Source organism: Mya arenaria, chromosome 3, assembly GCF_026914265.1.
Source record: "Mya arenaria isolate MELC-2E11 chromosome 3, ASM2691426v1".
NCBI classification, from domain to species: Eukaryota; Metazoa; Mollusca; class Bivalvia; order Myida; family Myidae; genus Mya; species Mya arenaria.
In genome coordinates, this window is record NC_069124.1 from 27,181,598 (window position 1) to 27,253,686 (window position 72,089).

General features: G+C 33.3%; 4 protein-coding genes across 4 annotated transcripts; all 4 read left to right on the forward strand.

The window, feature by feature from the left end:
• Positions 1-2,275: 2,275 nt before the first annotated feature.
• LOC128225906 (multiple epidermal growth factor-like domains protein 10) lies at positions 2,276-12,779 on the forward strand. The gene is made up of 7 exons (XM_052935803.1): positions 2,276-2,300; positions 3,409-3,615; positions 4,841-4,906; positions 9,749-9,895; positions 10,930-11,067; positions 12,017-12,179; positions 12,680-12,779. The coding sequence occupies exons 1-7, from the start codon at positions 2,276-2,278 to the stop codon at positions 12,777-12,779; spliced, it is 846 nt and encodes a 281-aa protein (XP_052791763.1).
• Positions 12,780-34,196: 21,417 nt separating this feature from the next.
• On the forward strand, positions 34,197-46,579 carry LOC128225908 (uncharacterized). Its single transcript, XM_052935804.1, has 10 exons — positions 34,197-34,282; positions 39,163-39,384; positions 39,765-39,974; positions 40,199-40,324; positions 40,780-40,926; positions 41,549-41,695; positions 42,051-42,182; positions 45,922-46,051; positions 46,168-46,277; positions 46,493-46,579. Exons 1-10 carry the CDS (start codon positions 34,213-34,215, stop codon positions 46,498-46,500), a joined length of 1,302 nt encoding a protein of 433 aa, XP_052791764.1. The 5' UTR covers positions 34,197-34,212; the 3' UTR covers positions 46,501-46,579.
• Positions 46,519-53,438, forward strand: LOC128225909 (receptor-type tyrosine-protein phosphatase epsilon-like; the record flags this gene model as incomplete). The annotated part of the gene is made up of 16 exons (XM_052935805.1): positions 46,519-46,623; positions 46,966-47,053; positions 47,503-47,576; positions 47,722-47,758; positions 47,995-48,092; positions 48,828-48,950; positions 49,084-49,229; positions 49,349-49,484; positions 49,744-49,893; positions 50,144-50,228; positions 50,388-50,491; positions 50,874-51,011; positions 51,705-51,830; positions 52,007-52,164; positions 52,409-52,547; positions 52,809-53,438. Coding segments are annotated over 16 exons (1,779 nt in total), but the record flags the coding sequence as incomplete, so codon positions are not given.
• A 6,100-nt stretch (positions 53,439-59,538) lies between these two features.
• Positions 59,539-63,518, forward strand: LOC128225910 (heat shock 70 kDa protein 12A-like). Its single transcript, XM_052935806.1, has 6 exons — positions 59,539-59,543; positions 60,573-60,600; positions 60,932-61,115; positions 61,382-61,611; positions 62,081-62,234; positions 62,437-63,518. Exons 1-6 carry the CDS (start codon positions 59,539-59,541, stop codon positions 63,516-63,518), a joined length of 1,683 nt encoding a protein of 560 aa, XP_052791766.1.
• The last annotated feature ends 8,571 nt before the right edge of the window (positions 63,519-72,089 follow it).

The following is a 72,089-nucleotide window of genomic DNA, read 5'->3' on the forward strand; positions in this document are numbered from 1 at the left end:
GGATAAGACGGAAAAGAACAATACGTCGGTTGGACACTTAGACATTATAACATTTCAGTCGGTCATAATAACATGTCAGGTATTAAAACATATTCACATGTCCTTTATACATACTAACATGCTAGTTAGACATAAACATTATCACAGGTCGGTTAAACATGAAAGCATGCTAGCTAGACATAATAACATTTCATTAAGACATGAAGACATACTGGTTAGACATAATAATATGTCAGTTTGAAATGGTATCATGCTGGTGAAACATACTAACATTTCATTTAGACATGATAGCATGTCAATTAGACATAACAGCATCAGATATCACAACATTTGCCAGTTGTGGCTTTCCATAAGCGATGAATGCATACTGCAGTAAATGATAACATATGCATACATTAGATTATATAATACAGTATTTTCTATTTCAGTCAGCTGCCTTACCTCGATTACGATGTTTTAACCGAAACTAATATGGAGCGAGTACTCAAAATTCTGCTGGCTTCGATGATTCTGAACATCAATGTTGAATTAGGTAAAACCTAAAATCCTAGTAACTATTTTACTTCAGTTGCATCAAGCTTAAAGTATAGATGCTTATTAGAAATCAATTTAAATACCGCCCTTAAGGGCCGACAGCGATGCAAAGGTCGATCGAAGGACCAATAATAAAATGTTTAAAACATTCTATTTAGTTTTGAGGTTCGATATTAAACAAGTATAATTCATATATACGTTGCAACATGAAAAGCTGTAATAAGGATTCGAGCAGTTTTTACAAAATAATATTTTATCAGATTTCCAATCGAAAAGCATTTGCGTTTTCCCGGAAATGTCTTGATACAAAATTAATGTGTTTATGAATCAAATTTACCGGAACTGCTCAATCAACAATGTCAACTAACCCAAAATATGTCACCAAGACTATTTGTTTCACCGCCCAAAAAGATCGTTCCTCAAAACTAAATAAAACAGGACCTTTTAAACGTTTTAATTTTTGACCTTCCACACCCACTTTTGCATTATGGCCGTTCCACAATGAGTATAGGATTGTTTAACTGGTTCAACGAAAAACTTTTAATCTGCCAACCAAAAGTTGTAGCGTAATTTGTCTCGTATTTAAAAATTAATAGAATCACTGCAACAACACATTTTTTTTTACAATATTCTACCAAGTAAACGCTAAGATTTCATTTTGTTTTCATGATGAACATTTATTTCAATACACACAATGATTCTTAAGATGAAAGCGTGTTTATTCGTCTTGATTTCGTGAAAAAATAACATTTTAAAAGACTGTTGTGCTTTATTTGTTTAAACAGGAAATGCTATAATGAAAATATAGAACTATGACGTCAACTTACCGGATATGACGTCACGATTTAACAAAAGCAAATTTCGTAAAGTCTTTATTTAATTATTCATACTTTATTCCATCTTAATATGCAATCCTCTGTTATACATATTTTAATCGATCGGGTGTATCAGTTGTTTCAAATTATTCCGGGAACTTCATTTTTGCAATGCATGTACCGCGGGAAGTGACATTTTTCTGTGGTATAAGGCTCATCTCTAAAGCAGACGAACAGGAAAATAGATTGTCTTTGCCATTGTTTACTGGAAAATCAAGTAACAAAAGATAAATAAAAATATGATACTAGTCGTCATATAATACACAACTCGTTGTGATAAATAGTGTTTTACATGACGACTCGTGACAGATCCTATATGATGGCTCAAACTCATAAAGAATCATTGTGTTCAAACTAATAACTGATTGAAACATTCCTATATTTGACAACAATTAATATTTAAAAAAACATATTAATCAAGCTTATTCATATGCATTTACTTTTTTGACCAATATTTTCCATATTTTCATATATATGGCAATAAATACTATACCAAAAAGTTTTGTTTAAATATAACTGAAGTTGAAAATTAAATCCAAGTGGGGCTCATTAATTCTGTTTGGTTTGGCATTTTGAGTTGTCACAGGTGTGTATCTCACGCATCGCCTTAACGCAGGAATGTTTAACGTTTCCAAGCGGAAATAATCACATGAACATTTGATTTTTATGGTTTCAAATCCATGCACTCAACCAATGTATTAAAATTATATAAATCCAATTAGTCATCTATCACCAATTTATTGCAATACCTATGTGGAAAACAACAGAAACAAGCTAAGAAGCCAAAAGTTTAAACATAAACCCTGTTTAATGGCACAGGGTAAACGCCAAAGACATAGATCACAAACACATCACAAACAAGAAACATGGAACAACTCCACAAGCAACACAGTACATATATACTATATAAAAAACAGGTATGTTTATCAAGGATTATTAGGTAAAGCCTTGAAACGGTCAGTAAAATTTAAATTAACTCGGGGTTTAAACCAGTGTACGTGCACAAACCTCACTCTTATCCCAATAGTCCTGAATAAAGAAAAAAACTTTAAAGGTAAATTTTATCAAAGTATGCATTAACTCTATCTGCAGACGGAGAAACAAACAATTCGTATAGTTTGATTGAATAGGGTTTTTTTTTTTCAATCATTAGTGAAACTGTTTTTGTTTTACAATAAGTTATAACATCGTTTTATTATTCACTGTCGTTCGCACGAATTAAGGTAAGAGTGTGGTCTGGTGTTTAGGCGGAACCGGAGTAACCGGTGGAATCCCACTTGTCCGGCATAGTGACCGCAAACTAAACTCATATGCGCCCAGATCGGTCATCGAACCCGGGTCACCTATATGAGAAGCGAGATCGCTAACCACTGCGTGAACCGGACAACCTTGAACCATTGAACTTTCCGTTGCCATCAGGACCTCGTTAATTTGCAAATCGAAAGCTAAAATGAGGACATTAACGTCAGTGGTTTGTTACTAAAATCGAACTTGACCTCACTTTAATAGTTTTATACAAATGCGTCAGGAAACAATAGATTTTGACAAATTCTCAGTTGAAAAGGGACAGTAGTAAAAAAAATGATGGTCTGTAGCCAATTTCAAACTTAACTTGTATCTTATTGTTTTAACAAAAAATAACATTTCTCATGTTCATTATCAACTGACTGTATTATTTTAATCATATGTGTATTGATATTAGAAAACAAGTCCATTTTGATTCTTTTTTTCTGAATAGCAAGACCGGATTGTGTGTGAAAATTACCTTGATAATGTCATTAAATGTCATTTAATCTAAAAACATAGTTGAGCCTAAATAACCATAATGTGGTGTTTAAGAGTAATATAATATTTCTACATAAAACATGTCGGTACTTATGATGTAAAATGGATACACATAATTTATTCTTACCTATCATTCAACTTGTCACTAGTCTAGAAAAGTCTTTTACAACACATCATTCAGTCAGTTTTTTAAAGATGTGTTTGTTTTTTCTAGCGACCGGATTTCTATTGAGTGGCAACGCATACCAGTCATCAACATTCTCATCATGTACTGCTGACAAAGCTTTGGACGGCGAAAAGGAATACAATGATCTTCCATGCACGTGCAGTGTTACAGCTCCTAATGAATCCCCTCGGTGGTGGGAAATGGATTTTGGATCGAAGCATTTGATTGATTCTATTGTTGTCACGGGTCGTACAGGTAACTGTATTTGAATTAAATTATATTTCAGGAAAACATCGACTTATATATCTTTGGCATATAGCGATGAATGTTGATTCATTCACGCTCAGAGACGTATTGTTTAATTAACCCTTGTGATTCTTAAAAACTCTAGTCAAAGTTTTCCGTGCAAATACTATCTATTGCATAACACAGTAACGACAGGATGTATTTAACTTGCTTGTTTGCAATTTCCTAGTTTTTTTTTTACAAATTCTAAAACTGTTAAATTATAAAGAAGAAAGAGTACAATGCTTAATTAATACTTTCGTTTTTGTGGAATTATAACGTTATACATTTCAGATATTAAGTTTGATCAAGAAATACACTATTTCAAATGTTACCATTAAAGATAAAATACAAGAAACATCCTTTAGCTGATTCTGTAAAACGGCCGTTCCTGATGGATGGTTGGACGGATCAATGGATGGTTGCATTCAGATAGATTTTATGCTTAGGTGTGTAAGGCTGAAATTTAACAAGATTAGTCCTCCTGAATGGTATTAAAACTGAATAATTACATGTGTAATATGTATCTCCCCCATTCTTGATAGGCAAGATATCCATCTGTTGGCCCGTTCGTCCGTTTAATCGTGTTTTCTACCATGACTATATCTGATTATATTAATATTAATATGATGATGATTAGGCAAAGTTTTAGCTGCGTTAGATTTTGATTCACGTGATAGGTATAACTCCTAAACAGTTTTTTTCGAATAGTCGGTTTCATATATTCAATAAGTTTCTGTTATTTTTACCGCACTGTTTTTGCGAGGAATTAGTCGCTTAAATTGAAAACAATGCAAATCGTTCATAATGGTACTTTGCAGCTTGATGGGATCTGTTCATATTATATCTTCAATGAACCAAGACAGTCAAAACATTCATTAACATTTTTTTTACAAGCCCGTCTAGCCTCATTCGATTGAAACAAAGTACCAAAAAGATGTATCGATTTGTGTCTAAAGTAAACATAACGTGGTTTAGATGTTCAATACAAATTTAATCGCTTGCGATCTTCTGTGTTGCATTGTCTGCTATAACAGTTGCCAATTTACTTCATTTCAGTTCGACCACAAAAAGGTTTAATAAGTAAATGCCCGTTATTGATAGTATGCGTTGTATTTGTTTATGTTTGGCCAGGACCAAGCCCGAGAACAGAGTAGAGATAAATCGGCATCTTTGGACGCATGTTTTATTTCAGATACCGTGGAACAAAGTCTAAACCTTGCTGCCTACATCAGCAACAACACGATGGGTCCTAACAACGGTATTGTCGTTCACACACCTGATTGGAATACTATTGGGTTAATTGTGCAATTTAATATCACTCCTCGGATTGCCCGGTATATCAACATAAAAAAAGATATTGCCAAGGACGTGTTGACTATTTGTCAAGTAGAAGTATTCGAAGCAAGTAAGTAAGCATACTCCGTAGAATGCCCTTGACGAAAGACAGCTTTGTGAGAAATGGGTGTCATATATTACAACTAATATGTGGAACATGTTTGTCGTACACTAAAAAGTAGTTTTTAAAAGAGTTTTAAAGGGTCAGATTTTTACAACTTGAACTTGGTATTATGTGTACTGACAGCATTCATCAATTGCAAGTTGCTATTAAAAGCGGAGACAGTCAGTAAGTCCTTTAGTATTTGTTTATATGAAATAATTACTTTACAAGAGTCTTTAGTGCTATTGGAGATTGGACAATTTAGGCTTAAGTATACACATTTTGTTTATAGTAAGTATTACTCAGTTAGCGTTTAGTGTTTGTTCATCGGATTTACATCCTGCTTTATACAACTATACTTACATTCACACTTCATTCCTTAACGATGGTTGTTGTTTATCTATTGCACTTTATTTCTGTATAAAGTGCAATGGCATTTCCCATCGATATCGCGTGCGTTTGTTCGATACTTCTGTCCTGCCATTGGGCGCAATTATACCAAGGGGCGGGGCATATTTACTACGAAACTATTTTTTTCAATGAAATCGTAGTAAAAATATTGGCAACATGCTCAACTGTAATCTGCAGTAAAGCAGTTAAAACAAAATAAGCAACTATAATTTGATTGATTTTTATGTAGATAATTTCATGATGGATGGAACAATTGGAGAAACGATTGTGTTTTTTAAAAGGCTGTTAAATGTCACTAAAATGCAAAAACAGTTAGTTCAAAATAACCTCTATAACGGGTGCTTGTATGACGTCATGAGTGATGTCATTGAAAAAGTTTTACATTAAGCTCGATTTGGGCCGCAACATAACTCGGCAGCTGCAATTTGTTTCGACGCCATTTTTTGCAGTGTTCATTCGTTTTGAAAGTGTTCTTTTTTCGAAATTTGACTGGATTACTGGGATTATTTACACACAATACCTATTGGGTAATCAATTAATTACCTATACATTCCTACTTTAACCTTTATTTGTTTTGATAACAAATTTAAGCCTGAAAATTTTGTAAACATGTTCTTGATAAAATGTACAGCATCTTCAGCATCAGAGAAAAAAATATTTGAAATTTCTTTGTTCATTGCATACGACGTAATGGAATCATGTCCATATAAGTCGTATGTTCTGAATAAAATCGAAATAAATAACTAAAGTTCGGAGGAGGTAGTCGTTTCAGACATAATTTAGTGCTTTTAATAGTCAAAACAATTGCAGAAAAAACTATTAGTAAACACATCAGCTTGCCAGGAAAAGAGAACTCAGCAGAAAATATGTAAGTTATATGTGGTTTATTTCATGTTTTGGTATTTGTATGCAGCTACATTATATATATGGTAAAATATGTTTTTGTGCAAAAGTTTGCATCGTTGACCAACTTTCGGTCAGAAACCAGGTCGCTCAGCCTTCATTGTTATGATGCGGGCCCTGATAGCGCATATGTAAACAAAAACCGGACATTAACGCCACGTGAATTTACTGAATAATGCACGTTTTCTACCGATAACGCCCGGGTTTTTGCGTTTTATTACACCACGATAACGGACCGAAAACACACATTTTATGCAATAATACGTATTTATAATATTCTTGACCTTGAAAAGATAGAAAATAAACATATAAATAAGGAACTATTTTATCTGTGCATTCATTGTCGTATAACATTAGGTTACGATAGCTGTTCTAATTTACCCACCGTTGAGAACAATGAGAGAAAGAAAAAAGAGAAAATGCTCTTGAATAATCAATTTATTTTAGCAGAAATGTAGATTTAAATGAATGTAAATATAAGTATTAAAATTCGACATGTTGCATTTTATTGGGATATGGTATGCAATGGCGCAGTTCAAAATGTTGGTGGAGTCCTTCGGACTCCACCCATTTTGAACAGCCCCATTGCATACCATACCCCAATAAAATGCAACATGTCGAATTTTAATACAATGGCGCAGTTCAAAATGTTGGTGGAGTCCTTCGGACTCCACCCATTTTGAACAGCCCCATTGCATACCATACCCCAATAAAATGCAACATGTCGAATTTTAATCCTTAAACAATCTACAGATGTAAACGTTTTCAACTTACACATTAAAGCAATGGCTATATGGACGCAAATATATGTAGCAAAGCGATGTCAAAGATCAATTTTAGCATTGTTTATTGATATAAGTGCATATTTTGACTATAATGTGGTATGTTATATATACATTATTATAATAAGTATTATAATAACATATATTTTATTTTAAATAATGACAGCCTGTCCGTTTGGATATTTTGGTGACAAGTGTCTGCGAAGATGTCATTGTAAGAGCCAATGTGAAGTTATTATTGGCAACTGCACCGTTTGTGAGCCGGGTTGGGAGCCACCTACATGTGAAGGTACGTTTAAACGCAATGTCAAATGCTTTGTGGTCAAGGATGCGCTCCTCTCTGATAAGATTGAGAATGCTACTTTAGTTAACAAAATGTTTAGGTGTGAGTATTATAAATTCTTAATTGTTTCTATACGTTGAATTCAGTCATAATTATAAATCTGTAGGACACTAGTGGGTGTGAATGGTCTAGTAAGTGAGAATGGTCCAATGATATAAATCTACGACTCTGATTGAAGATATGTGCTGTTAAATCACCGTCAGGTTTGCCGTCCCATGACTCATCTAAACATAATGAAAGGTCATACTTAAAACATGTGTTACCAGAAACGAAAACAACGAACTAAATAAATTTGTAATAGATTATTATTGAATAAATAATCGTGTTGATAAAAATAATATAAATACTGGCAAAATGTGACATGTTCAACAAATCAAGTAATACCAAATGGTCCCATTTCATCTTTAATATGTAAAAATAATTCTCTTGGCAACTCCAGCAATGTTTTCATCATTGTACATCAACAAAATATTATATGCTTTATGATAAACAGCCATGCCTTCGCCGCGTACATTTTGAGGTCAGTTTATACAGCGAAACTATTTCAATAGGGAATTCTCTTGTAAACATAAAAAAATATTAATTGTCCAACAGCGAGCCGAGCATAAATATATAACGACAAGACCTCAACAACATTTTGAGTTGATGTAGTATAATATTTAGAAGCCTTTAAAAATCAATGCAAGAGTTAGTTTTGAATGGATTGTACTGTTTATATACATCAATATACAAGCGAGCTGCTTGAGTGAACTTCGACAGCGGTCATTTAGAAAAGCGTAAGTGACGTATGATTTAACGTGCACTTCTGCCAAGACGTACTTATTCTGATGAAAACCTGTACGTGGAGGTCACACACACGATAAAACTTTTCAAGAACGAGCAAAACACGTTTTTCAACGCGATTATGTTATCATATACTGTAACATTTTATTTTACATAATTACTGTGACTCTCAATCAAATTTATGAATTTCTCTACATTATCAGAAACAATATATAACATAATAATAAAAATAATTATGTTGTTAAATGTATATCAAAATAATCATGGTATGAAACTAAGATAATTTCAACGTATAATCCCAATACATTAATTATGAATTTATTTTATTTTTACCAAATATGTAGAAGCGCGTAATTGGTTTGTTGAATTTTGTTACAGTCTGTTCACAAGGCTATTATGGACAAACTTGCAGCAAAAAATGTTCACAGAATTGTAGAAACGACATTTGCAACGCAGAGAACGGTAAATGCCTGCTAGGATGTAAACCAGGATTTGATTTTACAGTAAACAAGAACTGTTCATCTGGTAATTTACTCCGTAGATAACCATGTTTTGTCCACTGGAATATTTGTGTTACAAATAGACAAATTTTAGCCGAATATGTTACCTATTTGTTTCGCAAATATATATATTCTTAAAATCCGTATAAACAAGTGTGTTCGCAACTAAATTAAAAAGATCAAAACAACGTATTGATTCCCTAATCAATTTGTTTTTCGCATTGTCTGACAAGAAACTAAATTATTATTTTTGGTTTTAACAAATATGTAGAATGACGTAAACAGTCTTTTCCTTTTTTTACAGTCTGTTTACAAGGCTACTTTGGCCAAGATTGCAGCCAAGAATGTTCGCCGAATTGTGTCAACGACATTTGCAACGCCGAAGACGGCAACTGCGTGCTAGGATGCAAACCTGGATTCGATTATACTATAAACACGAACTGCTCATCTTGTAATGAATTCCGTTAATGCCATTGTTCTGTCCGCTGGAATTTTCGCGCGCAAATGTTTATGCCTTAACTTTACGTAAATAATTTAATTTTTGACAATAATTGGGTTGTAATATTTTGCTTTGCATCTGCTGACCAAAACAGGATGATAGTTGTATAAAGCAGCATGTATTTAGAATAATATTTCACAAATTTCACACATCCAATCTATTTAAGATTGCCATCCCGGGTTCTACGATGATTGTTATACCTTGTGTGGGCAATGTAAGCAGCTTCCATGTAACAAAGCTGATGGCTATTGCACGGGTAGCTGTACAGAAGGATACACTGGAAATAAATGTGACAAAGGTTTTGGAATCGGAATATTCTTATCGCTTGTGGTACCTATTGATTCGCATATTTCATATTCCAACGTACTATCAGTCCTATCAGTACGAGGTGATATAACTTTAGAATGCGTAAAACAATCCAGGTCGATTCTTGTTTTTAAGAATGTCCTACCGGCAGTTATGGCGACAAGTGCTCCAGCAATTGCAGTCAACAGTGTATTGCTGAAGAATGTCACCATGTCAGCGGGATATGCAACCTTGGATGCAAGCCTGGTTATGATTTCCGGATAGATCCTAAGTGTGAAACACGTAAATATTAAGATCTTCTGTAAATGTGATAATGAGTACAGTTAGGAGAGCACAGTTTGCGTTTATAACTCACGCTGACACAATAGTGTTACTCTAATGAATTAATATTTCATCTGCCAAATAAAAAAAACTAGCTCCATGGTGATAAAGTATCATTCAATAAGACAAGATGGTTTGGTAATCGGAATGTCGGAGGTACTGTTAAAGGTACATGCGTATGACCGACTGCCAATGTTCATATTTGTATCAAGCATATCCATCATTAAAAGTCGTTTGAAGAAACGTTTTGCTGAGCTCTTTAAGGCTTTGCATCAACCACATGCTACATTCCTTATTCAGTCATGACTGTAATTTTGTAGAGGTACATGCTCTAAACACCATGTTTATATGTCTGTATTTGCTTACTTCAGCATCAATTAAAAAACTGTTTTTTTCTCTCATTATACCGATTATATTGATGGAGAATAAGGAAAAAAGCTGTACTATGTTTTGCGGCGAATGTAGTAAAAATATATGTTTAAAAGGTGTCTTTTATAAAAACAATCCTAATATTAATAGTAAAATGTGGGTCCGTCCCCTGAAAATAGTTTGTTGGCCTCTCAAAATAGACACACGTACTTGTATCTACCAAGGACAATAACAGCTTATTATTGGCGTCACAATCGAGCTGAAAAGTATTGCTTTAATATAATAACTGTTATCAAGAAGAAGCAGAAAACAGCAGCAACGTTCATGTCTTCGTGTCAAACATATTAACATCTATGAGGCTTTAAGAAAATTAACTCTGAGTAATAATAATCATTGATAATAATTAACATAACTTTTACAATACGCGAAGTTCAATTATACTATGGGGATACATCTACACATATATTCTACCACAAGCATGGTAATAGTTTATGTATTGCATACTACTCTACTATATACATGTGTCCGCAGACATTGTTAAATAGCAGTCAATTAAAACGAAGTTATTTGCTTCTCTTATATCGTATTGAAAATTTCGTAATATCACCAATCAATATATTTTGCAGTATGCGAACTTTGCAAATACGGAGAAGGCTGCATACACGATTGCCACTGTGCAAATGGAAACATATGTGATGGTGTAACAGGGGACTGTGCTCCACCGGAATGTGAGCAGGGATGGACTGGGTCCTCATGTAACTCCCGTAAGTTCTAATACTAACAAATGAGTACCGATAACACAAGGCCATGGTAAAAAAGCAAGTAATTGTTTTAGTCAAATACTATAAGAATAACTGTGGATATACTGGTATGTTTGACCTAGCGAATGACGTCAGTTGCCTTCTCGATTGTGACTGTGCAGATGGGACAATGAGTGACAGTTTTACTGGGGAATATGCCTCACTATAATGTAAACGGGCTGTACAGGATCCTTGATGGTATCGAATTTTACATCGTACATAAAACCCTCGTTGCCAAGCAAATAGTATAGCGGGTTGAGAGTACCGTTTTTCATAGTATTGTTTTTAGAATTATACTTTTGATCTTTTTTGGCAAAAACATGTTGAGGTTATAAAAGCCAGAATATATAAAAAGTAATGTCCATTCTAAATTTTGAAATATAGTAAAAATGAAAAGTTCAAGTGTTTGTTTTTTTAAATTGATCAATCAAATTTTAACTTAAATGTTTTCATATAAGTAGATTTATTGAATAATTGCATTTTCTTGTTAGGTGTATTTTCCATAAAAGAATGAATTTCAGTTGAGTTTACGATCTCGCAAAATGGGAATTGCAATAAGATAAAAAATAATTTTATTACAATTTATTTTCATAATTGGAACTATTTTAAGCTAGCTAAGCCTAACTTCAACAACCATCAATTGCAACCGTTTCCTATTTCATGTTTATGACCAGTAGACACATTCCTTAACAGATCATTGTATGTTAATCGTCATAATCGCTGCAAAATCGTCTACATTTATATAGGAAAATAAACATACTCGAATAACCTGTCTATCAACGACGAAAATATGACTTGCGATTAATACAAGAATGCATGTTAGTTTTCTTTATAGGAAAACCCGTAGCAGTTCAAGCATGAAGAGATGAGTGATAATATAAGTAATCATAGTTAAGGACTTTCAATCTTGCAGATAAAAATGATGAGCGGAGGTTTACCGCTTCCGAGGTTGCCGGGGTGGCTGGAGGTTCGGTAGGAGGATGTCTTCTGCTGCTCGGACTGGTCTTTGCAAGTGTTCTTGTATATAGAAGATACAAGTCAACCTCGACGAAATCAGACACAACTAACGCTATACCGTGAATATGCTTATATTAATATATTGCCGGCTGAGTCTTAAAAGTGATGGTAGTAATAATGCAGGCGGCATTTGATAAAATGGACACTATATGTACATAAATATACATCTACATTTTTGGCGAGAATAAAAACAAATGATGCAAATGTATTTCGTTATATACGAATAGGGCAATACAACTGAACCAGAAACTACGCAATTACATTGTAGAACATTGACTACTTTTTCATCAGATACTTTCATTGGCACATTCCATAACATGGATCAAATAGCATTGCATTGAAAATTCTTGATAATATCAAATTATAAACGTTTTGTAATGACGAAGAAATGGTTTACTGAAATGCATTATCAAATGTTTATTGTCGACGTATCCGAACTAAAATAATTTTATTCAGATAAAAACTATTTTGCATAGCATATTTGGATAACAATATGATTTTTTATTGCAACGCTTGTTATAATACGATGGTAATAATATACACTTCACTTATTTTCCAGAAACATCGACTATGTTAATACGGGGAGAACATACGAAGGCCTCTTTGTAATGCCACTTCAAAACATCGATGGACATACATATCAGACAATCCAGAACTGACACGTGTCAAGAAGCATACTCTGTGTGAAGATGTGAAGAAAACATTTCTTTATTTCAATAGAACTGCGACGTATGTGGGTGCTTCAGTGACACTTATACATATAAGTGTGCTTTATTGACAGGACACGTTCACTTATGTGTGTGCTTAAGCGTCACGGATACTTATGCGTGCGCTTCCGTGACACGCATACTTTTATATCAATATTAAAATCAAAGGCAGAATATAGTTAAAACCTTTATGTAATGGTTAGGTTTTGGGTTTAACTGTATAGCTGTTTCGTGGTATTTCTTTTATGTGGTTTGGAAGCCTCAAATACCTACTAAGAAATGGCAGGAGCCGTCTTCAATTACAATATTTGCCCAAGACAACAAAGCTGAAGTACGTGGTTTTATGGCTGTCAATGGTACCACCTTTATCTTCATAATGTCTACTACATTGTTCAATACGTCAATGTGTCGTAACGGTTTTATGAGCCTTGTGTATTGCATACTTTACCAAACAAAATTAGTATGTATAATATTTTTTCTTTCTTTTAACTAAACATAATAGCTAATTTTCAATTCATTGCAACATTATTTATTTACTTGATGAACTTGATGATATTTTTGTTTGTCGGTAAATTATTAAACTTATCGCATCTCTATCCACCCGAAAATAAACATATATTCAATTTACGACACTTTTCGATCTCCTTACTTGGTTACTTCTGTCATAATAGTTACCCCTTGGAATTACAATTACAGCCAGTGTACTTTTAACTGTGCATACATTTTTGAATATGCAATTCTGCATCCTATGTATAAAGACGACAGTTATGAATAACTCAAACCATTCAATGGCACCTATAATAAGTACAAAATGTGGACTCTTCATCGCCGTCTTTAGATGTATTTAATTTTTGAAAATAATCTTGACAATTTCATTGATGCAAAGGGATCAGAACCTCAATTATTATATTTGACTACCTTGTGCATTTACTAGGCGATAGTAAATGCGAGTTGTAGTGAAAGGTAAATACGTTATTGAAGAAATCTATATTTATAGTTTTTCGAGGTGTTAGCAATTACTTGCGCAATTGTTTTAAGATATTTTTTTTTGATATTTTAACTCAAAGATTTTATCTATTAAATGCAGGGGCGTTAGTTTTAACACAAGTTCATAAAAATATAGGAACATGAATGTTTGAAACAAGCACTCAAAACAAGAGTCTAGAGAGTTAAAATGAAGATGAAGATCCTTCAATTTCCCGTTTTATTTAAATTCAGGCAGGTGATTTAATGCTCGTTCGTTTTTTTGCCAACTGTTATACGAATATATTCTGACTGATGAATTGATAACTGCACGGCGATAACCAACATTTTTTTGTACAACGAGCTTACGGCTTTATTTAGAAGTACTGACAACTTCTATTCAAGTTGTTAACGTGTCATGACACGAACTCCCACTTAAGATGGAGTACATAATATACCAAATCACGAACTGGGTTTCAAGAAAAGAATTATGCCATTCTAGTGGTTAAATGTGCTGATCAGAAACATCTGTGAATCTAAGACAACTTTTTATTATCATCTCTTCGCTGGTTTTCTCTGGCGCGCATACATCACCCGAATTGACAAACATCTGACGTTATCATTATCATTTCGACATCCCAGTCAACATCGACAGCCTTTTTTCAATCCTTAGTGCTCTCGCCAATTTCAATTACGCCAAAGTTTGACTATAAACATGTCAGACCTTTGAAGACAATTTCCAAAGCGACGAACACTATGAATACCAAAAGCACTCTACTACCACAGGCAAGTTGTTTACATACTATGGCTCCAAATGTTTTCTGTTTCCGATATCCCTATCGTATCGGCATATTGTGCACTCATTATTATCAACTTTGATCTCAAGATGCTCATTGTCCTTATCTGTTCCATAACAAAACCTTAAGTGTAAGTAAACAGTTCCATGGTTAATTGTATGTTTAAAAGACTAGTTGAAACCTGAAGGTGGTCAATAAGATTAATCGATATTTCTATACTTTCGTAATACATGATATTGCATTTTATGGTTTTTGCTCATGAGATATAGGAGGGTGCTGCACCCTGTCCATTTTTGGTAGCTCCGCTCTGCCGCCAAGGATATCAGCAAGAACACCCTTCTGCCTTTTTATGCTCTATATAAAGTAAAATATTCATTTTATTTGCACTTTTCACTCTAAACACCCTGTCTCGTTTCTGCAGTACCTTGTCCTTTTTTAAACCTGGCTAAACAAATGTTTTTCATTTGCATCTATAGTATGTACTAAATATACATTTAGTAAAAATAAACTGGTGTAAAATTTGATAAACGATTGCAGACGTGGTAATTGTATTAAGAAGAAAAGTACGTTTTGTAAGGTACCTTACTCGGTATAATAACCTGATCCTTTATTTATCAATATGTGGGCATTTATAAACAATAGATGCGGTCTATTACTCAGGCTCATCAATAATTGAATTGCATGCGTCAAGAACAGCATATGTTGAGATTGAATAAATGTGTAATTTATGATCCGCATCGAACGATTTTGTGCCTTCTTCACAATTTAGTAAATTGTGGCCACAACGTAAGAACTTGAGGCTACAACTTAATAAATTGTGATCAGAACTTAGTAAAATGTGGCCACAACTTAGTAAATTGTGGCAACAACTTAGTTAATTGTTGCCACAACTACGTAACTTGAGGCCACAACCTATTTAATCGTGGCCACAATATAAATAAAGTGTAGAGGATGTCATTTCTGTGCAACCGTGGCCTTCGGATAAAGTTATAACAAATGATATAATAAATAATAAAAAAAATGTTTTTTTCTATGTTAATTCATTTCTTTCAAACTTCTTGCTATTTGAGGACTGTTACTGGCGCTTCATTTTCTTATCGATTATGACCATCCGTTTACTAATATTTCCATAGCAACCACGGAATTTGTCACTACTTATTCGACTGCATTTAAAGAATGTGTTAAAACCAAAAGTAGAAAATAATCATTTTACTTTTCTTTGTCTATTTTCCATTAAGATGTCGAGTTTGAGATTGAAAATAACTAAAATGATGAGCTAGTTGTTATATTAATACGTTAATGTTGCACGTCATTTCAATATTGTACTTTCGTAATTACTGCATGTGCCTGACGTCTAATTTAGTATTCAAATGCGCAATACATGGCCTTACTTTTTAGGACCTTTCTTACGCAATGCAAATAGTATCATCATAAAAATGTTCAGTGTAACTTCCTAAAATGTCTTTTGAAATTCAAATACCCAGTACAATAGTATAAGTAGATATGCGTCCAGACGACCAAAATCGCGCGATCCGGCTTATATTTTAGTTTATTCGTGATTTACTTCATTTGCTTACTTATGGATTGGACTATCAAGTTTCAACTTTTTTTTTCCATCGCAATTACAATATAAATTCAGTTTTAAATGTTTAAACGCGTGTTTTTGAAGTATATCATCAACTTTATTACAATGTTCATTATTATTACCATCCATGCCAACTATCCGCAAGTAAATGCATGCTGCATTATGACAGTTCTCTTTTTAAATTGCTAGTGCATTCGTTTAAATCGTAAGTGCCTTCATGCAATTGCTTCTTTCGTGTTTGTAATGGACTACCGCATGTGTCAATGTGTACAACTTTTAGTTTCCTTCATGTTATTTCTTAGTGTCTACGTCTAAACGATAAATGACAGATGTCAAGTTTTCACTTTTTATTGACTTTTGTCTACTAATTAAAATACAAGAGTACAATTAAACTTCTAATAGTATTACTAATAATATTTATATAATGTAATAAGACCATTGAAAGCTAACTTAATTATACATCAATCAAACATAGCAGTATGCATTTACCAATAAGCATATAGACGATAGACGAATGCATTTAGACGAACGCAACTAAACGAATGGAATTAGAAGGGATACAGTAAATATTGGTATCCTGCGACAGCAATATTAAATGGGAATGGAAACCAAATGCTGGTACCCTTCTTATCCACGGGAGAGCACTCTCGCGACTTTTGCTACGGTGGCAGTCAACAGTTTTCGTGCAGGAGCTGTCAAAATTATATCTAAAAGAGGTAATGTCTGACATTATCTGGACCTAAAAATGTAATACTGCTAGATGCTTTTTTCTGCTGATTATTTTTTCCTTGATGTTTTTATTCGGTACTGAGTAAAACACATATCCGTATTCTAATCTTCAAATGTTTTGTCAATAACAAAAAGGCACGAAACAATTGCACGAAGGCATCTGCCATTTAGACGAATGCAATTGCAATTTAAAATGAGAAATGTCATAAAGCAGCATGAATTAACTGGCGGATAATCCCTTCCATAGCCGACTAGTGAAGTTTCAAGTGCAGCACTTTTTCAGTAAATAGTTAATCTAAAAGTAGTAAATATAAAGTTTGACAACAAAAGCAACAACAACAACAACAACAACAACCACAACAACAACCACAACAACAACAGAAAAACAGCATCATCATCACCAACAACAACAATAACTACAAGAACAGTAACCACCACCACCACTATCGCCCCCGCCACCACCACCAAAACAACAGCAAATACAACAACAGCAATTACCAACTTCAAGATCTAGCTATTTGTGAAAATGGTATAACTGTTTTTGATATGGTAGATTAGATGTGCTAAATTGGTCTCTCTTATTTATTTCGAAAGATATTCAACCTCATAAATAGTTTATGCACTCCGAAATCATTGCACACAGAAGTGTCATTATCTCAGTGATATACAAGCATTAAAACATAAATGAAATGTATCAGATGCATGCTGAGCTTGCAGATATGTTTTATGTATTTTGGACAAGAGTTTGATCCACTTAGAACAGAAGCAGTACACAGTTAACTCGCATACTATATTCAACTGAAACCAGAGATATCCATTTCGGCCCATTATAAATTTCTTGAATATTTAAATCTAAGATGAACCATTGCATACCAATGTCAGTTGCTTACTAACACTGCGCTGGTATTCTTCATTTACATATCGTCCATGTAGGCCGTTTTCAATCGTTTGCCGACCGATGATTAAAATATAATACTGTACCATTGCTTACAAATCGTACTCCACGTCGTTGCTAACTTAAACGGTACAGAGTACACATTTTAAACAAAAACGCAACATTCGATCGTACAGATCAAAGATGCCTACAACTGGTCGACAACCGTTGCTTGCTAATCCTATGATTGTACGTTGCTTACTAGTCATACGCTCTGTCATTCATTACTTATCGTATAGTGCGTTGTTGCTTAGTTATCGTACGCTTTGTCATTCCTTACTAATTATATAGTGTGTTGTTGCTTACTAATCGTCCGCTCTGTCATTCATTACATATCGTATAGTGTGGTATTGCTTAGTTATCGAACGCTCTGTCATTCCTTACTTATCGTATAGTACGTTGGTGCATTCATATCGTACTATCACCACTTCTAGCTGATCGTACGATGTGTCGTTTGTTTTAATTAATACATGAAATTTGTAAATTGTCAAAGCCAAGATGCATATTTAAATCAATTTTACGCAGCACCACTGTATAATAACTGTACGCTGCACCGACGCTTACAAATCGTTTACTGTATTATACATTGGACCGATGGTTTAGAACTTTGTTTAAGTAAACAACGTTGTTATAGTAGCATTATTACTGAGTCATCACGCGTATCATTCCGTTTATCTTTCACATAGGGCTTTCATTATAAGCATTAAGATTTAGATTATTGATATAGCCGATTCACACCATGGTATGTTTTTTTAGTGCGACAAAATACTTAAACCTAATCGATATGATATGATCTAATTATATATCTATAGGCCAAACAAGATAAATTTTGTGCTCAGTTACATATTGTCTTAAAACAGGTACGGTAGAAAAAAAAATGTTTTCATTATTTAAATAGGCTTTATGTAAAAAGGTTAACGAAAAGTTTTTGTTTACTGATAGGGTCGGTGCCTATTTCGTAGTAAGGGTCAAAGCATCGGCGTCTCAAGTTGAAATAAACAAATATTTTTAAGATGCATATTGTTTTTAACAATCTACTTCGTGAAACATTGAGCTGCATGGCATCGGTGACAAAATGCTCAAAATAAATGCTTAACAAAAATAACTAATATTATTATCCCAGTACTTCCATTACTCATTCGCTAGAGATGCACACCGAGCAGTCAACTTCTACATAGATGATAGTTAATTGCTACTACGAAAGAGATGATAGATAGCAACATCTATGTCAATTGATTATGTTTGCTGTGGAGAACACGTATTAAGCTGTTTGAAAGCTTGTTTAAATATAGTTAAATACGCGATTGAGTACGCAATAACTTACTGCATTATGAATTTGCATCAGGAAATATCAAAAACATAATAATTAATTAATGTTTTTAATATTTGTACTGAAACCAGTTAAACCGCATAGAAGATAAAATAAACGGCATCAATTTGAAAATGGACAATGATCGGCGGTGGTCAGATTCAGTGGCCGTGTATTAGATTCTCGTTAACGTCAATAGGCTAGTGCTGAAGTCAACTAGCCTTAGCAATTAAGGTCACTATGTATAGGTTTATAAGTTTTAAATTGAGGTAAATCGTAAACATTCCGTTACCTAGCTTTGTCTGTGTTTTTTTAAAATGCAATTCCCCATGATAATTGTACCAAACATAAGTGGAGTTCGTACAGTTGTCTCAATAGGTGCCAACAGTGGCGGCTCCAAGATTATTGACCTGTGATAGACGTGAATTTAGATACGATTCATCCGCCACCCTGGAAACCGAAAACACATCGCATATACACATATATATCGTACAAGTAACCTTTATACAATGAATAGTAATGTAAAGTAAATTAGGTTTTAAGTAATTGAAAAAAGAAATTTTATTTGAGACATATACAGCCTTAACTGGACATGGATTAATAAGAATTAAGTACACCGAAACAAATGTAAGTCACCGACGACTGCATCACCTTCATAATAATTTGAAGCACTTTATCAACGGGACAGTTTATGTTTAGTACATATGAGCAAGTAATCCATTGCCTTACGAATGCAGACCGGATATAATTAATGCTATGAATATAAGCATGCAGAAAAGCGGCCTCATGCATTTCCACGCCCTCGTCCGTCAATTTGATTGTCGATAAAAATCCAATGAAATCTTTGGGTACCATTTGTTGTATACTAAAGAATAAAGCAGTTGTGAAGGTAGAATACACGATATCTTTATAGAGACACTCAACAGAGGAACTCTAACAGTAGAGTATTATTCTGAAATTTGTCGCATGTAATATGATATTAAAAGTGAGTAGCAATTTGTTTCACAGTTGCTCTAATAGCTTTAACAATTGCTGTAATAATATTTCTTTTTTATAACCTTCTCATGATCATCTTAAGCTCCATTTATCAGCTAGAACAAATTCACGGCTCGGGTTACGGCGGAATGTTCCTCTCACTATCGTACGGTTTTCGTTAATTTATCTACAGGGCGCCAACTTCCTTGTTCTTCTGTTTCTATGTAAAAATATTTGAAGAAGAGATATCACACATTGCTTGTTATGGGGCTACCTCTTTAAAACACGATATTTACTGAATGGATTAATTAATATTGTTTTTAACTGAAAATAATATCCTTTATACCATAATACAATTGTGTTACCAGATTCATAGATTAAGCGAAGGTAAACACATAACTTTTAGTTTGCTATAGTGATACTTTCATTTGTTACTTAAAGTCACGAAGTGTACAGACACGAAAAATACAGTACTACAAATTAGAAAATAAAGAGCTTTCTTCAATAATTATTGGATTACATTATAATTTAAAAAAATACTATTCGCTGAATAATTGGAACTACACATGTGCGAATGATTTAACACAGATATCGGAAACAAACAATTGTAGTGTTGTATTCTAAGTTCCATTGCATCCCTTTGTCTCATTTGCTGTTGGATTTCAGGTACGTTAAGCTCTATGTATTAAAGCAATTTGTATATGTTACATGTTTTGCAGTTACAAAATTAAAACAAATATGATAATGTATTTATATGAGAGCTTTGAAGACGTCACGTCACTAATTTCTTACACCACTAGACTGACAATGTAATCTCCGATATTTCCATAGGTTACTATTAATATTGTGCTTTGAGATTCATCCAATACTTGCAATATTGAACCTTTGTTACCTGAAACACGATAGGAAGTTTGTGTATCTCATAAGTTAAAAGCGACTTTTATGGAAACTGTGCCGTGCACAAAATCAACGCTTTCATCTAAACAAGCAAGGCCACATTTGTTGGTCAAATGAACACACTATGAATTCCATTGTAATATATATTGTCTAAGTGATACATATGTTAACTATTATTGGAAATTCAGTCAAACTTCAAAGCACATTTAATCACCATGATAAATCTTGTTGCCCATAAAATGTGTTCTATCATTTCAAATTTCAAGGTCACGTTTAAGGTCCTTTGTGAAGTAATGGACACCATGGACATTAAATTTGCATTGGAATTCAATAAAACTCTACAGAATTGTGAAGTAACAATTTAAGGTGTGTAGAGCGTGATTTGCATGGTCGTTTATGAAAGTTTGGTGGTACATGGTGCACAATATGGATATCTAAGCAATACTTTGTGTCGGCGCCATATTTTTATTTTCTTGTGGAATAACTGCAGAGCAACCATTTAAAGGTGATTTGCGCATAATATGTGTACGCTTATATCATTAAGCTCTCAAACTTGGATTTCACTTTAAACCAATGGTAATTTAATACGAATTATTTTTGGACCGCTACTTTGTAATGATTACTGTCTTGATATAATAACTGGCTTGAATTATGCTCTATCAGCTCAAACGGAAATTTCTATCGATAATACCTATTGTTTCAAACAATTTAAATTTACGAAAACAGGACTCGTATTGAAACGTTTAAGCTCTTCATTTTCTTCAAGAGGTTTCATTCTCCTTATCGAGCTTATGTTTTGGTAATTCAGAAAACATGCGTACAATTACATGCAATTCACAATTGTTGTCGAGTTCATTCCTGCCATTTATAATATCAGCTTGGAATGCACTTCCAGTAGAACTCCGACTTTGCCCGCTAACAAGTACAACCTTACAAACAATAAAACAGTAATGCTTCATTTATACTTCATTTTATCGCAACGAAATTTTGGTTTTCCGAAAATTGTGTCAATAGCTCCCATTGTCAATTTGAAGAAATTGAGAATTTGCGTTTCATCCTTACCTGTCCACTTGATCAAACTCAAATATTTGATATCATCGTTACAGTTTATCTGCTTTAAGACATGCTGCCCTTCAAGTAAGTATGTTCGGATTGAGGAAGGTAACGAAACAAACAAAAATAACCATATCTCCAAAATTAAATTCGTCAAACTAATTATGTTTTTTATCTTCTGCCTGAATTAAAATTGCATCTGATTCTATCACTGATAAAACCGGTCATCATTCTTTTAACCATCCCGTTACTCTAAGTTATTCCACAAGAAAATAAAAACAATATGGCACGATATGGTAATTTTCACTTATACTTCAAAACCTCAAAAGTTACATTTCTGAAAATTGTTTATCTATAAGAAAGTTGTTTTTGTTTAAACGAAATGGTAAAAATGGATATGTACTTAAAATGTATCTTCTAGGCAGCTTAGCGCAAAGGCTTCTTTGAATCTTATCCGAAACAAAAGTAGTATTATACTTCGTGAACTATAATTTTTATAACAAAATCCGTGCTTAAGTTGATAGAAAACTACTACATAAAGGGTCAAAATCGAACAAATTTTGCAAAGTTTAACTCAATCTCCAGTTCTATTTTTATTATTTTCCATGAAAAAGCTAACTTATCTGTACGCGCTAGTACCAAAAACATCTTGAAAAAGATCATTTCGATGGAAATGCTACATAAATTGTATGCACTAGTTCCAAACACGTCTAAAAATAAATTAATACGATCGAGATGGGTACATGTAAGCGAATGTAAGTAACTAGGTATTAAATGAAAACTTTGTTTTATCACAAAGTTTAATATATAGGTTTAAGAGAAAAGTGTTGTAATTTATCTGCACGATAGTATTTGCACAGTTAAGCTCCGCCTACTTGTAACCGATATGTCCCGATATAGAAGTTAATGTACAAACGAGTATAAGAAAAAAGACATGAACAAATTGTCGTTATCAGCGATTATCTCTTTACCATATGTGAATACCTTTCTCGAAGCACATTCTTATACATCATCTAATATAATGACTTTGACGACATTGGAGTTTTCCCTGGTGGTTTATATTTGGGTTACGAGCATTGTCAGGCAGGTAGTTTTTATTTATTTCTCAAGTGCCGACTTCCTTGTTTGTGAATAATTAAATTCTTCTTCAATATTGATTTAAGATATGTACTCTGCTGTGCGGAATATTTATAATGGCATATAAACTGAATATTTAAACTTGTAATAAAAATAAGACAGCAGAATAGACGCAGATTAACACTTAGCGTGTGTTATCTTAAGGTGTTTAAGTAGGGAGGAAATTCATTTAAAAGAGTAAGGAAGTCAATATCAACATAAAGGCAATAAGAAGCTTCCTTTAAGGAATTAACTCAACAATTATTTTGATATTAATTCACATGTGGTACTGGATTAACACGTGCATCGGAAACTGCCACAGAAAGCGTTGTATTGTAATTTTCAGTTTATAATTTAATCAAACTTGCAGTTGGATCTAAGGTACGTTTTTTTAAAACATCACGCCACCATGAACTGCCCAAATTAGTATCCCATTCTCGTCACGTTCTGTTTTTTTCGGCTTATATATCACCACATTATTATCGGGCAATGGTTAACATGTAACAAAAGTGGCTACAGTATAAGAATCTTATAAGAAAGACAGAAGTGAGCCATGGAATAACTTTAACGATTCTCAATGATTGTGTTTCTCATGGTTATTTGTAAAGTGATTACTTTTTTACTGTATTTGTTGGCATGGCATTTGACAATGTTTAAACATAATCAGTGGTTAAATTGAAAGTGCACAATAAAGCAATGAAATGAAAACACATGAAATATTAAACACCACTTGAAATGGCCATTTATATTCGCAAAATGAAAATACTACCTAAACTTAATGCTCTAGACTGAAGTATCAAACACATCAAGAAATAAATCAAATAGATATTAGCCAGAAATTGCAAGCACCACTTTTTAACCTGTTATATGGGTCGAATTCGGCCGGTTTCGAATTCGATTTTTGTGAATCTTCATACATTTGTGTCGCATATGTAACTTTAAGTTTTAATTTAAAATAAATAATGAAGTTGGCTTGTATATCACTCGTTTATTTAACGTATTAGAATTGGAGAATTCTCCTTTACTACATACCTTAAATATACATTCTCTTTCGGATAATCTTAATAATTGGCATAATGTTGATTTTTTTTAAATGTTTTAAAATGATTAAACTTAACATAATTTTGATTCTGATTATTGATAATTGTAATGACAGAATTTGAAACTCAATGTATTAACCCTTTCAGACAACTTTAAACTCATTGTATACGTTGTTTTCATATCTATATCCATTATGCGCCTGCATAAAGCCTCGTTATACTAAGCATTTATAATATCCTCATGTCTGTAAACTCTGTTTGCATTGAGTGTATGATTACACTTTGAAGCCTTTAACCTGACAAACAAACAACAACAAAAACTAAATTTTATTTAAGGTAATTTGCTATCATCTTAATTCATTAATATGATAATATTGAACCCTGATATGAACAATTGTAGTTTCAATCAGATTAAGCTGTCGTCAAAATATCTAATATCTAATTAGTTCCGCCTCTGGCTTATTGTCTGTGATATTGTAGCACAAAACCCTCGCTTGGTACATTTTATGTTTGTAAAAACTGTTACATTATAAAATAAATGTGTATTGTAACGAGCTGTTACAAGGTTTTTTCCAATGCAGAGATACCAGCAGGTTTCTCAAGGGTATCTATAATGACCTCTTTGTCAAAATTTGAGTACCTGATTATTATTCTTAAGATGCACTCTAACTCTAAAATGAGATGTTAAACAAATATTTTTTTATTTACCGAAAAGTATGAATAATAATAGAAATCAATGTTTTTTTACGAAGGATACCGTGTTAAAAACTGATAAGAAGCCGGTATTTCTACCGTATGAGATGATAGTTGATCTCTGTAAATCTTTAAGGGCCTACCATTCATTTAATGTTTGTGCGTTATCAGCTACTATATACACGGTTACAATCTTGTTATTAGTCATTAATATTTTCCATAAATGCATTATTTAGTAAGTAGTTAATCACTCAGACTTTGTTTGTTATAGATGTGTATGCATTAATTTTCGAGTGTCCCTTTAAATATAACAGTCTGAAGAAAATTTCGCATTTTACCGATTAAATAAACAATGATAAATTTTGAGAAGTAGATTAATACGTTCAGTTGTTAATTTTACAATTAACAAATACAATATACATGTTAAAAACGGAGACTTTGAAGCAAAGATTACATTAGACTCCGTAAGGCAAAGCAGAGGCAGTATTTTATATGAAATGTAAACGGTCTATATTTCTATTGTGTCTTCAACGATGTTCCTATGCAATGAATCTGCAATGTTTCCTCAATGAAATTTCCAGTGTGTTACTCCCTGTATCGATATATTTTGAACATCATATAAGACCATGCATGGATGCCGGTCTATCTATGTCAAAAGTGTGACTTTGTTTTAGAAAGTTATTTGTGTTATATGTACACTCTCTTGTTCTGTACAAAAGTAGTAACGTTCATTTGCGCATGAATGCTCCCGATGAAATACCGATATAGTTATTTTTTGCGACCTACTTTTTATGCAATTGTTAGTTTCGCTCATGTGCAGTACACACATCATATCAAAACAATAAAAGAACGCTACGATAAAATGTTTTTGTACGTAAAAAAATACAATTGTCGCTATATAAAGTAACACAGGTTTTTTGCGCTTATTTGCATGAATCGGAGATTATTAGTTTTGCGGCCAGGTCCGATTATCGTTTTGCGTCCCACCTGTGGAATGTTCGCGAGTGAGTTTTCGCCATTAGATAAAAATACGGTGTGCTGTAATAACCACTTAATCACAGCTTGATCCGTTTAAACAGTTACATGTTAGAGGGAGGCAAAACCGAACACAGTTAACGAAAGAATGCTAGTATGCTATAACCATTGTAGACTAATGGGCGGCATTTTTTATTCAGCATTGACACTGTAAACACTACAAACGAAACGGCAACTTTGTATTTCCTTACATCTGAACACTGTCCATATAGCTCAACATCAAGAATAAAAGGTGTTTGTTTATTTTAGAAGAGAAAACTGTTATTAAACTGAATTATGAAATTCAAGACATGAAATAAGTGTCATTGATTCGTAAAAAAAATTTGGATACAATTGTTGTAGATTTGTCATGGAAAGAATGGTAGTGATGGAAAACGAAAAGGTACCACAATTATGTTGTTTTTTGACCGACTTTGCTTACTCTCTAAACATATATTTAATTTGAGAATAAAATTACCCATCGTCGTGAAGCTGATGGTGACAACTGGATACAACTGGAGTGGAAGTAAACTTTTTTAAAATGTATTAAGTTTTGTAGTAAAATTACAATAAAGTACAGTTGGACTGTCGTGATATTTAATGAGGTCACGCATAATATCAAAATACAATAAACAAAAAGTACTTACACTCTATAAATCCCTTTTTTTAATTTTCTTTCCGTTTTAGTTAAAGCTAAAAGATATGAGCTGTCATTAATTGAAACATCTGAGATAGAATTTCCTTTTTATAAAGATCAAATAAAGAATCTGAATACGAAGCAATATATTAACATAACTATTTTCTGCGCAGTGATAAAATTGAATTAGTGTAATGCAGTTTTAATAAGGGGCGGTACTTCGTTGCTCCAATCATCGGTACAATGAGGCATGATTTCCCATCGTATGTAAATATTTAACGTTTTTTAAACTATTTTTAGAAAAGCTGTATTACAATTAGTTTTCAGAACACCGCTCCGTGGAAATTCCATGGACACTCTTGAAAATCGACAGACAGGTTGTGTTCTCTGTGTGCATGTGCTTGCGTTGTTTTACTCTTAGAAAACATAGCAAGCAGGTTTCAGATACTATCCCCTGCATGCTTACGAATTTAGACACTGTACATTATATTTTATATAACATAAAACATGATTCTATGGTGCCGATCAGTAACAGAGTAGCTTAATTGAGTAAACGATCGTTTCTGCACCCTCTTTCAGAGTTATTGTAATTATTCACGAGCACTAAGCACGATTTATTTATTTGAAATCGCGAATATTGTACTCAAAGTAACTGGGTTTTTTTCAAGGCCAACGTTCAAATGCTAGCGAGTGTTTAAGTGAATAGTGTTGAAAATTGTATAAAAGATAGCAAATTCACGGTTTACGTTCACTTATTACCTTTGCGATATGTGAGCCTATATACAGATAATCCAAAGGAAACACCTTTAAACATTGTATGATTGAGGTAAACAACGTGCAGCAAGCAGCAAATGACTCAATATATAGATAATTCTCTCGTCATGAACACTTGTTTTTATTGGCTTGTATATATGGCTTCGGCGTCAGCGAAACATTCTTGGTTCATCATTGAACTACAATCCCCATCAGTTTGTTTCATTTATTTTACAGGTGCTAACTTCCTTGTTCTATAGTTTTTAGATCTTCTTCAACATTGATTTGCGATATGCGCGGATTATTTATTAAGGCTAATAAACGACCCATTCAAGCTGATCAAATTCTAATGTGAAAGCAGAATAAACGGAGGTAAATACCTGCTTAAATAATACATTTATTTGTCATTTAAAAGAGTTTAAATACGAAAACTTGAAATAAGAAAAGGAATTTATCGTAATCAAACATGCAGAAAGAAGTTTCATTCAATAATTATTGATGTTTATTATGATTTAATAAATTATTATTTGAAAATTACTATATGTAAATACCAATGTGCGACTGGAATAACACAGGCATCAGCCACTATCACTGAAAGTGTTGTATTCTAAACTGCGATATTTTTTCCATTTGGAGTTTGGTTTTAGGTACGTTCATAATTATCTATGTTTAAACAGAATACATTTATTTCAGATACATTTTGCATTTAGAAAATGATCAAAAACCTTTTCTTTATTACTTATTACATCATATTCATAACACAGTGTTTTAAATGTCACAACACACAATTCTAACACCTGAAGCCTGTTTGATTGGTAGCTATCCTGATTCTACACTGAATTGACATGCTCTTTGATTCTACCACTGATAATATCACTGACATGACCTGTCCACAAATTCTACCAATCACCTGACCTGTTCACTGATTGACATGACATGACCACTGATTCTACCACTGATTATTCCAGTGACATGACCTGTCCAATAATGTGTAAATAACTGATGTATGTGTATGCATTTTTCGATATGTGAATTGCACATCATCAAGGAAGACTGCTAAAGTCTGTAACAGCAACATTATCTTCCCTCTTTCGAAAACCCGTCAACATCTCAAACTTGACCTTGTAAAGAAAACAAACTTCTTCACAACAGTCAGGTCATAAATCCTTTTCATGTTCTAAAACTAAAAACAAAAGGAAGTACAAAACAACAGGTTTTTGTCAGATTTATTATCATAAGGATTTATTTACAAGGATTTTTTGGAATAACTTTTCGCTTAAATATATTGAGGAAGTATGAGTTTTCCATTTGTTGATGTTAATCGCCAAAAGACGCTCTGATCATGAAAACTTCTCAGGCATTTGTTTTTATAATTTCCTAAAGTTTCAACACCCATTCCTCAAAAAGGCCTCTGACGTTGGAATAACCTTTAAGTACTCGCTCATTGATTGTAAAATACACTTTCTTATCACGATATAAAGTATGGCATATCATTAGGAGTGTTAAAACTAAGATACTGACGGAAGGAACCCTTTAGCAAATGTTGATATTTGCTCAAGTATCGTCTTTGGAGATCACAGTTTTTAAAAGCGTTACTAAGGGATTTCTATGTTGTTTTTGCTTTTCTGGCGTGGGATCGAACCCCACTAAATAGTTTTGTTAAACTTTAATTGCATTTTGTTCTGCGAAGTCAATACTTTAGAGTAAAATATTTTTTTGGTCGAAAGACATGAGCAATTCCCTTTAAAGCTACTGTACTAGTTACTACTGTACTTTTTCTATGGTCTCCTGTTGTTTATGAATGGTTTGAAAGGAAGTATTATGTCTTCGGCCTCATGAATTTATAAAATGTTATCTAAAATGTTGAAACGTATTTGCTTTGCTGTAAATTGTGTTTACTAAAAAGCAATCACAACCTTACATCCTTGATTAATTGACACTGGTATGTATAGGAACTTATTATACTATTACTATCTCCGCTAAGAGAAGTTGCAATCTGAAGCCATAGTAATATTAGATGAGTACATGTTTATTGTTATTACAATTAGGTATTGAATGAATATTTTGCTTGATTGTATTATCAAAACGGTCAATACAAAGGTTCAAATGTTTGAAATCACCACATACAAGTATAGTAAGTGTTATAATTGTTGAGTAATGAGTTCATATTGCACTGAATGACGACAGTCATATGAATATCCTAAATTATGTAACGTAGTCGTGTATAGTGTATTTTATAGACATCTGACTAACCTCATTTATGATATTTAACCGAAATAAAAATAGAGAAAATACTCAAAGATATGTTGTTTTTGTTGATTTTGAACATCTTAGACAATGATACTGAATTAGATAAAATCTTCACCTACAATTCTCGCATTTCACATCAATTGGATCAAGTTTGAAGAAAAGACGTGTATGAGTAATGGACAATTTACATACTGTTTTAGAAGAAGAACGGAAAGAATAACTGGTTCCAGGACCAAGTTGTTATCTGCCAACCTACAATTGCAGCAACATTTGTCACGTACTTAAAATCGCTTGCAATCACTGATCTGTCTTCCAGTTTGAACATTTGCATCCTTTTTTGTAATCTTCCATAAAGCTGATAGCATTTGGTTTAAAAGGGGAATTTGAATTCATATAAAAAAGCAAACTAGATAGATATTTAAAGTGAGAATCTGAATCGAAATTATGTTTAACATTTAATAAAAGCTAGATTTCCGTGTTAAGTAATTCAACTATATGTTATTTGTAAATTAAAAGAGTAATGTACCCCAAATAAAGTTCTAAAAGAAGCATACATCGTTTTTACGTCCATGCCGTAAAATATTTAAATGGTTTACAGTGAATAGTCAATAGATAACGAATGATCGTTATGTAAACAGCGCCGCCACACGATAGATACCGATTGGACTTACGGTTAATTTCAAAGTTCATAATGACAAAGCTGCACATTCTATTGTAAGTACAATGATCTGATGCGGTCTTCACTAGACAAATATCCACTTTGATATCTATACGCATCACTTAAAAAGAATGTTCAGATAATATACCTAGCTCAAAAGAAGAGAGACAGTAAGTTACGTATTATGCCGAGTGAATATTTGTTTGTAAAGGTTTATTTGTATTTTCCGCAGTAAACCTCTGAAAAATAGTGGATCATCCAGATATCGTGCTGTTTTATTGCATTTTTTGTTGATTTCCAGAGTCCAGATTATTCCGCGATTATATAACCATTAGAATTTCCGTTGAAAGTCCATGGTCACACTGAAAATCGACAAACGGTTTATGCTTAATGTGCAACTAGTCAGTAGAATTCCGATAACCCTGTTGGATACAATCTCATGCATAACAGGGCAATAATAATGTGCATGTAAAATATCGTATATCTTTAAGAAGCCTTCAAAATAGCAGCTTCAATCAGTTGATAAAATAACACGTATTTAACCTCTATGCCACCGTAGTTCTCAGAGAGGACCGAACTGGAACACTCAGTGTATCAGTGATAGCTTAAAAAAGTAACCATTTTGTGCACCCGCTTTAATTTTCTTGTAATTATAGACGAGCGCAAGTTGTACAGTTGCAATCACGAGGGTTGTGTTTGAAGGAACTGTTTTGTCAAGGGCAACGTTTAATAATTTGCAAGTGTTCAAGTGAATAGTGTTGTAATTTATTCGCATGCTAGTTATTGCACGGTTAAGCTCCGCCTACTTGTAAGCGTTCCAATGTGGGTGTAAATGTACAGACAAAAACAAAAACACGATACAATTTGCGTAATTAGCTAATGTCTCTATACCATATGTACATACCTTTTTCGCCAAGCACATTGTTAGATATCAGCTGGTGTAATGATTTAGACGTCAATGTAATTTTTCTTGATGGTTTATCATTGGTTAACAAGCCCTGTCAGGCAGTTAGTTTTCATTTATTGCACAAGTGCCGTCTTCCTTGTTTTTGATTTTTGAGATCTACTTTAATATTGATTTATGACATGTACTGCTGACCGGAAAATTATATATCTAAACAACTGATTATTCAATCTTTGAATAAAAATGTGACAGCAAAAAGGACGAAGGTAAACACTTAGCTTTTATTTTGCTAATATTATGCATTCATTTGTTACCTCAAGGTGTTCAGGTACGAGAAATAAATCACTTGAAATGAGTAAAAAAGACATTGTCAACAAATAATGCAGAAACAAACTTCCTTCAAAGAATTTACTTAATAACTATTTGTTCAAATATATAGCTACACATGTGAGACTGGACTTAAAAATGTATCGGAAACTGCCACTGAAAGTGTTGTTTTCTAAATAACAGTTTACATCTTTGTTTAATTTGAAGTTGGATTTCAGGTACGTTCATATCTATGTATAAAACAATTTGTGTGTATGACTTTTGTTTGCATTTAAAAATATGTTTTCTTTCATTTGTTATTACGTCATATTTATATAACAATTGACTTAACGTCACGCTTAACATTTGTACCACATGGCAATTGGTAGCACTGACAGGACCTGTCCACATTTTTATCCCTACATCGTATTGCCCCGTTACTATCACTGTGTCTACTCTAAATTTTCTTACAACTTAAATATCATTTCAATTGATAAAAACCGCTTCATGCGATCACCTCATTACTATCAGAAAATATTTACCAATAAAACTCACATTATAAATATCTTATAAGAGTAAAGGAAGTAAGAAATAGAAGATTATGCTAATTTAACGGTGAATACTCTTTAAGTATGCTCAAAACTGACATTGTGTTTTTATATTGAATGAATTGTGTTTAAACCAAATGGAAATGATGAACATGTATTTGAAATCTTACTTTAAGGCAGCAAGCGCAAAGTGTTCTAAACACCTTATAAAATACAAATGAGTTATACACCTCTCGTATTATGTCGAAATGTCGAATTAGTTGAAATTATACTTTAAAATAAAACGACGAAATGAAACACATATTTTATCTAAACAAAGATCCTTTTGATGGTAATACTTCATTATATGTATGCACTAATACCAAATACATCTAGTGATAGATCAATTCGATCATTGCTAAAAATTGAAACCCCACATTTCTTTACTGGTTGTATGTTTTAAAATTGGTCGGTTTTGATTAGATAACGCCGAGAAACATGCTGGTGTAGGTATATGTGCACATACAAATAATTAGGAAAACTCACTTACCTGCGTTTCTGTATTGGAACTTATTTATATCAGCTGGTAACAATGTGTTTGGTTTCATTTAATTTCAGTTTTAATTAATAAAAAAAAACATGTGCCGAGTGAGTGGCTTGAACCACTGATCTCGGGACCATTAGCTATAAGCGGTACGAACTGAGCTATCTTATCGACTGATTAATCTTATTGAAAACGACAATTGTTAATATAAGGTTCAAAAGAAACAATAAAAACTTGGATATTCGCGATTTTCATGTCGACTGATGTTGGAGCATCCGGAGCTCCTTGGCCATTTTTATCGAAAACAACCTCCGCGTCGAAGGAATGCCTGTACATCATAGGAAGTAGCTCGAATTGTTTTGAATTATATCATTAATTAAATGTAGTGTTTTAGGGTTGTATTTATTTATCTAAGTTAAATTGATTGCCAATTAAGTATATAATTGCAAACATAATTAAGATTCCCAAGAGTTAAGTCATAAAGTATAACTGCTAATTAAAATTACTACGCGATCTACTTGCAGCGGACTTAAACCTGCCGCTGTTTGAGTATTTAAACCGTCTTAATACATCCAAGGTTGTTTTCGGTAAAAATGACAGAGGAGTTCCGAATGATGTTGGAGTTAAGTAAGTTAGCTTTATTTAACATTCACAGAAACAAGGGAAACAAGCCCGTTAAAACTGCAGTGTCACAGATTGAACGTTTTGACAACTTTTTTTATTTTTTGTCTTTGAACGAGCCAGATTTTGCAAAAATCCATGGAAACCAGTTATATAAGACTGCTGACAAAAAATAGATCGCATATTTTAATATTCAAGTTCAAAAATTGATGTTTTAAGCATTTTTCTTAAACCGTCAAAATATTAATTTTCAAACGGAAATATAAAAAATTACGATCTGATTTTTTGTCAGTAATCTTATATCATTGGTTTGAAGATGTTTACTCTTAAATTTGCTCTTTCCAAGACAAAAACTAAAAACAGTTGTGAAAATGGTATATCTGTGAGAGTGCAGCTTTAAATCCAAAAGTATCTCTCAATAATAAAAAAACAGTCAATATCTCAACCATGACTTAGCAATTAATACAAAATTTTGGATAACAATAAAGCAATATTTTTACATTTTGCATTATCAGAATACAATCTTTGACATTGGAATAACCTTAAAGCTACTCCATTATGATAACTGTGTACCTGATTTTTGGTCCCAGATTGGTATGGAATGGTTTTAATAAAAACACTATATCCTCGGCCTCATAATTAAATCAATATTCTCAAATGTTGAAAAGTCTTGGTTTCGCGTTATAGTATCTTTACTGAAACACAAGCACACCATACTATGACATAAGTATAAATAGTAACCAGCTATACAATACTATCTGCGCTTAATGTAGCTGTATTCTTGGTCCATAGTAAGATTAGACGTATGCATATTTTTATTCCTACAATTAGATATTTCTTTTCTAAATATTACTTTTATTTTAATATCTTTTTTTTTTCTTTCGACCTTCAAATGTATAAATACATTCCATACCTGTACATTAATTATTATGACTCCGTTGAATTATGAATGATGACTGCACAATGCACTAAATGATAACGTATACTTATACATGTACTAGATTTTTTAAAACAGTGTTGTATTACTTATATTTCAGATAGCTGCCTTACCTCAATCACGAGGTTTTAACCGAAAATAAAATGAACCGTGAAAACAACAGTCTTTTGGTTTTGTTGATTGTGAACATCTTTACCGACTTTTCGGTGTTAGGTAACTATTATACTTGAAACTATCGTGTCAATTTTAGTTAGATCATCTTTAAATTAAAGATGTGTAAAAGTATTGATCGATTGAAATACTGCTTTTAATGAGTAACATAAAGACAATCTGGTTCCTGGTCCGTTTTGTAACATGGCAAGTAAAGAATGTTGCAACTTGATCAAACAATAAAAAATGTTTGCATTCACTGAAATATCAATAACGTTTTTTTGCCGGTTTTAACATCATTCATTTATAATAATTTATATCACTTCACATGTATCGGTAAGTCTTTGGTTTGAAAATGGAATATAAATGCATTATATTCCATTCAGCATCGTGATATATACATTATGAACACGACCTTGTATGTCGCTAAAGACTGTTATCGTTATCATAACTATCACAGTGTCACCAGGTGGCAGTATTTGGTCAGGGATATGTGCATACATACATTGTATGGGTACACATTTGCACTTTCTTGAACAGCATGCAAACGCACTTACGCGTAGAGCATGTTTAAAATTATAAACGATTGTGAGAAGTCGAACTTATAATCTCATTGCTATCGATGTATTGGCGCCTACACGGTTATAATTTTAGAACGTTGATTTATTTTTTGGAAATCACGTGATAAGCTGACACATGTGTATATCGAGTTTAATACCGGTAACCATTCATCATTCCGAGAAGCTCAGACAACTGAACAGAGTAATACAATTTTAAATATTTTGCAGTTATTTCGTACACGTTCGAGCGGCCGGCGGGAAATTTTTATCCGTCTTTACTTTTCATGGTTGTTGCTGATACTCAAAGTTGTTAAGACCTTTTAATGGTGAAACATCAACAAAATAAAATTAAAATAATGAGCCTTTCATATTTTTATACATAATAAAAGGTAATGAGTTTTAATGTTCTATTAGTTTCCCACACCTATTTCTAAATCATATTAGCCATTAACCAATAATACGTACCCAATTTATAGGTACATAAGTAAAGTGTCATTTAAACTTTCCGATTGGCAATGAATTCTGAGGTGTTCCAAATATTCTAAACGACTGCGTCGATAGTTTCTTTGCAAAAGATAATTTAGGAAAACATAGAAATAAAACCAAAAGAAAATGTTCTGATTACAATGAATAAACTTAAAGCATTGAATCCTTAGGAACGAGATGATGTTCTTTTGCAAATACCCTAATCACCATGCAAGGAAAAACGATTAGCTTGTATAAACAGAATGTACTACGGAGTTTTAACGTTTGAATTTAACTAAATGCATAACAAGTTTTACAACAAGCATTAACGTTTTTAAGCAATATCTAAATAATCATGGAATAAAAATAATTGTTGCACTGCCATTATAACTAAAATGTGTGATTGAGATTTAATGCTTTATCCTGTCGAATTTGTAGTAGTAGTAGTAGAAGTAGAAGTAGTGTTTTAATATTTTGCCAGTGGTATTTTAATAGTAACTTGGCAATACTTTAAATTACGTTTTATGTGGATATACTTACAGAAAGTGGTTTTCACATTGAGAGCGTCCATATTTCATTAATTACATTTTTAAAGAGTTTTCTCACAGCTTTATGATATGGACACTGTTATGTTTATGACTATGGATTGGTCAAGCGTAGCGAAGGTCGAACATCACGTGAGGACAAATTTTAAACTATTCTTGTTAATAGCTTTTAACACTTCTTCTTAGTTCTGCCTCGAAAATTCGTCCATTTATATTTTTTTTACTTAGATAGTACTTTAAGGAAACCAATAAAATGCTAGCCTCATTTCCCAAAAAACAATTACCAGCGTGTATGTTTTATTTGAAAACATAAATAATTGGCTAAAAGTTATGCTCGTTGCAACGTCGTAAAACAGATTTAAAGCAGGTGAACCTTTGATTGGGAAAGCATTCTGTACCAGAAACACGAAAATAACTTAAGCATTAATGAGAACGATGCATGTTTATACATCAGTCAGTTGTTACATTGTAATCGGTATTGTTCCTTAATGTTTTAAAACACTCAATTCATAATGTGTAACAGACTATAACCATTCTTGTATATCATAGCATGCACTTTCTGGATACCGCAGTTGTTGTTCTTTATTCCATTACACTGTTAGCTAGTTACATATAAAATAATCAACCTTATACTTGTGTTTTTATTATCAATCACTTGCCTATATGACTTATCGATATAAGTATAATAAGTAATTGATTCACCAGGCATCAAAATCAAAATCAACATAAATTTGATATCAATTCAAAGGGTATTGTATACTGATTACTTATGTGTATAAACAATTTTTATGGATGAAATAATTGAAGTTTTTAGTTAAATAGTTTATTTTGAATTCAAACTTGAATTCTTATTTCTCCCACCTCAGATAAGTAGGTCCAATAATTTAACGATGCTAGAAATTCTTATCTTGCCCACGGACGAAGATAAAATGCCCGTATGAAACTCCTTTTTAATGGTCGCCACATTGTAATTACCTCCCTTGTTGAAGACTGTCGTCTGCAGCACCATGGAAACCTTGTTTTGTGGCAATATTTAGAACCTTAATTAATTATTTCTCGCTTCAAATGTCACCATAAAACAGCTTTCACGTACCTTTTAAGAAATAATGCTTCACTTTTCTCAGCACTATTTAAAGACCGATTTGACTGTTAACCTAACCCGAATCAATGCGCGCATATCCATGACAACCACGAATTATCACATATCCATACGCATTTATTTTCACTAAGCACAAAAGAGTTTCAGCAAAAAAAATCCTTTTTAACTTAATTTTGTTTAACTGAGGTGGGAGAAAAAGCATCTACCATAGCCGCTCGTGTAGGGTAGGTTCATCCCGACCCTCGCGCATGGTGTTTTGCGGAAACTCGGTAAACCTCCTTTCCGCAAAACACCCTACGCTCGTGTCGGAATGAACTTATCTGACACTCTCGGACATGGAAGATACTTATAATCTTTCATGTCCAAAAACGTTTGTTTGAACTAGTTTTATGCGATTAAGGAAAGTTACCTCTTTGTAACCGGACTTCAAAGTATTCACTACGAGTTATCACTAAACTCTTACGCGATAGCTCCTAGTCATTTTGCTAATTTAAAAACGATACATAATGTCAACAACTCGCATATAATTAATTATAAGTGTCAGTGTACATTATAACTAAATTCGAAGTGCAAGGATGTGGTCTAAGATGTATTCTCTACATTAAAGGTTGAGAATGCTACTTAAGGTAATTTTTATATGTATTATTCTAAGTCTAAATACTGCAAATAATCAAGAGGTGTTTACCTTATATTTTGTCCAATACACACAAATAAAAGAAACGAGTATCTCACAGATTAATATAATTATGTTCTGCTGAATTAGAATTTACCCACGTCATGCCTAGTGCAAATAAATTCTTTGCAAAATGCACGATGCTTTACTACAAAAAAGGGTGAATTTTCCTAGGAGAACATCACAAACCCTTATATCTTATAAATAAATTGCATTTCATGTCAATCTGAAAGAAATGTAGGGTTGTCTGATAATAAATATGCTATTAAAAAATGACCCTTTTTTCGTTCTGAAATTTGCCTTCTTACATTAAAACCGATAAGGGAAAAAACAACACTTATTGTTACATCCGCGACGGAATTTCTTTGTCGAATATATGCTAAAATTAAACATTTTCGTACAAACAATTGTTTGGAAAAAAGTCTGGTATGCAAAAGCGTACGCCTCATTTGGAATACAAACGATCGTATAAAGATTGAGGGCAAAATGTATGGCAAAGCAACTATTATATAAAAACTGAGTAGGATTAAGGCACCAACAATGGGCGACAAATAACATCAAATTTCCAAAGAATCATGTATGCAAACATAATCTCAAGAATGAAAAACAGAGAGCCCAAAATTTGTTATAAACAACCACATAAAATGCGCTGTAAATAATTGTAGTGGCACTAGAGAAAATGAATTCCGAAAAGTGTTATATATTCCGACATTGAAACGATAATATAACTGCAACCTTTTAACGCAAAACATTTGCCATAACAAATGAAAAATAAATCATGCACAAAACAAATATGACTAAAGATTCCGTTAAGGCCTAAATAGGGTAAGTTAAACTTATATCTGAAATAGGTTTCCGTCTCAGGCGCTAAGAAGTAATCATATACACGGCGTTCACATTAATTATCGCCATGCTAACTCGCAAAATGTCTAGGTTACATACTAATAGTTTATTTCCTTATACATTTCAATGTTGATAGGCAAACTTCAGACTGGAATAAACAACAAAACATTTTAAAGTTTTACGTTTATCTTTTTAATCCTTCTGCATTAGGCCGGAAGTTAGCAAAACTCATATTCAGCAGAAATTTTTATCTTAGAGATATTCCTGTATTTTGTTTTTCCTGATTATTGTAATTGGACTGAATTAAATATATAACTATTTCTTTTTCATGATTCAAACCATTATCCATTCTCAATCTTGACCACATTCGAGCACTTGTAATTCAGTTATTAGTACGCAAACACTAATTTATATTATCAATTTTATTAAACCTTTTATAATCCTCTTTCGAAGGTCGTGTTCATTAGTTTTAAAAGCTACCATACGAATCAACGCAAGTGTTTTAAACTGAAAAAGTCATTTGACTGTTGGAAATATGACTACGGATATGAGTTAATATATTTTACAATACCAACAATCGTTATGAAACTAAGCTCGGTATAAACAAGCGCCAAAAGTGGTGTAAAGATTCCCCCAACATGATAAAACATCTTTCAATCACACTAAATTCACGTTATTGTACATCTGATAATTTATGAAGGTGTTTTGTTTTATAATGTTCTTTATCTGTTATCAAAGTTAGATTTTTTCACTTCTAGCGACGGGAATCCAATTGAATGGAAGCGCAATTCAGTCCTCTCAATACTACAATTGCTCGGCGGATAAAGCCCTGAACGGCGAAAAGATCATGTATAATGAAACATTACCAACATGCACTTGCAGTGTTACTCAATTAAAACAATTCCCTCGATGGTGGGAAATGGATTTTGGATCAAGACATTTGATTGGTTCTATAAATGTCACCGGTCGTTCAGGTGAAGGTGCGTATGTGTCGGTAATTTAATGTAATGGGTTTAACAAGAAAACAATGATGAAGATCACCAAAATCAAAAACCAAAATTTTTGTTTTCTGATTTTTAATATGGGGTTTAGGTGGAAGTTGTACAGTTAAGGCTACAATCCTCATACATGATGATAAAAAACCATTTGATGTGTTAATAGGATAACCATTTAAACTGTAATTGAGAAAGCTAAATTAACGTTGTATAAGAATGAAAAGTAATGACTTCATAACTACAAGCCTACTAGCCAACCAATTTACGATGACCCTGTTTAAAGGTACAAGGTCAAGGCCAAACATTCATTAGATTGCCAAATTGGGAATTTTGTATTACGTTTATTCCTTTTATTCATTTTTCAGGAGGAAGCTTACAGAGTACAAACCTTACTGCTTTTTTAAGTAACAACACAATGGAGACTAATAAAAGTACAGTGGTTTACTCATCTATGGAGAAAACCGTTGGACTATACGTAACTTTGGAACCTCCTCGAGTTGCACAGTACATTAATATAAAAAAAGAGGATAACATTGAAGTAATGACCATTTGTGAAGTTGAAGTATTCGAATCAAGTAAGATTCTTAAACTATTTTGAATCAAGTTTTTATACATTAATATTTATATATGAAAATGTAGATATTGAATAATACCGAATATGCAGGACGCTAGATGGAATCGAATAAACTAAACTAAATAAGACTGAGCTAGCAGTACGGTAGATAAAAATACGGCAAATGCGGTTGGGGTTTTAAAATATGCAAATTGTATATATTTAAATACTCATTTCGTATGACAGACTGTGAGATAGGATATTTTGGTGACAAGTGTTTACGACGGTGCCATTGTAAGAGTCAATGTGATGTACTGACTGGCAATTGCAACGAATGTGAGCCGGGATGGGGTCCACCAACATGTGAAACTGGTGAGTTTGGGTCGTTTAATACACTTCAAAAGTACATTTTAGTTTGCCTAATAATGCCCATTATATATCTGTACATAAACTATTAATAATCAAGTGTTTTATTGTATGACAAAATAACGTGCCAGGTGTTACAGCCTGGTGATTCCCGTTCTAATTCACGAAAAAACAAGGTGGTGATGAAAAACAAGAAACCAAACTGACAAAACTTTAAATTGATTGGTTCCCGTTTTATTCGCAAACCAATAAGAATATGAAGAGAAAACTAAGAAATAATCCGGAAAACAAAACAACATTGAGTTTATTAATAGAATGGCATTCTATATTTAGATCCGGATTATGAGAAAATAAGACATATATTTTGCTTTGTCGATGGTTGTCTGGACCAATGAGGGACTGTATATTTGTATAATGAAATAGTTTAATGCAATATGAAACTGTGTCAAATTCTACGACAGTTTGTTCACATGGGTTCTATGGACCAAACTGCAGGAAAGACTGCTCACACAATTGTGAAAACAACACTTGCAACCCTCAGAATGGCTCCTGTGTGCATGGATGTAAACCTGGATATGATTATACTTTGAGCACAAACTGCTCAGCTGGTAAATGTTTCAATAGTTTTTACTTATACTTCAAGTATTCCAGTTGGTAAGGGACGTTTTTTCATAGGAATCTTTCGCGAGCACATTCAATTAAATTCATAATTTAGGGATAGTAACTTGTTAAAAGTTATTTCAAGGAAGAGGGTGAAATACGTTTGTTATAAGAACAAAAGCGTTAATTGCATTCACTGACTCTTAAAACATTAGCCCTTATTTTCCGAAGATGTATTTCATTTGCACGTTTTTAAAAGGATATTTATATTCATGCAACGTAAAATATGAAGGTTGTGCTGTTATATTATTACAAAGTACATGTAAAAATAATGAAACGTGTTGTCTATTATGTATATCCTTCTGGAGACTCCATAAAAAACCCAGGCCCTACTTCCTCCTCGTTATCATTGATATCTTCTGAAGCATATTTAATTAATATTAATTACCAGGTTAAATTATATTACAAAACACGATGAATATGCTTCACATATTCGGTCGGAGACTCAAACATCTCTCCTAAAAATACGCAGACTCACTTTAACCCCCCCCCCCCCCACTGATCTTATGTTTATCATAATATAATACTTAAATGTCAATTAAGAAACCATTCTGTCAAATTCAATGACAGATTGTTCAAAAGGCAACTATGGACAAAACTGCAGCAAAGAATGTTCACACAATTGTGAAAACGACTATTGCAACCCCCAGAATGGCTCCTGCGTTCATGGATGTAAACCTGGATATGATTATACTATGAACACAAACTGCTCAGATGGTAAGGGTTTTGATAATTTGACTTACACGTATTAGGTATTCCAGTTGGTGTAAGGGACGTTTATTTATAGTTTTTTGTTGCTTGCTCATTTAATTAGTTCAATATAAGAGTAATTATAATTAGTTAAAAAACAAGTTTAAGGTAATTGGAAAATATTACTCACAATAATATTTTGTAAGACATAATAACACAATGTTAAGCGCAAATGTATTGAATAATTCTTCAATACTTATTTCCAAAAGAGTAATTTTATCTACACGTTCTGTATTTTCAATCATTTATATATGCACACAACGTAAAAAGCTGATAAAAGAAACTTTATTTCAATCAAATCAAATATGTGTATCAATTGTAGAATGCAAGGATGGATTTTACGATGATTGTAAAACGCCGTGTGGGCAATGCAAACAGACACCATGTAACAAAACTGATGGACATTGCACGGGTGGCTGTGTAGAAGGATACACTAGAAATGAATGTGACCAAGGTATTTGGATATGGCAATGATATAGAGGATAAGTGTTTATTTCAGTTTAAGATTGTATTTAATTTTACGAGTGTCATAAAAAACATATATTCAGGATTGGCGAAGCCACGTGTAAAAAATATATAGTTTTTCTATGATCACGAGAGAAATGAAATACAATTCTTAAACACTTAAATAAACAATTTTCTTTTATGCTTATTTTCGGAGTTTTATTAGTATTTTAATTTATTTTTTAATTACCCCCATTTTTGAAAAGAAATTTACGCCGCTACCCCTGGGACGCCACTCAAAGATAACTATAGCTGATGACGTAGCTGTCAATTTTCTATTTCCGGTTTGTTGAGAAAAAGTTGTCTGATATTTTTTTTGATAGCTTATTATTCGCTCGTTTGTTTGTGCAAAGAATTTTATGAATTTTAATCAATAAAGTTTTAGTAGTGCCTCTATGTTCCAAATCAATAACGAAAGCACTTTTATATTAAACAGGGCATGCATACATAACCATATTACTACCGTGCCTTTGTAATAAAAAAATTGAAAGGTCGAACATGTTAGCAAAACAATTGGGGATAATCATTGGATATAAAACATTTGTTCTAAGTTTAAGAGTGTGTTTTATGATACGTGGATATTCAATCATCTCAGTGTGTCAGAGACCAGTCTGTTTCGCTTGAAGACAGGTCGTTTTCCAAAAAAAAAGAATGAAGGCTACGCTAGGTTGTTGACACGTTTTTGAGTGCGGGTGGGGTAAAACACATAAGTTAATCTGTTTGTTCTTGTGTGAACTTTCCGGGAAGTTCGTATTACGTATAACAAGGACAAACAGTTTAAAATACATTTGATTGATAATTTTACATTCAATTCATGTTCAAGCATTTGTTTTCGTCTGTAATTTGTTACAACATTCAGCTTCAAAGTTGAAGAAAACGTTTGAAAACGGGATTACATTTTTTCTAATAAACGGTAAGATGTTTATTTCAAAATACATATTTATAAACTTATGTTCACTTTTTTATATTTCTTTTGTTTTCATTATTGTCTGTTTCAAAGTGAAGAGTTTTGTTTTGATCAAGGGGGAGTAACTACCATGGATTTTAAAAGTTGTTCCAAAAGTTGATATTTTCACTCCTTTTTTGCAGTGAATTATCAAATTGATATTTTCACTGATATTTCACTGATAAATCTCCATATATTAAATCAAAAAGCATGAAGGAAAATCGCTTATTGAACCTGCTAGTTGACATTCTTATTTGTCAACGCAATGAGATATTTTGCAATCTGGTGAGTTGGTGTTATAAAATTTGCGACAATAAATTTGGATTTTTTGTGTCGCCTGCAAAGCATGGCAGACACAGGGAGTTTCTCCGTCCGTGACGTCGTCCTCAGCGTCGACAAAAAATCCAATTGTGCCTGTCATGCTTCGCATACAACAACAAAACGGTTTCTGATTATTTATCTTTGCATGACTTGTTGTAGAGTCTTTAACCTTGTAGGCACATTGATTATGATCAGTAGATGACCCTTTTTGTATTTAGCTTGACAACATTTGTCGCTACCGAATGGCGACACATCTGACTCGCGGAACTGTGGATAAAGAATGTACGATATGCGTAACAAATCCAAGTACTCGTATGTTTCATTGCTTAAAGAATGTCAAACTGGCAGTAAGGGCGATAAACGCTCTGGTAATTGACGTCAACAGTTCGTTGCTGATGACTGTCGAAATGCAAGCTTGCATAAAAACCTGTCTATAAATTAGTGATAGTATTTTAATGTTTTGTTCTGTAAATCGGAGTTTAATTTCATTGAGAAGAACACAGTTAGTGATCATATTGCACGTTTACAATATATTACTGTTCTGGTGAATAAATACTTCAGCTGAACTTCAAAATATATACCATCACGAGGAATCAACATCATTCAAGAAACCTTGTATAGGAAGTTTTGCTAGATATTCGCAATGGCGGATGCACATTCGTTTGTTCACGCGTATGACGTAATGTATTTTCACTGTACGTATTTGTTTCAAACATATCCGTCGTGACACGTTGTATGAAGAAAGGCTCCGCTAGGCGTCTTCGTTTGTTCACTTCCTATCAAGCGTGTAAAGACGGACTGAATAGCATTGATATTTCTAACGAATATATTTGTATCAGTTACAGTGATAATGGTGCATTGTTGTACCAATTTTAATCCTATCAAAAAGTGTTCTTGTTTTATAATCAAAACACAGCGACCTACCTAATACTGCTAATCTGAAATATTGGCAAAATTGTATTTCTTCATTACTGCTTAATACTGAAACGTTTTTCTTTCTGTAAATTCCACAAAAGAAAATGGAATTGTTTATGGGAGGGTGACATTTTAGGGGACGCAACATAGGGGCGCAACCTTGGGTGTGTGTCCAACCCCCTTTCAAACGTAATCATACAGGCTTCATACTTGGTTTCTTCACTTTAATAATATATAAATTCTCATTTCGATTACACAATTGACCATGAATCGACATTATATGTCCGGTTATTTACATAGTTGACTATTTCTGTTGCCGGATTTTCCATCCTTACCATCCATACCATTGGCACACGGTTTAAACATGGCCCGTTTTCTTTTCAAGAACGCCCCTCCCAAACCATTTTTATTTTTTTATCACAATAGTAATTATTCTGATAACTTCAAGTTAAATTGGAAGTCCTCAAATTTTGATTTTTTTGTTAAATTCAAACTTAATGTCATGTATCACTGTTTGGTCAAAGTATTTTATTGCGTAAGTAGTAGTAGTAGTAGTAGTAGTAGTAGTAGTAGTAGTAGTAGTAGTAGTAGTAGTAGTAGTAGTAGTAGTAGTAGTAGTGGTAGTAGTAGCAGTAGCAGTAGCAGTAGTAGTAGTAGTAGTAGCGACAAGGCTTTTAAACGTTTCCTGTTGATCACACTCTGCAGCCAACGTGCATGCCAAATCACAATGGGAATTTATTGCAACTATATTGGATATGTTTTATGTATTGTTACTTTCTTTTGAGGCCAGTAAAAAAGTGTTAATGAGTAAAAAAAAATAGAGCTTGCCTTTACTCTAGATTGACAAACCTAATCTTGGCGCAATTTATTCATAGAATTATAACAAATGGACTTTTTTATTTATAGTCGTTGTAGTCTTTCTTTCTAACATACAATGGCAGACATTAAACAAGTAGTAAATAAACGTAACCATCTGATGCCAAAAGCTCTTAATATTCCGATCAAGTAACGATCAAGTACTTTATTGTTGTCTTTTAATCATGGTGCTCTTTACTATAAAAGAAAAATTCAACACGTTTTGTTCCTTCAGCTTGAGGGAATGTTTTATCAATACAATTGTTCTTCGCCGTTTCATTGCAATGGCCTCGATTTCATATGCAATATCAGATTTGGAAATTGCTCTAAAGAATATTAATTTGGATATGGGGGACATAAATTCAGTATCAGTGTGTAAATGTAAAAAACAAAACAATAGTGATTGATATGAATCGGTTTTTGTATGTCCAATTGATGATTTGCTATTCTTAATGATATTTTTAAAATTATTTTTGAGAAAGTTCATTGTCTGTTGCATAATGTCGAGAAGGGATGTGAAGTAATGGTGTGTGTTTGAAGCATCTGTGCTCATTAAATATGATATCCTCGAAAAATGTAACTGTCCAATGGCACCTTATTTAAATATTAAAATCACTTCAATCAGCATAGCTGTGCGTTTTATATATTTCAGCCATCGTTGACGATCACAGTGAACAAAACGGCTTTTCTTACGGTGCAGTTGCTGGAAGTGTAATCGCAGCTCTTTGTGTTGTCGCTGCTATTGTTGTAGTAATATTTTTCTTCTACAGAAAAAGAACTCGGTAAGCCATTGCTCTATCGGAGTGTGTTCTGTTTTCACTGACTACTAGTTCTGATTCGATTTACCTTTTTCAATAACAAATACTGATAAACAACGAGTACATTGTTATTCTTTCAGAAAACTGCAAACAAAAGAATCAAGCAAAACGTACGAAAACGCTGCGTTTAATACACCGAGGAAAACAGTTTCACATGCATCGAGGCACATTTCAGTAAAAACATCAGAAAGTAAATAAATAATTGAAATCATTTTATTCGATTTTGGTACGGGAATATAATTCTAAATGAGACAATTTAAACATCAAAACAATATTTTTTAGATTTTCAGTATCACATATATTTATATTCGTATTTTTAGGCCTATTTGATCAAATCAAATTTTACCAGAGTCTTTATCATGTAAGAGTAAAACAAAATACAAAAACAAAATATTTTTGTTGCAGATACGTAGGAGACAGACGTTAAATACTATGAGTTTGAAAATTCCATTCCTGGCATTCAGATTCATAATCTTTGGGATTACATCAGAGACAACAAGCAAAACGAATGCCAACACTTTAATGACGAGTTTGCAGTAAGTTATCAAAAATGCGTATTTGTTTTGTAATATGCCTGTCATTTGTTTCATTCGGTTGTACTATTTACATTATGATTACGAATGACATAAAAATGTTAGTGTGTAAATTATTACAAATAAGGCTAAAAGTGTTAAACATTTTGTCTGTTATGGGGAATAAAATAACCGTTGTTCTCCTAATTAAGAAACATAAAACATTTTTGTCAGGTATCTGGTTGAATTTCCGGCCGTTAAATATTATGCACAGGATAACATCGGTCAAGGATATAATGTAACTGATAGTCCTGGTTGGTTTTACGTATTTATATAAAAAGGTCAACTTTCATTTCCGGGGCACAGAAACTTCCAACCGGACTTGTCCATAAACACGATGTGGCTGGCAGGGAAGAAAACAAAGGAAAAAACAGATACAGGGAGATGCACGCATGTAAGTATCGATACGCGAGCAAACAATAAACAAACATTCAAACTTGAAAGTGAAGTATGTTGTACCTTGAAAATGCATAAATGGGCAACGTGTGTAATTGATTTCATGGCATGATGGATTTATATAAAAAATATATTCTCTAAAAATTGAATTTGAGCACAGGAACATAATGCTAAGAAACCTTTACATTCTTTTTAAAACTATAATTATGATTCACTCGTATGTGACTTAATACACTTGTCACACATATTATTCGTTACCTCAGCCTTCATTTATCTTAGTTAATACAGTAATAAGGTTTTGGAATATGTTACCGTTTCAACGAGCTACAGTGTACTTTGAAACTAACTTTAGTGAGAAACATGACTTTGTCCTACACATAAACAATTTTGAAATGTAACTGACTTCGTTATTGTCCTATCGCTTATGCGTGTTCTGCTCATATTTAGATGACCACTCCCGCGTGACGTTGCAGAAAGAAAAGAGTGACGACTGTGACTACATTAATGCGAGCTACATAGACGTAAGCTTATTTTACAATCTTGAAATGATAAAACAAGTAATATGTTCTCGGATTAAGAATAGAAACCAGCATCTAGATATAAACCATCCTACCAGCAAAATCTAAAACTGTCATTAATAAAGTTGTTTCTATTTTATCCCGACAGGGTTACGATAAAGCTCGAAAGTTTATCGCTTCTCAAGGTAATGTATCAATACTCTTTTCTATGATTTTCTACCAATTGACGAAAAGACTAGGCAAGAGTATAGTTGTTAACTGTTTTGTCAGATAAAGCATTATTTGATCTTAAAACTTGTGATATGTTGTTTCAAAGAACATAGTTTTCTTCTGTTCCGTAAAGGTGAAAGAACATTCCAATACAACGGTTGTGTATTAATGTTTAGAGAGAAAAAGTCTTTTCTCTTATTCTATGGTGAAGGTCCAACCAAAAATATGATCGATGACTTTTGGCGAATGGTCTGGCAAGAGAACGCTGAAAAGATAGTAATGCTTACTAACCTGATTGAAATGGCGACGGTAATATCAACTTGAATAACACTCTTTTATGTTGATCATCTTTGATTCAGTTACTTGTTGTATATTGTAATTTAAGTGGCACAGTATAGGTTGATGCAAAAAAAAACTTTTCGCCTTTAATGACATTAAAATATTAATTATTTACAGATAAAAACATAAGCCTTTGACAAATTTATATTTTGAATGGAAATATTCGCCAAAAATTACCCCAGTTTAAAACCGCAAAAATATCGCTTATACTCTTAAATCTTTTCAAAAATCATATGCTTTTACGATTTGGTCATTAAAGTCAAATGAGTTAAACTTAATCATGCATAAAAAATAATAGCATTTCACATTAAACTGCATTGTGCCTTTTTCGTTTGTCTCCTCCATAAATCAATCATGTGACTTAACTCAATATAAAACCACAACACTAGCATTTGTTAGAGGTTGTACTACTAAAAATTATGTTATAAATCTATAGATTTTTACCATCAGGTCAAATATGTCTTTTATTAGTATATAGGACTGTAAGTAAAAATCAAACCATCTATGTCATTCTAAAGAGGTCATACCATGCGCTTAATTCTGATTGCAATAGCAGCAACTATCATTTAACTTTGATTTTATAATTTTAGCTAATCGTAATTATGTAATATATTATTCTGCTTGTATAAATCCTTTATATCAATTTTAACCATTTGAGCAACGCCGCAAATAAGTTTATTTTGCTGATTGTTTACATTTTATCAGGTAAAGTGCCTGAAATACTGGCCAGAAATGGACCAAACCTGCTCCTTCGGTGGAGTCGACATATCCCTTGCAGCTGTAAAAACGTTTCGAGATTATGAAATGAGAACATTAATTGTCAAAAAGGTTTGTTTTAATAATTCAAGTTCTTACTTTTTATGTACTGTACAATTTAATGTTGTCACCAAACGTGCTTTTTTCCGTACGATTGTCATGTTAATGGTTTCCGTGACAGGTATGACGTTTAATACTATTCCAGGGACAAAGTAAATCTAGGCGGATTCAACAGTATCATTTCAAAGCCTGGCCTGATAAAGATGTCCCTGACAATGGATGGTGTCTTGTTGAGTTTTTGAATGCTGTTGAAACAAAGTCTACAAATTCCCCAATCATCGTACACTGCAGGTATACTTTAAGTAACTCAATCTAAAATTTTACGTTATCATTTGTTCTTGATTACAATTATAATATTTAGCGCTTAAAATACATTCAAAATGAATCCCTTGTGGAATTTATTTTCATAGTGCCGGTGTTGGTCGGACAGGCACGTTTGTTGCTCTTGACAACCTCGTTGATCAAACAAAGACTGAAAATTGTGTAAGACCTTTGCAGATGGTAGAAGCTCTAAGGCGGCAACGAGTCAACATGGTTCAGACAATGGTCGGTGTTAAACTATGCTAGCTAATGCTTAAACATGAACATGTTTATACTAATATTTGTGAAGAAGACCGGTAGTTTTGTTGCTATCTGACGTTGTATTTCTTTTAAAATGACATTAGAAAGGGGACAGCGCGAGACACTTTGGAGCGTCCTTAATGCAAGCGTTACTTGATATTTTAGTAACCCCGATTCCAGATCTCAGCTATATATCCCTTTATGTAAGTTCGTGTGATGTAAATGTTTTATGTTTTTCAATCAGGATCAGTATATATACTTGCACGAAGCGCTTGCCGAAGCCCTGCTGATGGGTACCGACCACATCTGGTATAGACAGTTTGAAAGTGTCCATTCCTCCATGATGACAAGAGAACCGGATCAAAAACAAACGAGACTGGTTCAACAGTTTCTGGTACTTAGATGATACAACCACTTAGTAAACGATGACTGCTAGATATTGTCTTTTTTATCAGTTTTGAGAAAGTAAACAACTTGTCAAACGCTTTAGGCATTTTATGTTTGGTTCATATTCTTTAGATTAGTTACGCCGTAACGATATGTAAGCTCGAGTGTAGAGCTCTGAGTCGGTTTCTTTAGTAATAATCAGTATATATGATTTGTGTTTCTTATAGCGTTGATAATGTTTTATACACTGATTACAGTTGATAGAAAAAAGTCTTACAAATGAGTCGCAGCTGGTGCAGAATGGACCGGAATATGGAAACATGGAAACAATTCTTTCAGAAAGTATGAATTTCCAATATTTCAAATAGTTATATGTGTTAAATATATGCTTTGTGTACACTGATATTTATTAAGATATATATATAAAAAGAAAAAAAAAGATCATATTGCACAGTTGAAAAGCGAAGAGTTATAATCATTATCCGTTGCTAATTAATCTAGTCGATGCATACCGCCCGAAATTGAAGAAACGAGGTTCAGAGTTTACACAACAGCTCGGCGCAATTCTGTTGCCGGTAAAAATCCAGCGTACTATTTCACCAGAAGTAACGTTTTTTATTCTGTTATCATGTTCATATAGAATGAAACCGGATTATCTAACTGTATCCAAGCAATTTTGTATAATTTGGATGGAAAAAAATAATTATATGCAAGAGAGCGTATTATCAAATATTAAAACTGTTGTCAACTATATTGCTGATATATTTCAACACAATCTTTATATGCTATATGTTAAAAAAGCTAACGCTGCCTTAATTACTTAACTGATTTTGTTTGTACACGTTCGACGAACATTTCATGAATGAAAATGTCATCTAGAAAGAATAGACACGATATCTCATTTCAATGCAATTACTTTTACTTGTTTATTTGTCACCGGTTTTTCGATTATTGGATGTATTGCTCTTGTGAATGTGAATACTTCAGAGCTTTTCTGGAAAGAACTCGTTCTTGCTGTGTATATCTCCATGTGAAGAGGAGCTGGAAGAGTTTTGGTCTCTTGTTGAGGAGCAGCACGTGATCACTGTCATTATGCTTACCGCTTCATCCTGCCGAGCACACCAGGTATGGGAAAACAGTTCAAACGAACTACCGTAGGTAAATGTCACAATGTTCAAAACGACATTAACATTTATCGGATCATACGTCATTTGCGCATTAGGCCGCCAAACGACACTCTGTAGTTCTAGAGTCACGATCATTGGATGGATGTATTAGAATTTATATGAGCCCAAACAAAGTTAGCACTTTATGTATCATATAGCAATCGGATATGGGAATTGCATGTGGTATAGTAAGGCGTCATATTTTTGTGAAATAAAAATAATAACTATGTGTTCGTCCTTTTTATTTGAAATAACTCTTTTAAAGACGTTGATCTTTTAACACTGGATGGCGGATTTGGTTTCAGTGAACGCCTGCTCTAAAAAATATAAATAAAGATAGTTTAATGTGCATGTATGTTTTGCTTGATTTATGCCACTGGGTGTCTCTTGTTTTGGTTTTTTTCGTGTCTGATGGGCCTTATCCTTGTGCCACGAAACATGGTTATCATAAATATTTTGCCTAATATGGTTGGCCCTGAAGATTTCAATGTATTATCAGATCAGATCAGATTAAGCTCACATCCGATAACCTTACTGTTCGTAGTGCCTTAAAACTAAAAGTAATAGCATTACTGAGCAATCACTTGATTGTTTTATCTTTGAAAATACGAACAAACCAGCGTAAATACATATTGTTTGGTTTGTATTTCAGACCAGTGTGAACATGGGCGGAAATGGAAATGGGAAAGTTGGAAGATATTCGGTTAACTTCATACAAGAACGGAAGAATAAAACGTTTAACGAAAGGAGCTTTTCATTTCGGGACGAGGACAATGAGGTATGGTCCTGAAATAACTTGTAATTCATAAAGTACAACATAGAATTAACGTGTTTACTTTTTTCAAAAACTTTAACTGTATCCATGAGTGAGTATACATACGTATTTAATTGAATTTCTTAATGGAATAGGAAAACGGTATAGAGTGTCAATTTTAGTTTACATATCCATTTAAGGACGAAGATTATCTGACAACAATAAAACAATTTCAAATCACCGGTTGGGCTGACGAAGAAACACTTCCGCCAATGCAAAACATGTTAGACTGCCTCGATGCTGTCAGAAAGTGGCAGCCGCACCTAGCCGAAAACAGACCTGTTTTGATTCACTGCGAGTAGGTATCTTATTAAGGAACTTTAACATAGGTTTTAATAACTGCAATGTAAGTGGGCTCTCTATTTAATTATTGGCCAAACTTGAGTTATGACCATTTACAGTAGCATTATTATGCAATAATGTCATTGTAGTTATATTTGAAATTGGACATGTTTTATTCTAATTATTTATGATTATTGTAGAATAAATAAATATGTTTGATGAAACAGCTTAATATTAACATAATTTTATCTTAAAACAAGGACGGGACATAAGCGAAGTGGAATGATCGCAGCACTTTTGAATGAGCTCCATCGCATGGAAAAGACACGAGGTCAGATAAACATTGTGGAGACTGTGAAGACAATGAAGCAGAGAAATAAGGACATTATACCCAGTACTGTGCGTAACATGTATACATATTAAATGTTTGAATTACGTTTATAAATGTTTTGCCGTTGTCATCAAATTTCCAGTTAAGAGAATATTTGCCTATTTTTTTCGTATTTTCTTATTTTAAAATCAACAGTATCAGTAGTTGATGTGCGCATCCTAAGCATATTAAAAGTGTATAATTATTGTTTCGTCCATGATTCACACTAGCTTTAAGAAAACATTAACGTGTCGTGTTTATATCTTTTGACTACTGACTTTCTTTTTCAGGTCCAATACAAGTTCATTTACGATTCACTTCTGGAACATGCCAAGAACACAACGGACTATGAGAACATTTGAAGAAAGTCTGCAAAAGTTCTTAAATGTGACTATGGCCTTATACTGTAGAGTGCTAGACGAAAAGAAAATAACAATTTAAGAGTTAATGTTCATAACAACACAAATCATTCTTACGCCACAATTGCGCTGCTTGCTTGAACGTTTTAAACCAAGTGTGTGTTTGTGCGTGCCTGCGTGCGTACCTGTGTGCGTGTGTGTGTGTGCCTGCCTGCGTGCGTGCGTACGTGCGTGCGTGCGTGCGTGCGTGCTTGCGTGCGTGTGTGTTTAATTATCAAAATTCAGTTTTTTTTACTATTGTATGGTTAGTCGTAATTTTGGAAATCTTATAAAACATTTCAAAACACTGACATATACAGAAATGTTTCAAGTGTGTTATCATCACGTAGTGTATTTTCTTTTCGAGATTTGAATGGTTAGCTTACAAGAAGCTAGAGACCTGTTGGATGGTTAGTAAGTAGAAACAAAACATTAACGTGTCGTGTTTATCGAAAATAACGACTGGGATTCATGTGTATGTGTTGCATGTATAATCAGATTTTAGGTATACGTGTTGTTTGTCTTGAACTTGGCTTTTCTTATTTTAACTAAAATTAAAATATACCATTTACGTAAAATACGTAATTTGGTACGTAGTATATATCTTGTTCAAAGTTGCTAATAAATCAAACGTACTTTAAGTGCACTACTAGTATCGTAGAAAATTAAGTACTATGTGATGTTACTGATATCGTGTAGCTGTCGCCAGCCTGTAAAATGTACAATTTTTTTTTAAAAATATTACTGTAAAGATATTTGACATTTGTATTGAGATATACCTACACACGGAGTATAGCATGAACGTATAAATCAAAATCAAATTTTTTATTGAAATCTATCTAATGATTAAAAACCTTGTGATTGGCTGTTTGTATGCACGTGCAAGTAACTCGATTTCACTTCGAATATATGCAACGCTTTTGCAATAAAAATACCAAAGAAGGTTGTGTTTCATTGTAAAAATAGTTAATCTAAGCTGCTTATATTGCTGTATAATCCCTCTTTGCGATATAAAGAAAGTCTGAGGACGCCAATATGAAGAGTACTGAGATCGATTTCCTGAACAACAATATAAGAAATGCAACTTGCAACTTAATATTTTAGAGCTGTGTACTTTTCGTATGTTAGTAATTTATTACTGACCAATGTCAACACTGAATAACAAAAATGTGGTAGAATTTTTCAAGGCTTCAATTAGAATTGTCTTAGAGGTGGTGTCAAAGACCATATTCTTTTCTTTTACTGATGGTAATGAGCATTATTCCCGTAAAACACGTGTCAATCACTATAGTGTCGAGAACCCCAACATGAACAACCGAATGATACTAAGTACGTCTTATGTTTGAACGTATTGTTTCTGGGCTTGTTTCTGTAGTGTTTCATATAAATATTAAGTACGCTTAGCGTTCTCTGTCTAGCAATCCAGTACAAGAATATTATAATTCGTCAGTACTTGTATTCATGAAATGTTTCCCAGGGTTCCATGCTGTCGCCCATTTAGGGTCGGCTTTAAAAGTAATGTAGGTGTTGCTATTGTGTAAAACGGCCGGTCGTAACAGCTGTCCTACACTCCCCATGTACGCAAAGTGATAACTTCCCTTAAACTCGCTAAATTGTTTTGTGTATTATGGAACGTTTCTTTCTAAATGCTTAATTCAAGAATGTGGTCCATGACCTCTCTATATTTAAGATTAAGAATGCCACGTTAGATTGATAGTGTGTTTAAGTCAAAATGATGCACACACTTTATAGTTGTTATACTTTAAATTCAATCCACTTCCAGCATTCATAAATACCTCAGAAATTAAATGTTTTGTTTGACCAGAATTTGACTTCCTTCCGGCATGATGCAAAATGAATTCCTTAAATAATTAACTGTGTTTAAATCTTATGTGCAAAACTACAGAAGCAAGTTCAGTAGCAAAAAGTTTAAACATAACTTCCAAGTGAGTGAATTGTGTTAGGAGAAACGCGACAAACCTTTTTATTGTTTAATTATGGTCCCAATCTGAAGTGTAGCTTGTTTGCATTGAACTGTATACGGAAATTAATTTGTAGTATAGCACCTGAAATAACGACTCGTGACAGATCCCATATATGTATTACATTCAGCTGACGGTAAAGTCATTCGCTCTCTTACTGTTCATAAGTTATACAATAAGCCCTTGTTCAGAATTTTGTTAAAGTAAACGTCATAAACGCAAACTTTCAAATCTTTTTTGCTTTCGAGCTTTTATGGATGCATTTATGATATGATACCGTATATATAACACGCTTCGAGACTGTTTTAGTTGTATGTGTTCTATTTAGATAGATCATATCATAAACTATTACTACCAAAATGAAAATAATGATGTAAACTTTAACAAAGTTCTGAACAACCGGTCCGATATGAACCAAAACTGTTTACCAGTTACCATTAATATAATTTTCTCGATTTTCTCAAGTCTTTTTGATATGCTGATAGTGTTTACTTTTGATGATTGCCTGATACAGGGACAACATGACAATTCCAATTTCGTTACGGATATTCTTTAATAAAATAATAACTGTTACCAGAACTCGGCTCTAATGTCTTTGATAATCAAGTAAATTGCTTAATCATGTTATCGGCTGTTCGCATTAATAATCGCATTTTTTTTAACGCATTTATCCAGTATTCTGATGCACATCATAGAAACAAAATGCATGTATATCAATTAAGGAGCACTATAAATAATGTATAACATCCACGTACGTCTTGACACTAATGCATGCTAAATAAATGCCTAGAAACACATTATACTTGTATAGTGTATACTCGTTATGAAACAATTTATTGCTGATATTTCATTGTAGGGGGGCTTACCCTAGTTTCACACTAGCTATAACACATTATTCAGTTTCAACTGAGCCCTGCTAACAGGCTCCGCTTGGCTCTCAGGTGACCGACTCAACTCTGATATTAAGCAAACGATTCTATCATCAGTACCCATTCCAACCATGTATTGAAAACAGTATGTACGTATTAACAGTTTTATTATATTTGGTAAAACAACACTCGAACTGAGTACAATTGTTCATACAGTAAAAACATCTATTTATATCATAATATTTATTAGGAGTCACTTTAAACACTACGTCTTTCGCTGGTGCGCACGTTCCATAAAGACCGTATTATATTATTAATAACAGATTTGTAATATAAACCATGAACCTCGCGATGTTATTTCTGCACTATAACGCGATTTAAATATTGTTCTGTTATGGCATTAAGCGAGATAACACACACAACTCACCCTACTTGGTCAATATAGTTGATTGACCTTCAATACAATGTATGTTTTGTAGACTCAAGGCCTATTTCAATTTTATCGAAATTGAACGTTTGTTATGATACGAATACATGTTTGAGTTATACAAAACCACATAAGTTATATGCTTACTGTGTACTTATTTTATCAAGCAGTTCCATATTGTTACTATCGTTATTAATTCAGTTAAAACTCAGCTTTATAACTTTATCGAACGTAACGTGGTTCTGTTCAAAACCAATGCTTGAAATCGACCGGTAGCCAATGAAAATCGTGGCGCTTTAATACTCGCACAGCATAGATACTAGGGAATCAATTCAAATGTTATAACATATATGGTTTGCTGTTTCTTTAGCAAATCCAATGATTGTTGGCGGCTCTTCATCGATTAACATTTACAATGCCAAAGACGATAAACGTTGTTTTTTTCAATGAATACATCTCCTTTGAAATGTAAAATATTTTATTATTTATTGTACAAGAAGTATTTCTTTATTTGAAAAACATTACTTTTTCCGACATATAAGAGCAGTTTGAAAAAAAAAAAACACGGCGTCAAATTACTTAAATTTCCTCTCTTTCGATTAAAAAAACAACAGCATACAGCCTTAAACTTATATAATCAGTTAATCAAAAGAGCAATACGTTGTCATATTTCAGAGCATTCATAACATACAATGAAGGAACAATTATTCTTAAGATTTTACATCGATATTCCTTTAAATTTTCTTGTCTCTTTTCCATCTCCTCTCACTGGCACCACACACATTCTTCTCTAGTTCGCCTCACACTCATTTCAGCTGTCTTGTACCTTTACCATCTCCTCCCACGGTCTCCGTATCATCACCTTCCTGTTGGCTCATACTCGTGTTAATTGTCTTCTTTCTTTTCCATCTCCTCACACTCTCTCCACTGACACTCCATCTACTTTCGCGGCATACTCCTTTCAACTTTTCTGTCCTGTTTCCATCTCCTCTTACGGTCTTCACTCATACTCCTACCACTTTTATCGGGACTGTTCCCTTTTTTTTAGCGTACCTTTTGTAATATAACAGTATTTCCGGGACAAACACATTTTTTCGCGAATATTCCACTTACATATTTCAAGAATATAGGTCAACTATAGAGCTCGACTAATTATATATAAACACTTACGTTTAGTAAAAAAAACACGGTTGAGCTCACTTAGATGCAATGTTAATGTTTTGTCATTGACGTAGGTCTATTATCAATGTGATTATTAAAGTGTCATCACACATCATGTGTAGCAAACAATGTATATAAAATTATGTTAACAAATATAATGTGCAAGCATGCACTACAATCAATACAACAAGTAAATGAACGTCTTTCACACAGAAGTTTTGATACGTGGTTTACAAGGTGACTACGGAGTGTTCGGGCCTCAATAATGTGATATGTGGTTGGCAGACATTTAAAATGTGGCATACCTTGTTCCGCAAAATAGTTTATTATTATATTCAAGCTTAAGTACATATAAGTTCTACATGTGTTTGCTTCTCTTCGTATTTCTCCACCAAAGCAAGTCATAATTATCTATTAACCTTAGCCATTTAGTCGATATTTATTTTGTAATTCGTCAAGTTTCACATAATCTACGAAGTGATTCTGCTAACAGTAAATAGCCATAACTGTTCATAGTGAACGTTTCTCAATCATAGTTTATAGTAATGTCGGAATCCACTGTGTAGTACTCCATAACTATTCAATACGTTATGGATGGTATTGGTACCGAAAATGACTTGACATTCGATTCAAATAATTTTATAGGTAAATCCATAGTTAAATTATTTAATACCATGATGAATAAATTAAATTTAATGAAAGTTTTTATAACCAAATCATGAATAATGAATTATCATTGTTATATATTTTCCCACATGTTAGAAATTTTAGCTATTGTTGCTTATTTTACATGTAACTAAGAGCTAAATACGATTTGAAACTTTGAAGAATACAGTTACAAGACATTGATTAATGCAATATGCACTGCGAAATGGCGTAGACATAGTATATATTGATATATCGTATATCTATGTATGTCTCTGTATGACTATACATAACTAGACATACCGTTGGGTGAGCCCTCCTCTCCTTCATCTCCCTTCCAAAGAGTCATGAATTCCCCCCTTTTTCCAAATAAGTCTAAATAATGTTTTATTGGTTGATATATAAAAAAGACCAAAACATCACTTATAATTGTTTAATAACGACTTGTATAATATGAAATATAGAAATACAAACTTGCAACCGTCACAAACAGTCCTCAAAGACACTGTTTTGAATTTGATAAATAAAATATTCGAGCAAACTTTGACTTTTAAGTGGGTGTTGTAGTCAATCCGAACTTAAATAATTTCAAATAGTTGTTTAAAGAAAATGTAAAGTACTTTTTGTCGAAAATTATCACTTGAAAGTGAAAACAACAATATCTTAAATACAATTTAATCGTAACAAATATATATGAAGGCGAGCAAAGCGAGCTAGAAAATTTCTTGATCAAATTTTGATCAAAGGAGATAACTTCAATTAATTCAAAATAGTTCTTACATGTGTCATTTACTTATTTGGTTTTTCATTGAATAATTCATTTTTTTCGAATTAAACTGCATATTTTCAACGAAAAGCATGAAGAAGATATGATTATTGCACATGTTATATTCAATACTTTCCACTTTTCGACAGAATGCTATAACAACTCAATATTGTTTGTGAGGCCATCGTTCTCTCGTTTCGCCTTAGTAGTAAATCACCTAATGCTGGTACAGACAAAAACACTTTAAACTATTTTGTCTCGATTCTTGAATCTAATTATAGCAGAAAATATCGTCTTTTCTACCCCTCAATAATAACTTTTGATGTTTTGTTTTGTTTTGTAGCTCCTCTGGTTGTATACTCTTTGCCTAACTTTTACTTTCCTGAAAGTGCTCGATCACTTCTATAGCATCCCTGATAGTTTCTAGAACATTCCTTGCAAACTTAAACCATAAACTGATGAGTGATTCAATAAAGCTTAGACAGGCACATTTTTTCGCCAAAACAATCCGACATACTGCATAGCAAGTCTTCTGTACATTGTTTCCATGTGTTTATGTTTTGCTTTTGATAACACAATAATTTTGCGGTTTTTAGTCAATTACTCTTTGTCTGATAGCGATAAACTACTTAAACAGTACGGTATCGTCTTCTTACAACAAGGATGTAATTTCAAACTTGAAATCGTCAAGACAGAAAGCAGATAAGAAGTGAATGAAACACTCGCCATTTTCTTGTGTGGGATAAAGTTTAATTGAAGGCTGAATGGCACAATGGAGTAAGTGTTCTTATTTTCTGTTTGGTGTAGAATGACTGCAGTTAAGTGTAAACATGAATCTATTTAAAAAAACAACAACACTAGAAAGAAGAACAAAGTATATGTTAGGTACTAAACCAACGATTAGTCCGAGTATGGTGTTTGTTTTAAAATATAACATAAAATTAATCTTAGGTTTGTGAACCTGCATCGTCTTCTTATAGTCGTTAACAGTTAGATATTGTGTTTAACTTTTGATCATCCAGGGCGCTATCGTTTGTGCGTCATAGTATGTGATTTACTCTTTAATTTAATCTTATCAGTATGTTCAGTAGGCAGTTATGTTTAAACAATACTCGTAACGCAACCTGTTAGATTAAACATGACTGCACTTAGACTGCGTTTCATGTACAGAAATAGGGTTTCAAAATTAAACAGTTCAACCAGGGCTAAAATGTGTGCAGCATTTAAGTTGCATACTAACTTGCAATAATTTAATATTGTTAGATGTAAAAAATCATTAACGAGGCTAATATAAAGCTTTCATTACATGTATTAGTAATTGACATCGATCGATCTAAACCTTTAACTATAAACCTGACCCCATTCATCTTTACGAAAGAAAATATCAGATTTGTCATAATTTTGAAGATGATTTTTTAATATTGTTCAAAAGATAATCATTAAAGAAAAGCATACCATAGTTTTTAATAACTAATTGCAAGTACTAGCATACTACTTGTATATATATATATGTATTGTTAAAAACCCTATTTAACATACATAGCTTATTTCATTTGTATATTACTGAGCTTTTGCATATCATTTCCGTTTATTCATGGAGTAACGGCTATTTTACATAAAGGAAAGTAACAATGAATTATATTTTATCATAAGTTAAAAATATGACTTTAGCGTTATTGTTTGCAAAACTGACTTTTAAACTAATCGGGTTTGCGTCATTGTTTACCACACATTTTAAAGGTTTCTATTTAACATTTTAAATGAGTGTATTCCAGAAAAGCAACATCGATTTTTGTTTATTTGTAGGCGTTCTAGCTCAAGTTCGGGTTTTACAGTATCCACGGAGACAACTTGGCAAGACAAGCTCATTGTTGCAGCAATTGACTTTGGGACAACATACAGTGGCTTTGCTCTGTCATTTCACGCAGATTATCGGCAAGATAAAACAAGTCATATATATTTACATAATTGGTCTTGCGGAGGGAAAATTGGGTATGGTGTTTGACGTTGTATTTTTCATTTTAAAGAAATGTGTGTATAACACCTTAATATATTTCCCATTGAACTTTTTGCAGCATCCGGCACTCGAACTATACATGTATTACCGTGTAATTGTTTAATTCGATAATAGTTTTCACATTCGGTAAACTTTAAATCTATTTCAGAACTGCAAAGACTCCGACTGCTGTCTTACCGATACATCGTTTGACTCCTTTGGATATGAGGCAGAAAATCGATTTCTTTCTGATAACATTGAAGATGATGCGTTCGATGACAAATCTGACCACAGTGAAGTTGTAAATCCTGAAACGTGGTACTTCTTTCGACACTTCAAAATGAAGTTGTATGGTAATAAAGTATGTATGGTTCGTCAGTTTTAGTTGTTTGTTGTTATATTAGTATGATTGTTTTGTTGTTTTATTAACCTATTTAAATTTTGTTGTAAATTGCAAAGCGTTTACCATGTGTCATGCACCCGAGTTACATGGTCACACGATCAGAACTGCACAATAAATTGAAACATCCGTAAACGATGCTAAACAAAAAAATATTCTCATAACATTTCATTTTATTAAGACGAAAATGTTATTGACGTGTGTGCTTATATTTTCCAGTTCGACAAACCAATCACACTTTGGATAGTACAATACCGGATGAGAGAGGACGGGAGCTCCCTGCAATCTTAGTTTTCTCAAGAGCAATTGCCTACATGAAGTTCAAAATTTTCAAGGTCGTGTCGGAAAAGTTTCCAACTGTTAGAGAGGATGAAATTTACTACGTTCTGACATGTCCTGCCATTTGGTCAGAAACTTCTAAGCAGTTTATGTCTGATGCTGCTGAAAAGGTTCTTTTTCTAATCTCTATCGTTTAGGCATAGTTTAAGCCTTCTATAAGTGACCCCATAGAACAATGGTGAACATGCATTTAAAATGGATTTAAATAAATATGAAATATGACTATTTAAAAAATTATCACACTTATTTGTATATTATGTTAAATCGGTTAAATTAATAAATACCTTACCTATGCATATTTTTTATATGTATTAGTTAGACAAAGAGATTATCTACTCAAAAAGTGTCAACCCTAAATGGCTCTGAGTCAATAAACAAATACACAGGAAAAAGCCCCTGCTGTGACACCACTGCAATAAACAGGAGATGCACAGCACAGGATTATCATGCCAAACATTCCTTAAACTAGGCCTTTAAAGTGCGCTTTATTAATGTTCTCCCTAAATATAAATTTTCATTTTATCTGTATATCTTATTATCAAAAATAAGTAAAAGTATCGAATTAAGATGATGTTTTAGGCTGGGATTCCATACGACCATCTACGCATCGCTCTTGAGCCAGAGTGCGCAGCGGTTTATATGTTGACAAAGGAAGTACCGTCTCTTAGTTCCTCATTACGAAAGGGTTTCTCAATGAACGAAGGGGATAGCTACATAATTGCTGATCTTGGAGGTAAAGAAAACTTAATTCATGTACATTTTATAGTATGTTAAAAATATAATACAAGGAAATAAATATTTAAAATATATAAGATATGTTAACATGTTTAGTCAACGTCCTTATTATTTTTAATTTAAAAGGCAAAATGAAAAGCAACGTAATTCTTAATCAGAATTTTAAACTAAGGTGAACATTACAAAATATTATGTTTCAGGTGGTACTTTGGACATAGCAGCACATCAAATCAACGTGAACCGAAAATACGATGAAATAATGATTCCGGATGGAGGACCTAGTGGGGGCAACAACATCAACTACAAGTTCGAGCAGTTTCTGGTTTCCGTTTCAGGAGCCCAGGCATTCTTGAATTTTAAGAAGAAATATTCGCAGGATTATCTCTATCTTATGAGGGACTTTGAACACAAGAAGTATGGGTTTCCAGGTGATGCATATCACGCAAGGGTACCGTTGAGAATGCCGTCATCCTTCTTCGAATGCCATAGGGAAGAAAATCACGAATCATTTCAGGATTCTGTTCGTCAAACTCCGTTTTCACAGTCTGTTTATCAGAGAAGAGAAACCCTAACAGTAAATAAATCTCATTTTGAGAACTTTTTTGTAGACACTTTGATGCAGATAGAAGACAAGCTTGTTGAGGTCATGGAAAAACTTTCGAAACGTCGATACACTATAAAAGCCTTGTTTTGTGTTGGAGGCTTTTCCGACTGTGGACTCGTTAAAGAGAAAGTTCAAGCAAAGTTTTCCTCGAAGCACCGTGTAATTATCCCTGCTGAAGCAATCGTTGCAATAATGAAAGGCGCAGTTATCTACGAAAGAGACGAAACAACAATAGAAACGCGACTCAGCAAGTACACGTTTGGTTTGGATTGGAATGAGGACTTTGATCCAAAAGTCCATCCTGAGAGCAAGCGGGAACATACTGATGACGGATACATGTGCAAAGATATTTTCAAGGTGATTGCAAAAGCAAATGATTCAATTCCTACAAACAAACCTACAAAGATTATGAAGTCCTACGTGAAGACAGCCTCACAGACAGCGATGGAGTTTCCGTTTTATAGAACTCTTACTGATCCCCCGCCAATGTTCGTAGACGATCAAAGTTGTACTTTTATGGGCTCAATGAAGGGGTCCTTGGATGATACTACTGGAGGAATGGATCGGTTTGTGACTTTAAAGGTTTTTCTTGGAGCGACGACGCTTCGAGCTGAAGCCGTTGACAAGAAGGGCAGGACCCATAGGGTTAACTTTTTGCTTGGAGAATCACAGGTTTAATACGTGGCTTCGGACGACTGACGATTGAAGTTTCTGTATTACGTTAAACGTTTTAAATAATATGGCATGTAATGTTGTTCCAAGAAAATATCATTTCACAGTAACATATATGAACATAAAAAACCATAGAAAGCAAATGCAAATGTTCTATAAGTATCATGATATCATATATTTGTGGATAATAAGAAAATACAAACAATTAGAGTTGTTTGTTTTATCCTTACACAACCCACATTTTGAGCGGAGGTCGTTTTTTACCGATGAAAATTGATCGCGAAAACAAACAAATAAATTCCGGAGAAGCTAAATTAGAATTGGGTCGCCAGTATTTGTTTAGTCGGTCAGCTTGCACCGGGTCCAATCGTTACTAAGTAAAGAGGTAGAAAATGCGTTGCTTAATGGTGGGATAGCAATTGTCCAGAGGTTAGAATTTTCATAAGAGTAATTAAGAAATCTAAATGTTTTTACAGGTATATTTGCACGATGACATTCTTTTATTTCTGAATCCGAGTATGTATTCGATTTTCTCTAAATTTTCGCCGTTTCCTAAGCATTCGAGAAAAACATGACATTGTAAATGGAATGTTGGCGAGCTATAAACGTTAAAGAAAAACACCACCAAATAATTGCAAGACAGGTTTGTCCGTAGGAAATATATTATCTCTAGTGTATTTTGATCCTGGTTGCTTTAATTAACGTGTACTATTATCAATGACGATGTCTTTTAAGACAATAAATTGTAACGCTGTATGACGTTATGGAATTGTCATTTTTGCTGGGGAACGCTGGTTGGACGGTGTGTTTAAATTATGATTATTACCATTTTCCAATATATTTCGTTCATGTTGACACTTAATCTGTACATTATTGAAAATTAAAGAAGCCGTCAGTATTATTTGTTTGTGAAATTTAGTTGTAAATCGATTTTATTTATTAATAGTGTACCATACACCTTTCACAATAGTTTGAAAAACTCCACAAACAGCAAAGTGCATATATACTTTAAAAACACCAGGTATGTTTATCAAGGATTGTTAGGTACCGCCTTGGAACGGTCTGTAAAATGTAATTTACTGGGGTTTTTGATCAGTTTACGTACAAAAACCCACTCTTATCCCAACAATCCTGAATAAAGAAAAAAACGTAAAAGATAAATCTTATCAAAGTATGCATTAACTTGAGGAAACTTGATAATAAAACAAATAATAATAAACTAATAGGTAAACCCCAAATACCTCAATGATAAGAGATCCCAACTATTTCTGCAAACGGAGGAATACAATTCAGACAATCTCATTCAAAAACTTACAAAGATACGATGCAGTCATTGTTTAAAACTATGAGCATTACACACAGTCTGCCTTAAAAATAAAAGGTTTAAAAATGTGTGATAATAGAGTTTCATAATAAAAAGCATCATTGTACTAAACCTGGGAACAAATGAAAAAGACATTATCAACAACAAAACCGACATATATAAGCTAATCTTTTCTTCAAAATTAATTGTAATTTTTTCGAAGAAAATGACATCACATGCCAAAACATTACGGGTCAGCCAAAGACGCTTCTATAGTCGCTGCTGCGCTGTCTAATGTTTTAAAAATCTCGCGGTCCGAATGTAAAAATGGTTACTACTTACAATGGATGCTTTTCATTAACACATTTCTTTTAACTTTCCTTAAGCTATGTTGTAAACCGTTCTGATATTCGTGAATGTCAGCCATAACGAAAATCTACAAACTTATTTTCCTTTCTACGTACTAGACTGGCCACTGGTCAGGCGCAGTGGTTATTTCCACTTGTCAAGGGAAACACTGTACTTGAAAAATCGCCACATATTCACACATATGTCGGAAAATTAAAATATAAGACACAGCAATCGTTATAAGTCGGCCATCTCCGGCAAGGTTCGCGTTAAAACTCATGACTTCATAAACCCAAAGAAGGCGATTACGCATCTAGATATGAATAATTATGTACTTTCCATATATCTCCTTAAATTAACCCGCAGACATTTACGAAAAATGACTAATTGGCAGCCATTCGGGTGGTGGTGGTGATTGTGGTATACATATTTTTTTAATATTTTAATATTTAACATGTTTCTGATAACATGAAGCTCTCTTGGTTTAATAAGTTATATATCAAACAATATATGCTAACACTTAAACATATTCAGCTGCGACTTTGATGTTCTCTTACACATATTTTTTTTTCCGATAGCCCTCTACTCGAAACTGAATGTCCTTCTTTACTTTGTTAGTGTTTCAATAAAATAGTATTTCAGGTGCATAAATGGCAAATAACATCAATTTGGAAGTGAATACTCTGCGTTACATGCCCTTTTTTATTTCAACACATGGCAGTGACCATTGATTTCTTTCTATATTTATATGTTTTGAAGATGAAATGTCTCAGATTAAAGAAGAACTCCTGAACAACTTCGATGTCCTCGAACTACCATGTGTTTTTAAAATATTACTTTACTTTACTTTAGTTTAAAAACATAACTTTTTTGTAGAAAAAATGGAAGAAGTTAACCATTATGTTCTTCTGATTAGCGACTTCTAAGTCGGCGTTATTTGTAACACAAATACTATCTTATTTACTCATGACCAAAATAAAGCAGCAAAACGTAGCCACTAGTGAAATACTCACTTTTGGTGTTCACTAGGTGAAGTATTGCTATCTTACACGTACACAAACAATGTTTTCTTTTTATTATATGCCTATATATGCAACCACAGATAGATGAAAACATAAATACGAGTTCGCCGAAACCATTTGGCATTTTTAGATCTGTGCATTGCTCAATAAATCTTTATCTCTGAGTCTTGGTCATATGATCTGTTCATATCTGTGATTTAAAATTATCATAGATAGCTCACCTTTAGTGCGTCAACATTGGTTCGTTTGAAGCGCGATGGTATAAATAAAGAATGATTCTAAAACAATATTATGATTTACAAATATAAGTAAAATTATCAGTGAATTTGAGAAAAATAATATATATAATAAAGTCCACTATACTAAAAGTTGTCGTTGCTGTGTCATCATTAAAAGGTATAAATAACAGCAGCGACTGGTAGAAGAATGCATCAAATGTATGTTTCCGTTAAATATATGCAAACATGATTTTATGCACATGCATTATATGCATAATTCATATATTAACAATGAAAATGAATTAACAATTTGTGCGGTACTGAGTACAAATCGGGCTTAAGTACTAGCCGATGCTATTTTTATTGACTGGTTCCCGATTTCCAAAATGTTATGACCGAAAAGCGAAACACCAGAGACAAGTTGTTAAAACCGCCATTGACTATCGTGATCTCAGTTAGGCCGCAATGTTTAAGAGTGTTCCTATACACTGCGCAGGAGTGTCTTAAAGAAGCATGGACTATTATGAACAAAAGAGGGCTAATTAATTGGTGCAAACTCAATGCATACCTTCTACATCATGCTTTTAAAACCTTATGTTATAATTTAAACACTTACATACAAAATAATTTGAAGCAATTGCTTAAATGCTCAAACCTCTTCGTGACGGTCCTCAAAAGGATTTGTGTTTGTTTTCAACTTCAAATAAATCTTATAGAGGGTCTAAATCACTTGCAAAATGAAAAATATGCAGTGTGTTTTGCATTTGGGAGCATATAAAGCTATAATTTCTTGCTGAAGTGTTTGACAAGCATTTCAGCTGATTTTGATTAAGTGTTTAAAACGTTTAGATCCAACCGTGACAGATATACAGATAATTCATTACAATAATAATATCAATGACATATCGATTCTTTATCCAATGATCAATGTATTTGACGTATATCAGTCTTAGCAGTAATTAAGGTGAATACGAACACAGTTTTTTACGCAAAGAAGTATATCGGGGTCTAAAACCTACTAGGTGTTTCAAGGGCATCTTCTTGCACGTACCAGTCATTTTTGTAATCAACCAGGTTATATGTAGCTCCTATCGGTTGAGTATCTATACATGGCATTAAATCAGAAGAACAATTAACGAACAAACAAGGTCAAAGTATCGACGCCTCAAGATGAAATAAATCTGTTTCAGATGCATTTGGTTTTAACAAACTATTTTGTGCAGCAACGCAACGTGGTGCACGGTAGCGGAGACAAAATGTTGCTTATACAAGCTATGCAAAAATAATAACAATATTTCAATTACCTATTCTGTCCGTGCAACTTCTACATGATTGTATTGGGGGAATTCTTCGACACTAACGATGGATTGCAACACATATGTAAGAAATTGCGCTTCCGTGAGGGAACACGTATTAAGCTGTTAGTAAGCCAATACAAGTATTATATTAAAAACGATTTTGGTAGCTATTAAGGGCGCAATGATTAATTGCACCATGAATTTGCATCTTTAAACAAAAGAAAACACACCTGGGTTTTTTCTTCTTGTCCTGAAAGCAGTTGAGCTTCATAAAAGATAAACAAATCACGGGGCAAGCCGTAAAGTGACATGATTGATAACCGTCTCTGACCTTGTGTTAGATTCCCTTTTACGTCAGAAGTACAGCGATGAAACCGGCTTTACGTAATATTGTTAACAATTCAAGAGATCCATGCAAACAATTGCATTTTGCGACAATACAGCTCCTTAGATATTTGATGTGTCATTTTCAGGTAAATCGTATACATGCAGCTACCAACCTATGTGTATGTTTTGTTATTGAACGTCCATTTAACAACTGTACCAACCTTAATAAACGCGTACAGTGAAATTGTTATCCAAAACATAAATTATTTCATAATGAATAAGGATGTTCATGAATCTTGTTCCAAAAGCTTCCAGCAGGGCCGGCTCAATGAATTTTTAAAAAATGAGGCCTTTCATTATACACTCCCGACCCCGCCCCCCCCCCCCCCCTCATCCCCATTAGGTCACATAAACGATAATAAAAGTTCGTTTTAAAATCAATGCAAAAAATAAAAGGATAAAATAATTAAAAAACCTATATTTTATAGTCTGAAACATACACACCATTATTTATGGACATGCTTTAATTATAATTCAACGCACCTGTATGAACACAATTTAAGTCACTACCACTTACAACACCTTCACCCTCAGTTGTAGTATTATATCAACAAGATTGTTTTAGTTCAGGTATATATAAGCAAGTTCCTTTTTCTTCGTTTTAATGTTACAGTATTTGATGTCAAGAAGTGTCAAAAATTCTCCTTTAGCTAGTGTTTGAGGGCTACATCAACATTCATTTACGATATTTACTGCTGTGTGAATTATTTATTATGGCTATTTAATTGCAATAAAAGATCCTTACCGTTATAAAATGTATATGGCAGATTCATAAATTAAGCGGAGGTAAACACAGCACTTTAGTTTGCTTTAATAATACGTTAATTTGTTATTTAATATTTTAAAGTGTACAGATACGAGGAAAACAGTACATGAAATTGGTAAAGAAATAAGACTATTTCACTTCAGTTGAATACAGTTTAAAGTCTAGATATGTATAAATATTGAGTAAGTAAATATGATCAATTTAGAATTGAATCACGAAGGTAGAAAAGTGCATTTTTTAATGAACATATTGCGAGTTTGATGTCATTATCGGGGTATGAACGCAGTAGGGTCGGTTAAAGTGTGTTGAATCTGAAGGACTCTTAAGTTCATTACTTCAGTCAAAAATTGTTGAAAAAATGGATGTCATTTAAGAAAACTTACAATAATTCTTTTTCACTCATTTTGTTAATAGAACGACCCGACCGTAACTGGAAATAGTTTATAAAATGACGACACAATAACCCGTAAAAAATAAATCACTTCAAATCACATTTAAACGTAAAATTAGACAATAATTACAACAATACATTTAACATGTCATAAATTTACACTCTCTACATGTTGATTTCAGTTTTTCGGGGCCTGCTGACACAATACTTACAATTACAAGATAAACACTTTTCAATTTACATGTAAATTGTTATGCGATAAATCGCTATCCGAACATATCCGAAGATGTTGCGTTCATCAAAAAATATTCGCAGTTGCCGAAAGGCAGTTATTTAAGGAATTTAAATGAAGGACATTTGTGAGGTTATTTCAATGCAAACAAGTCTTGCCCAACTTAACGTGTTCCAACGAACTCGTTTTTAACTCACCGTTCCATAGTGGTTATCCTATAATTTATCGGTAAAGCTATTTTGATTCGTGTAGGATAGTATGGTGTTGATATGATTTATTTACAATAAAACTGATTTGCGTCAAGCAGAAATTGTTCTTATTTTTTAAATGATCAGCTTTTGGTACCATATCAAATATGTGTTACACATAAAATAGTTAAAAGAAAAAGAAGTACTCATGACCTTTAATACACAGATCACTATGATAGCTGCATTTCTTTTTTAATCACGTAATCTTGTTAGCTTACGTCATATTTTCTATAAAGATGCACTCTTACTCCCAAATACGATTTACCACTATTAAAACAATTGTTCAAAAAAGATCATTAGATGTCAAAAACAATGTTTTTTTATGAAAAACAGGGTTTAATATGAAAGAAGGGTGCTGTAAACACGGTATTTCTACCTCATGAGACGATAGTAGATCACAATAAATATTTTTGTACAAACCAATAATTTAATATATTTGCGTTTTCAGCTATTAATTACTCTGATACAATATTGGTATCTTTTTCTTTCCATGAGGGCTTATTGAGTAAAAAGTTCATAACTCCACATTTATGTTTGTTGTACATGTGTTTGTATTGATTTGGAATAAGAGTGTCACTTTAAGGCGAATTCGATTCGGTAACGATATTTCTATTCGTTAGTAACATTATTAAGGTTCCAGAGTCTGCTTTGCAATTAAAAAATATTTTCCTTGACACACTATTAAAAGATTAATTCAATTAATGTTTGCTTATTTGTTCTGGCTCAAAGATTCTTGTTCTAACATTTTCCGGAGTATCAATTTAAAGTCTTCATCGTAGAGCTGACAGCTTTTTGTTCGAAAGAGAATATGAATGCGTAGAGAATTGAATCATTCATAGAAAAGTAAGCTGATATTTAATAGTAAACAAAAGCACAATATTGAGCAACATTGTGACAACGAGATCAACTTTTACTCATTCTATAAGTAAACTTAGTGTAAAATGTTGTTAGAATCTTCGTTATGGAGTACAGGAGCTGCATGACAGTTCGAATATTTTCCCTTTAGAAACTAAAGGAACGCGGTTTAAATCAGAGGCGTTGCTGGGCCTATTTAGAAGTATAGACCCACTTGGTAGGGGGTCCCCCGGGATATATTTTACTCTGGGGCGTTTTGGCGTATAGCTGGAGCCTTTTTGTCATTAGAAAAAGCTTCATAATGCACTTGACTAGACTAAACTAATTCCAACCCCCGCACGTACAGGGATGCTGAGATACCTTCGTCACTAGGTATTCAATTTTAAGGTATTTTTGGCGGCATTTTAGCGTATAGGAGAACCCTGTACTCAAATGGAAACGGTGAAGCAATAAGGCCTGAGACGCACGGAAGGTCGCGTAACGGGAATCGAGAGACCTAAGTTACAAGACCGGTCCCGACCTCCTAGCATTCGTGGTTCCGGAGATACCTTCGACATTAACTTCCCATTACAGGCTCTGTCGGAGCCCGTTGATGCTGTGATATCTTCGACAACAGGTACCCCATTTTAAGGTATTTTGGCGGCATTTTAGCGTATAGAAGAACCTTGTACGCGAATGGAAACGGCGACGCAAGGACGACAGAGATGCACAGACGGTCTCGTAAAGTAGGTAATCGAGATACCTAAATTACAAGACCGGTCGTGACCTCCTAGCATTCGTGGTTCCAAAGATATTTTCGACATTAAATTCCCATTACAAGCTCTGTCGGAGCTCGTTGAAAAGTAAGAAAAGTAGCGTTTTGGGGACACCTTGAGGCGTTAGAAACTGGTGACCAAATTACGTCCCAGGCACCGCGAGAGTTGCATTTTGTAGGGAATAAATAACACATTGCTTACTGCGTTAGAAAAATAAACATCCCATTAAGGCTGATTTTACTTCCTACAGGTATGTATGCTACATTTGTATTTTAATTATTTATAGATCTTTCTTGTAAACATTGCTCAAAACGATAAAACATGAGGTAGTAACAAGTTATATCACGGTGGATAACCCACGTAGCTTATTGGTAAAGTGGATTGCAAAAATGTAAACAAACGGTATCCATTCAGGTAGGTTATTTAAAGATAACTTTCTTAATACTGGGAGATATTTTGTCATATAAAGACCCGCAATAAAGAGCTCTTTCTACGGTTATATAGAATTTACTCTTAAATTCTAAACGGTCTCCGAAAGTCTTGACCAACTGATTTCTCGGAGTTGTAAATTTCGTACACGGCTCCAGACATATATATTACTACAATTGGGTTAAGTCGTAAGTAATTCATACGATAAACATATTTGGCAGCAGGCTGTAAGCATTTGGAAGGTTTCGGATACTATGGTATTTTTTCTTATAAATATCTCAAAGGAAAAACAAAACAAAAAAAACAAAGTCTGATTAGTTAATAA

What these genes read in the sequence shown, in the direction of transcription:
- LOC128225906 (XM_052935803.1), top strand. Translation starts at nt 2,276, where the DNA reads ATGGAACAACTCCACAAGCAACACA. An exon ending in CACGATGGGTCCTAACAACG is followed by an intron (nt 4,907 to 9,748) that starts GTATTGTCGTTC and finishes CTTGTTTTTAAG; the next exon opens with AATGTCCTACCGGCAGTTAT. An exon ending in GACACAACTAACGCTATACC is followed by an intron (nt 12,180 to 12,679) that starts GTGAATATGCTT and finishes CTTATTTTCCAG; the next exon opens with AAACATCGACTATGTTAATA.
- LOC128225908 (XM_052935804.1), top strand. Translation starts at nt 34,213, where the DNA reads ATGAACCGTGAAAACAACAGTCTTTTGGTTTTGTTGATTGTGAACATC. An exon ending in TACCGACTTTTCGGTGTTAG is followed by an intron (nt 34,283 to 39,162) that starts GTAACTATTATA and finishes TTTCACTTCTAG; the next exon opens with CGACGGGAATCCAATTGAAT. An exon ending in GAGCACAAACTGCTCAGCTG is followed by an intron (nt 40,927 to 41,548) that starts GTAAATGTTTCA and finishes ATTCAATGACAG; the next exon opens with ATTGTTCAAAAGGCAACTAT.
- LOC128225910 (XM_052935806.1), top strand. An exon ending in GCTCAAGTTCGGGTTTTACA is followed by an intron (nt 60,601 to 60,931) that starts GTATCCACGGAG and finishes AATCTATTTCAG; the next exon opens with AACTGCAAAGACTCCGACTG. An exon ending in TGTCTGATGCTGCTGAAAAG is followed by an intron (nt 61,612 to 62,080) that starts GTTCTTTTTCTA and finishes ATGATGTTTTAG; the next exon opens with GCTGGGATTCCATACGACCA.